At 48.1% G+C, this 71,635-nt stretch overlaps 2 protein-coding genes across 3 annotated transcripts in view; one reads left to right on the top strand and one right to left on the bottom strand.

Moving 5' to 3' along the window:
• Positions 1–7,160, top strand: part of tsn (translin) — a 12,626-nt gene extending 5,466 nt beyond the window's left edge. Inside the window, exons 5-6 of the mRNA XM_078403285.1 lie at positions 2,821–2,900; positions 5,881–7,160. Of these exons, the coding sequence (XP_078259411.1) occupies positions 2,821–2,900; positions 5,881–6,123 (323 nt within the window). The 3' untranslated portion in view covers positions 6,124–7,160. The remainder of the gene's footprint in view (positions 1–2,820; positions 2,901–5,880) is intronic.
• Positions 7,161–26,192: 19,032 nt separating this feature from the next.
• arhgef49 (Rho guanine nucleotide exchange factor 49) lies at positions 26,193–64,636 on the bottom strand. 2 transcript variants are annotated; one of them, XM_078403284.1, is made up of 8 exons: positions 64,534–64,636; positions 54,525–54,641; positions 50,826–52,339; positions 44,469–44,628; positions 42,192–42,402; positions 37,783–38,426; positions 35,098–35,243; positions 26,193–31,039 (listed from the first exon to the last, which is right to left on the bottom strand). In XM_078403284.1, exons 3-8 carry the CDS (start codon positions 52,289–52,291, stop codon positions 30,211–30,213), a joined length of 3,456 nt encoding a protein of 1,151 aa, XP_078259410.1. In that variant the 5' UTR covers positions 52,292–52,339; positions 54,525–54,641; positions 64,534–64,636; the 3' UTR covers positions 26,193–30,210. The 2 variants fall into 2 exon arrangements, with proteins under 2 accessions (XP_078259410.1, XP_078259409.1); XM_078403283.1 differs by lacking the exon at positions 54,525–54,641.
• Positions 64,637–71,635: the final 6,999 nt, after the last annotated feature.

The raw sequence follows: 71,635 nt of genomic DNA, 5'->3' as shown, positions 1-71,635 counted from the left end.
TCCAGCATTTTGTGAATAAATCGTTTTGTACCAGCAGCTGCAGTTATTTTCTTATACAATATTGTAAGTCGAGATGCATTTAATACACCTGATCACGTGGCCGGCAGCGAGCTGCGGCTCGCTAAGGGATCGCTGCTGTTTGCGCCATCGCAAAGTCTAAATGTCGTAAGCCGAAGCATCGTCAGCCGGGGAGCATCTGTACTCAGACCCGTACATGGGCACTGTTGGTTTTACAGATAACTGACAATAACATCACGCACAAAGAAACGTACCAAGGCCTTCCTAAATTCTCTCACAGTCCCCCTTTGTCGATCATACATGATCAATCAAAGGTATTTATTCACAAAATGTTGGAGTAACTCAGCAGGTCAGGCAGCATCTCAGGAGAGAAGGAATGGGCGACGTTTCGGGCCGAGACCCTTCTTCAGACTGACGTCAGGGGGGCGGGACAAAGGAAGGATATAGGTGGAGACAGGAAGACAGTGGGAGATCTGGGAAGGGGGAGGGGAAGAGAGGGGCAGAGGAACTATCTAAAGTTGGAGAAGTCAATGTTCATACCGCTGGGCTGCAAGCTGCCCAGGCGAAATATGAGGTGCTGTTCCTCCAATTTCCGGTGGGACTCACTGCGTTACTCCAGCATTTTGTGATGAAGAAGGGTCTCGACCCGAAACGTCGCCCATTCCTTCTCTTCTGAGATGCTGCCTGACCTGCTGAGTTACTCCAGCATTTTGTGAACCAGCATCTGCAGTTATTTTCTTACAATACATGATCAATCTATTCCCCGGGGTACGGGAACTCTTAGCCCTCAGGCAAAGGTCTCATCTTGAGACAATAGACAATAGGTGCAGGAGGAGTCCATTCGGCCCTTCGAGCCAGCACCGCCATTCAATGTGATCATGGCTGATCACTCTCAATCAGTACCCCGTTCCTGCCTTCTCCCCATACCCCCTCACTCCGCTATCCTTAAGAGCTCTATCCAGCTCTCTCTTGAAAGCATCCAACGAACTGGCCTCCACTGCCTTCTGAGGCAGAGAATTCCACACCTTCACCACTCTGACTGAAAAAGTTCTTCCTCATCTCCGTTCTAAATGGCCTACCCCTTATTCTTAAACTGTGGCCCCTTGTTCTGGACTCCCCCAACATTGGGAACATGTTTCCTGCCTCTAATGTGTCCAATCCCCTAATTATCTTATATGTTTCAATAAGATCCCCCCTCATCCTTCTAAATTCCAGTGTATACAAGCCTAATTGCTCCAGCCTTTCAACATACGACAGTCCCGCCATTCCGGGAATTAACCTAGTGAACCTACGCTGCACGCCCTCAATAGCAAGAATATCCTTCCTCAAATTTGGAGACCAAAACTGCACACAGTACTCCAGGTGCGGTCTCACCAGGGCCCGGTACACCAGGGCCCAGATGTGGATGATCAGCCATGGTCACAGTGAATGGCGGTGCTGGCTCGAAGGGCCGAATGGCCTCCTTCTGCACCTATTTTCTATGTTTCTGAGTCAAAGTTAAAAACTGATTAAAACTCATCAACTGCATTTGAAGTACAGAAATAGTAAAATTCTGACCTGCAAGAATGATGAGTGATGGTCACCCTCTGGGTACAATAGTTGAAAATTCATGCATTTAAAAAACCCCATAATATAATGGCTCAGACAGGTCTCCCTCTGAACAGAGGACTGTGTATCATAAGCATTGTACTTTTGGCTACATTTCAGATTTAAAAAAACATTTACAATAAACTGACAGAAAGCAACTCAACAAACTGGTAAAAAGGCAATCACATTCCCAAAGTTAAACCCATTTCATTAAAAAGTGTTGAGAATACACCACCTCTACCTCCCTACAGTTCTTGGTTCGGATTATACCACGTGGCAAAATGTGGATGGGGAAAAGACTACAAAAAACACAAGTTAGAGTTACTTCTAACTCTCTGCAAAAGCAGACGCTAAAAATGTCAGAAGAAGGGACTCGACCTGAAACATCACCCATTCCTTCACTCCAGAGATGCTGCTTGTCCCGCTGAGTTACTCCAGCTTTTTGTGTCTATCACCGACCCAGGTTTGATTCTGACCTCTGGCGCTGTCTTTGTGGAGTCCCTGTGATGGCATGGGGTTCCTCTGGGTGCTCAGGTTTCCTTCCACATCACAAAGACGTGAGGGTTTGTAGGTTAATTGGTCCTCTGTTAAATTGCCCCTTTTATATGTGTATGCAGTGAATGTGAAAGTAGGATAACATAGAACTGGTTGATTGATGGTCAGCATGGACTCAGTGGGCCGAAGGGCTTGATTCCATGCCGCTCAAATTCATAAGTTATATGAGCAGAATTAGGCCGTTCGGCCCATCAATTCTACTACGCCATTCCATCACGGCTGATCTATCTTTTCCTCTCAAACCCATTCTCCTGCCTTCTCCCCATAAACCCTGACACCCGTACTAATCAAGAATTCTTCAATCTGCGCCTTAAAAATACCCAATGACTTGGGCTCCACAGCAATGAATTCCACAGATTCACCAGCCTTTGACTAAAGAAATTCCTCCTCATCACCTTTCTAAATGTACGTCCTTTTATACTGATGCTATGGCTTCTGGTCCTAGACTCTCCCACTAGTGGAAATATCCGCTCCGCGTCCACTCTATCCAGTTCCTCCAAAGTAGCAATGTAAAAAGATTAGAAGAATAACTCAATTAGTCATTAACATCTAATACAATTTGATGAAATGTGGTGACGTATTCTGTTAAATCGATTTCTTTTTAAACCAGACAACAATGAGAAATTAAATTAAATGTTTGCTTTTTGGTTGCGTTTCAAGTTCAAGTGCAGAGACACAAAGGGTTCCATCTCGACATCGAGGATTACCTTTCGGGACTGCTGATTCTCGCCAATGAACTGGTAAGCCACCGTAAGCTTTATGGAGAGGTGAAGCAATTGCTGATCGAGCTGCTGCACAAATCGCAGCCCCGTCCAGACGCGCGCACGTTCACGCGACTTAATGGTGGGCTGTAAAATATCGTGCTCCTCGCAGAACCCCCGTGACTGGCGCTCCGCCTCCAAACCTCACAGCCGTCTCTTCATCCAAGTCCATTTTGTGTAAATGGCCGGGCGTTATGGGACCTCTCACGATCTTCCACCTACATAGAAACATAGAAAATAGGTGCAGGAGTAGGCCATTCGGCCCTTCGAGCCTGCACCGCCATTCAATATGATCATGGCTGATCATCCAACTCTGTATCCCTTACCTGCCTTCTCTCCATACCCCCTGATCCCTTTAGCCACAAGGGCCACATCTAACTCCCTCTTAAATATATCAAATGAACTGGCCTCAACTACCTTCTGTGGCAGAGAAATCCACAGACTCACCACTCTCTGTGTGAAGAAATGTTTTCTCATCTCGGTCCTAAAAGACTTCCCCCTTATCCTTAAGCTGTGACCCCTGGTTCTGGACTCCCCCAACATCGGGAACAATCTTCCCGCATCTAGCCTCCAACCCCTTAAGAATTTTATATGTTTCTATAAGATCCCCCCTCAGTCTTCTAAAATCCAGCGAGTACAAGCCGAGTCTATCCAGTCTTTCTTCATATGAAAGTCCCGCCATCCCAGGGATCAATCTGGTGAACCTTCTCTGTACTCCCTCTAAGGCTAGAACCTTCTCTGTACTCCCTCTATGGCAAGAATGTCTTTCCTCAGATTAGGAGACCAACACTGTACGCAATACTCCAGGTGTGGTCTCACCAAAGCCCTGTACAACTGCAGCAGAACCTCCCTGCTCCTATACTCAAATCCCCTCGCTATGAATGCCAATATACAAGATACACAGTAAGATACGCTGTATCTTATTCCCGAATCCCCTGTAAATCTCCTTCAGTACATTGGGACGGCACGGCATCACAGCGGTAGAGTTGCTGCCTCACGGTGCCAGAGACCCGGGTTCGATCCTGACCACGGTCGCTGTCTGTACAGAGTTTATACGTTCTGCGTGGGTTTTCTCCGGGCGCTCTGGTTTCCTCCCATGCGGTCCAAAGACATGTTCAGGTTTGTGGGTTCATTGGCTTTTGTAAAATTGTAAATTGTCACTAAAGTGTGTAGGATAGTGTGAGTGTGCAGGAGTCGCTGGTCGACGCGGGCTCGGCGGGCCCGAGTGCCTGTTTTTCGCGCTGCATCTCTAAAATAAACCCCTTGCCACGTTGTAAGATCTCTGAGCTTGAATTTTGGCTTCGAGCATGTAATTGCTCCACCACTGGACACCCGCTGCCCAGGCACTTTCCCTCCAAAACCTCCCCACCGCTCACACTCCAACCTCTTTGACCCTTGTTTTGTTCCTTGCCCTAATATATGGCAGATCATTCATTCTCCTGAGCAATACCTTGAGATGGTTCTTTTCAATGTTGCTGTTCTTTGTGGAAACATGAATGGCTCATTAACTCTCCCACCGTATCCCAACCTGCATCCTCCCTCATTCCCTTTTACTTTTGTTCCTCCCCGTACTGTCTCCCTCTCGCCGCTCTTGTTATAGAGACAATAGACAATAGGTGCAGGAGTAGGCCATTCGGCCCTTCGAGCCAGCACCACCATTCAATGTGATCATGGCTGATCATTCTCAATCAGTACCCCGTTCCTGCCTTCTCCCCAGAGAATCAGAATCAGATAGTGTGGAAACAGGCCCTTCGGCCCGACTTGCCCACAAATGTCCCATCTGCTAGTCCCACCTGCCCGCACTTGGCCCATATCCCTCCAAACCTATCCTGTCCAAATGTTTCTCAAACGTCAAGGTAGCACCTGCCTCAACAACCTAATCTCTGGCAGCTCATTCCATACCGCCCTTTGTGTTAAAAAAAAAGTTGCCCCTCAGGTTCCCATTAAATCTTTCCTCCCTCATCTTAAACCTATGTCCTCTGGTTCCCGATACCCCTACTCTGGGCAAGAGACTCTGTGCATTCACCCGATCTGTTCCTCTCATGATTCCGTACACTTCCACAAGATCACCCCTCATCCTCCTGCGCTCCAGGGAATAGAGTCCTAGCCTGCTCAGCCTCCCCCTATAATTCAAGCCCTTGTGTCCTGGCAACATCCTCATGAATCTTCTCTTCCTCTCACTCTGTGCCCATTCCACTGTTTCTCCTCTGAGCGTTTTCTCCATGTATCCTCTATTGCCCGACAGTTCTCCCCCTTTCCTCCCTTCCTCTGTTTCCCCTCACCGTCTCTATTCTCTTCCCTTGTCACTTTGTTTAATCTCTTTTTCACTCACCTTCTCACACCTGATATACCCCCCGCCCTCCTTCCCTTGGGATCTCAGAAAGGACGTTGTGGGCCAAAGGGCCTGATCCTTTGCCGTACTGTTTAGTTTAGTTTTGAGATACAGCACAGAAACAGGCCCTACAGCCCACCAAATCCGCGCCGACCAGCGATCCCCGCACACTAACACTATCCTACACACACCAGGGACAATTTACATTTCGTAAGCCAATTAACCTACAAGCCTGTACGTCTTTGGAGTGTGGGAGGAAACCGAAGATAAGTCCATAAGTGATAGGAGTAGAATTAAGTCATTCGGCCCATCAAGTCTACTCTGCCATTCAATCATGGTTGATCTATCTCTCCCTCCTAACCCCATTCTCCTGCCATTTCCCCCATAACCTCTGACACCCGATCTCTGACAGATCTTGGAGAAAACCCACGTGGTCACGGGGAGAACGTGCAAACTCCGTATACACAGTACCCATAGTCAGGATTGAACCCGGGTCTCCAGCGTTGTCAGGCAGCGACTCTGCCGCTGTACTGCCCGTGCTGTGCTGTTGTGTGCTCTATGTTAATGGCGGCACGGATCAGATCGCAATAACCCCCAGCGTTTTCCCCCTTGCCTCCCCCGGCACAGTCGCGGCTGGCTCTGAACAGCGTCACCGCGGGCGACTACGCACGGCCTCTGCGCATCTCCTCCTTCATCAACGAGCTGGACTCGGGCTTCCGGCTGCTCAACCTGAAGAACGACTCGCTGCGCAAGCGCTACGACGGCCTGAAGTACGACGTGAAGAAGATCGAGGAGGTGGTGTACGACCTGTCCATCCGCGGGCTGGGCAAAGGCGACGAGCCCAGCGAAGGCAAGACGGTGGACAAGTAACTCCTCCTCATACTCCTCCTCCTCGAGGCGGTGGGTGCATGGCGTGGAGGAGGGAAGCTAATTGGCTGCTGGATGGTGCGACACGCTGGAGTAACTCAGCAGGTCAGGCAGCATCTCTGGGGAACAGGGGCAGGTGACGACCTGTCTTCAGACTGATTGTGGAGAGGGGAAAGGAAGGTCGTAGGTGATAGCAGAATTAGGCCATTCAGCCCATCAAGTCTACTCCGCCATTCAATCATGGCTGATCCATCTTACCTCCCCTATTCTCTGGCATTTTCACCATAACCCCTGGGAGCTGGTAGAGAGGAGGGTTCAGCTTCCTGCTTTATCCCCCACCCTTTCCACCTCCCTCCCCCCCCACCGATACAATCACGCTTTGTCCTGCCTCCTCTCTTTCCACTGTCTCTCGCTTCCCTTTCCCCTGACTCTTAGTCTGAGGAAGGGTCTCGACCCGACACGTCACCCATTCCATTCCTTCTCTCCAGAGATGCTGCCTGGCACGCTGAGTTACTCCAGCACTTTGTGTCCATTTGTGTATCTCCACCCTTCCAGCTTTCTTCCCCTCCGCTCCCCGACAATCAGTCCGAAGTAGGGTCCCAACTCGAATCGTCACCTATCCGTGTTGTCTCCAGAGATGCTGCCTGACCTGCCGAGTAACTCCAGCACTTTGCGTCCTTTTGTGTAAGTCAGCATCCGCAGTTCCGTGTTTCCACGAGTTATTGGTTGTTGTGGTTGTGATGGAAATGGAGAACTTGGTGTTTACAGGTATATTCCTGCTCTGGCATGGGTGAAATCATTTTTGGATCTAATGAGCTACGATGACCTCCAGTGAGATCCAGTGAGATCAGTATTATGCAGATGTGCGCAGGTTTATCTCTTTCCATAGCACCCTTGGCTTGTTTTTTTGTTGGTGTTGAGCTTCTCTGCTGATGTACCACTCATTCCTGCACTCCACTCTGAGTTTGCGCTCAACCTGTCATTTAATCTCCACTTTATAACTTGATGAGCTGCAAACAAAATAAAAAAAGATATTACTACTTGCTTGTGGTATCATTTTGAGCAAAGTCGACAGCAGATTGTGGGGGGCCAAGTTGGCGCAGCGGTAGAGTTGCTGCCTTACAGCGCTTGCAGCGCCAGAAACCCATGTTCGATCCCGACTACGGGTGCTGTCTGTACGGAGTTTGTACGTTCTCCCTGTGACCGCTTGGGTTTTCTCTGAGACATTGGGTTTCCTCCAACACTCCAAAGACCTACAGGTTTGTAGGTTAGAAACAGAAACATAGAAAATAGGTGCAGGAGTAGGCCATTCGGCCCTTCGAGCCTGCACCGCCATTCAATATGATCATGGCTGATCATCCAACTCAGTATCCCGTACCTGCCTTCTCTCCATACCCCCTGATCCCTTTAGCCGCAAGGGCCACATCTAACTCCCTCTTAAATATAGCCAATGAACTGGCCTCAACTACCTTCTGTGGCAGAGAATTCCACAGATTCACCACTCTCTGTGTGAAAAAAACCTTTCTCATCTCAGTCCTGAAAGACTTCCCCCTTATCCTTAAACTGTGACCCCTTGTTCTGGACTTCCCCAACATCGGGAACAATCTTCCTGCAACTAGCCTGTCCAACCCTTAAGAATTTTGTAAGTTTCTATAAGATCCCCCCTCAGCGAGTACAAGCCGAGTCTATCCAGTCTTTCTTCATATGAAAGTCCTGCCATCCCAGGAATCAATCTGGTGAACCTTCTCTGTACTCCCTCTATGGCAAGAATGTCTTTCCTCAGATTAGGAGACCAAAACTGTACGCAATACTCCAGGTGTGGTCTCACTAATGCCCTGTACAACTGCAGCAGAACCTCCCTGCCCCTATACTCAAATCCCCTCACTATGAATGCCAACATATCATTCGCTTTCTTAGTTGGCTTGGTATAATTATAAATTGTCCCTAGTGTGTGTAGGATAGTGCTAGTGTGTGGGGATCGCTGGCTGGCGTGGACTCGGTCGGCCGAAGGGCCTGTTTCTGTGCTGTATCTCGAAACTAAACTACAGCTAAAAATGTAATTGGAACGGTAAAGGTTTATTATTGTCACGTGTACCGAGGTACAGAAAACCCTCGCAATACAACGGGCCTCTATATAGTGGATTTTGGTTATGGCATGTCGAGGCACCTGTAGCAACGCCCCCTCACCTCTGCCAGTTACCCAATAAGCTGACGCAGTGTGGGTGGCACGGTGGCGCAGCGGTAGAGTTGCTGCCTTACTCAAGAACCAGAGGGCATAGGTTTAAAGTGAGAGAGGAAAGATTTAATAAGAACCTGAGCGGCACGGTGGCGCAGCGGTAGAGTTGCTGCCTTACAGCGAATGCAGCGCCGGAGACTCAGGTTCGATCCCGACTACGGGCGCCGTCCGTACGGAGTTTGTACGTTCTCCCCGTGACCTGCGTGGGTGCAGGATAGTGTTGGTGTGCAGGGACCGCTGGGCGGCACGGACCCGGTGGGCCGAAGGGCCTGTTTCTGTGCAGTATCTCAAAATCTAAATCAATAACCCTCAGCTTACCGTGGTTTGGAGGAAGGGGGGAAGAGAACAAAGGAGGTTCTGGTGTGGGACACTTTATAACATTGTCAGCGTCCTTTATGTGGTGACTATTGGGTGTGCAAGCAAAGGATTTCAATGTGAATTGTCACATGTGACAATAAAGTACTCAATTCAATTCATCAACGCTTGTTGGTGAGTTCTGGCGATGAGGCATTTCGCCAGACAAGCTGGGCAGTCTTCTCTGGGAACCACGCCACAGGATCCCTGGAGTCGTTCCCCTGCAGTGCCTGCAGAAACGTTCCGTGCTACTCACACAGAGAGTGCTGGAGGAGGTAGTTGAGGCAGGTACCATAACAACGTTTAAGTCATTTGGACAGGTACACGGATAGGAAATCATGAGGAAACATGGGGCGGTACAGTACGGAAAACTGGCCCTTCGGCCCAACTTGCCCATGCCAACCAAGATCCCCACCTACACTAGTCCCATCTGCCTGCATTAGGTCCATAATCCCCTAAATCTTCCCAATCCTTGTACCTGTCCAAATGCCTTTTAAATGTTGTGACAGTACCTGCCTCCTCTGGCAGCTCAACCTATATATTGACCACCCTCTTTGTGGAAAAAATTACCTCTCGGGTTCCGATTAAATCTTGCCCCTCTCACCTTAAACATAAGTCCTCTTGTTTTTGACCCCCCCTCCTGCCCAGGGTAAATGACTCTACATTCTCCCCATCTTTCTCTTCCTCACATGATTTTATACGCCTCTCTTAGATCACCCCTCAGCTTCACACATTCTAAGGAATAAACTCTTAGCTTGGCTAATCTTCAGGCCTCCAAGGCCTGGCCACTTCCTCGTCAATCTCTGCACTCTTTCCAGCTTGATGACATCCATCCCATAGCGGGTTGACCAAATACTCCACAAAGAAGCATGGGGGGGAAATTGTGGCAAGGAGAACTCCCACCATTAGAGGGCGTACACGCCCCACACTGCAGAGCATCAGTTTAACAAGGAATAGGTGACGTTTCGGGTCGAGACCCTTCTTCAGTCTGAAGAAGGGTCTCGACCCGAATCGTCACCCATTCCTTCTCTCCTGAGATGCTGCCTGACCTGCTGAGTTACTCCAGCATTTTGTGAAATAAATACCTTCGATTTGTACCAGCATCTGCAGTTATTTTCTTATATATCAGTTTAACAATCTTTGTATCTTATGCTTCAATAGACAATAGACAATCGGTGCAGGAGTAGGCCATTCGGCCCTTCGAGTCAGCACCGCCATTCAATGTGATCATGACTGATCATTCTCAATCAGTACCCCGTTCCTGCTTTCTCCCCGTACCCCCTGACTCCGCTATCCTTAAGAGCTCTATCTAGCTCTCTCTTGAATGTATTCAGAGAATTGGTCTCCACTGCCCTCTGAGGCAGAGAATTCCACAGATTCACAACTCTGACTGAAAAAGTTTTTCCTCATCTCTGTTCTAAATGGCCTACCCCTTATTCTTAAACTGTGGCCCCTGGTTCTGGACTCCCCCAACATTGGGAACATGTTTCCTGCCTCTAATGTGTCCAACCCCTTAATAATTTTATAAGTTTCGATAAGATCCCCTCTCATCCTTCTAAATTCCAGTGTATACAAGCCTAGTCACTCCAGTCTTTCAACATATGACAGTCCCGCCATTCCGGGAATTAACCTAGTAAACCTACGCTGCACGCCCTCAATAGCAAGAATATCCTTCCTCAAATTTGGAGACCAAAACTGCACACAGTACTCCAGGTGCGGTCTCACTAGGGCTCTGTACAACTGCAGAAGGACCTCTTTGCTCCTATACTCAACTCCTCTTGTTATGAAGGCTAACATTCCATTGGCTTTCTTCACTGCCTGCTGTACCTGCATGCTTCCTTTCAGTGACTGATGCACTAGGACACCCAGATCACGTTGTACGTCCTCTTTTCCTAACTTGACACCATTCAGATAATAATCTGCCTTCCTATTCTTACCACCAAAGTGGATAACCTCACACTTATCCACATTAAACTGCATCTGCCAACCATCTGCCCCACTCACACAACCTGTCCAAGTCATCCTGCAACCTCATAGCATCTTCCTCACAGTTCACACTGCCACCCAGCTTTGTATCATCTGCAAATTTGCTAATGGTACTTTTAATCCCTTCATCCAAGTCATTGATGTATATTGTAAATAGCTGCGGTCCCAACACCGAGCCTTGCGGTACCCCACTTGTCACTGCCTGCCATTCTGAAAGGGACCCATTTATCCCCACTCTTTGCTTTCTGTCTGTCAACCAACTTTCTATCCATGTCAGTACCCTACCTCCAATACCATGTGCTCTAATTTTGCCCACCCATCTCCTATGTGGGACCTTGTCGAAGGCGTTCTGAAAGTCGAGGTACACCACATCCACCGGCTCTCCCCTGTCAATTTTCCTAGTTACATCCTCAAAAAATTCCAGTAGATTAGTCAAGCATGATTTCCCCTTCGTAAATCCATGCTGACTCGGAACGATCCTGAGCAGCAATCAGCAGAGTAGCAGCAGCAATCAGCAGAGTAGCAGCAGCAATCAGCAGTAGCAGCAGCAATCAGCAGTAGTAGCAGCAATCAGCAGCAGCAGCAATCAGCAGTAGCAGCAGCAGCAAGCAGCAGTAGCAGCAGCAAGCAGCAGCAGTAGCAAGCAGCACCAAGCTGTGTTGCTTGGGAAATAGTGTGTGGGGATTGTGTGGGGATTGTGTGGGGATAGTAAGGAGTAAGACCTGTGTGATCTCCCGGACTAGTTTCGATCGCCTAGCTTGGGGTCGGAGAGGAATTTCCCGGATTTTTTCCCAAATTGGCCTGGGTTTTTTATCCGGTTTTTCGCCTCTCCCAGGAGATCACTCAGTTCTTTTGGGTGGGCGGTTGGAGCGGTTGGAGTAGCGGCCGGGCGGTAGGTTTAGTAACCGAGCGCGGGGCTTTGTTTGGAGAGTATGACTGCCAGGGCAGTTTTTTGTTCTGGCTGTCAGATGTGGGGAATCTGGGAGTCTGATAGTCTTCCAGACATCCACATCTGCGCCAGGTGTGACGAGATGGGGCTCCTAAGGGACCGTATTAGGAACCTGGAGCGGCAGATTGATGACCTCCGTCTGATCAGGGAGAGTGAGGAGGTTATAGATAGGAGTTACAGGGAGGTGGTCACTCCTAGACCATGGGAGGTAGACAAGTGGGTCACTGTTAGGGGGGGCAAGGAACAGAGGCAGGGACTAGGGAGTACCCCGGTGGCTGTACCCCTTGGAAATAAGTACTCCTGTTTAAGTACTGTTGGGGGGGACAGCCTACCTGGGGGCAACGACGGTGCCCGGGCCTCTGGCAAGGAGTCCAGCCCTGTTGCTCAGAAGGGTAGGGAAAGGAAGAGGAGAGCAGTAGTAATAGGGGACTCTATAGTGAGGGGGTCAGATAGGCGTTTCTGTGGACGCAGTCGGGAGACCCGGATGGTGGTTTGCCTCCCTGGTGCCGGTGTCCGGGATGTGTCTGAGCGTGTCCAGGATATCCTGAAAGGGGAGGGAGAGGAGCCAGAGGTCGTGGTACATATAGGTACCAACAATATAGGTAGGATAAGGGAAGAGGTCCTGAAAGGAGAATTCAGGGGGCTAGGAAGAGAGTTAAAAAAAAGGACTTCCAAAGTAATAATCTCAGGCTTACTGCCTGTGCCACGCGATAGTGAGAATAGGAATGGAGTGAGGTGGAGGATAAATACGTGGCTGAGGAACTGGTGCAGGGAGCAGGGTTTCAAGTTTCTGGATCATTGGGACCTCTTTTGGGGGAAGTATGACCTGTACAAAAAGGACGGGTTGCATCTGAACCCGAGGGGAACCAATATCCTGGCGGGGAGATTTGCTAAAATAACTGCGGAGACTTTAAACTAGTACGGTTGGGGGGAGGGACTCAAACACAGATAGCTAATAGGCAGTGTGTGAGGCAGGAGGCAGAAAAGGGAAACACTCAGACCCAATATGTAGGAGAGAAAGAAGGGAAAAGAAATAAACTGAGAATAAGAAATGATGGGACCCTTAAATGTGTATATTTTAATGCTAGGAGCATTGTAAGAAAGGTGGATGAGCTTAGGGCCTGGATTGACATCTGGAAGTATGATGTTGTGGCGATCAGTGAAACATGGTTGCAGGAGGGTTGCGATTGACAATTAAATATTCCAGGATTTCATTGTTTCAGATGTGATAGAATCGGAGGGGCAAGAGGTGGGGGTGTTGCATTGCTTGTCAGGGAGGATATCACAGCAGTGCTTTGGCAGGACAGACTAGAAGGCTCGATTAAGGAGGCTGTTTGGGTGGAACTCAGAAATGAGAAAGGTTTAGCAACACTTATAGGGGTGTATTATAGACCGCCAAATAGGGAACGAGAATTGGAAGAGCAAATATGTAAGGAGATAGCAGATATTAGTAGTAAGCACAGAGTGGTGATTGTGGGTGATTTCAATTTTCCGTATATAGACTGGGAATCACATTCTGTTAAAGGGCTGGATGGTTTGGAGTTTGTAAAATGTGTGCAGGATAGTTTTTTGCAGCAATACGTAGAGGTGCCTACCAGAGAAGGGGCAGTGTTGGACCTCCTGTTAGGAAATGAGATGGGTCAGGTGACGGAGGTATGTGTTGAGGAGCACTTTGGGTCTAGTGATCATAATGCCATTAGTTTCAATATCATTATGGAGAAGGTCAAATCTGGACCAAGGGTTGAGATTTTGGATTGGAGAAAGGCTAATTTTGAGGAGATGAGAAAGGATTTAAAAGGAGTGAAATGGAAATTGTTGTTTTATGAAAAGGATATAATAGAGAAATGGAGGATATTTAAAGGTGAAATTTTGAGAGTACAGAGTCTTTATGTCCCTGTTCGGTGGAAAGGAAAGAATAATAATTTGAAAGAGCCGTGGTTTTCCAGGGAAATTGGACACTTGGTTCGGAAAAAGAGGGAGATATACAATAAATATAAGCGGCAGGGAGTAAATGAGGTTCTTGAGGAATATAAAGAATGTAAAAGGAATCTTAAGAAGGAAATTAGAAAAGCGAAAAAAAGATATGAGGCTGCTTTGGCAAGTAATGTAAAAGTAAACCCCAAGGGGTTCTACAGATATGTCAATAGCAAAAGGATAGTGAGGGATAAAATTGGTCCATTAGAGAGTCAGAGTGGACAGCTATGTGCTGAGCCGGAAGAAATGGGGGAGATATTAAACAATTTCTTTTCTTCGGTATTTACCGAGGAGAAGGATATTGAATTATGTGAGGTAAGCGAAACAAGTAGAGTAGTGATGGAAATTAGGAGGATTAAAGAAGAGGAGGTACGGACACTTTTGAAGAATATAAAAGTGGATAAGTCTCCAGGTCCTGATAGGATATTCCCTAGGACATTGAGGGAAGTTAGTGCAGAAATAGCAGGGGCTATGACGGAAATATTTCAAACGTCATTAGAAACAGGGATGGTGCCGGAAGATTGGCGCATTGCGCATGTTGTGCCTTTGTTTAAAAAAGGTTCTAAAAGTAAACCTAGCAATTATAGACCTATTAGTTTGACGTCTGTGGTGGGAAAATTAATGGAAAAGATACTTAGGGACAATATATATAATTATTTGGATAATCAAGGCCTGATTAGAAACAGTCAACATGGATTTGTGCCTGGAAGGTCATGTTTGACTAATCTTCTTGAATTTTTTGAAGAGGTTACCAGGGAAATTGATAAGGGCAAGGCTGTGGATGTTGTCTATATGGACTTCAGTAAGGCATTTGACAAGGTTCCACATGGAAGGTTGATTAAGAAGGTTAAATCGTTGGGTATTAATAGTGAGGTTGCAAGATGGATTCAACAATGGCTGAATGGGAGATACCAGAGGGTAACGGTTGACAATTGTATGTCAGGTTGGAGGCCAGTGTCTAGTGGAGTGCCCCAAGGATCTGTGTTGGGTCCACTGTTGTTTGTCATTTACATTAATGATCTGGATGATGGTGTGGCAAATTGGATTAGTAAATATGCAGATGATACTAAGATAGGTGGAGTAGTTGATAGTGAGGTAGATTTTCAAAGTCTACAGAGAGACTTGGGCCTTTTGGAAGGGTGGGCTGAAAGATGGCAGATGGAGTTTAATGCTGATAAGTGTGAGGTGCTGCATTTTGGTAGGACAAATCAAAATAGGACGTACAGGGTAAATGGTAGGGAATTGAGGAATGCAGTGGAACAGAGGGATCTGGGAATAACTGTGCATTGTTCCCTGAAGGTGGAATCTCATGTGGATAGGGTGGTGAAGAAGGCGTTTGGTATGCTTGCCTTTATAAATCAGAGCATCGAGTATAGAAGTTGGGATGTAATGTTGAAATTGTACAGGGCATTGGTGAGGCCGAATCTGGAGTATGGTGTGCAGTTCTGGTCGCCAAATTATAGGAAGGATGTCGACAAAATGGAGAGGGTACAGAGGAGATTTACTAGAATGTTGCCTGGGTTTCAGCACTTAGGCTACAGAGAGAGGTTGAACAGGTTGGGTCTTTATTCTTTGGAGCGTAGAAGGTTGAGGGGGGACTTGATAGAGGTTTTTAAAATTTTGAGAGGGACGGACAGAGTTGACGTGGGTAGGCTTTTCCCTTTGAGAGTGGGGAAGATTCCAACAAGGGGACATAGCTTCAGAATTGAGGGACAAAGGTTTAGGGGTAACATGAGGGGGAATTTCTTTACTCAGAGGGTTGTGGCTGTATGGAATGGACTTCCGGTGGAAGTGGTGGAGGCTGGCTCGATTTTATTATTTAAGAGTAAATTGGATAGGTATATGGATAGGAGGGGATTGGAGGGTTATGGTCTGAGTGCAGGTAGATGAGACTAGGTCAGGGAGAATGGTCGGCGTGGACTGGTAGGGCCGGACAGGCCTGTTTCCATGCTGTAGTTGTTATATGTTATATGTTATATGTTATATGTTACTGCTATCCAAATGCTCCGCAATTTCGTCTTTTATAATTGGCTCCAGCATCTTCCCCACCACTGATGTCAGACTATCTGGTCTATAATTTCTCGTTTTCTCTCTCCCTCCTTTCTTGAAAAGTGGGATAACATTAGCTACCCTCCAATCCACAGGAACTGACCCGGAATCTATAGAACATTGGAAAATAATCACTAATGCGTCCACAATTTCTAGAGCCACCTCCTTAAGCACCCTGGGATGCAGACCATCAGGCCCTGGGGATTTATCAGCCTTGAGTCCCATCAGTCTACCCAAAACCTTTTCCTGCCTAATGTGGATTTCCTCCAGTTCCTCTGTCACCATAGGATCTCTGGCCACTAGAACATCAGGGAGATTGTTTGTATCCTCCTTAGTGAAGACAGATCCAAAGTACCGGTTCAACTCGTCTGCCATTTCCTTGTTCCCCATTCGTTGTCACCTTCCCCTCCCGAACAATGATCTATTCTACATTTTCCTTGATCTCCGCCCCCTTTGATGTCTAGTTTTCACACCTTACCCTTTCATATCTCTGTGTCTCCCTCTCCCCTGACTCTCAGTCTGAAGAAGGGTCTCGACCCGAAACGTCACCAATCGTTGATGTGGTCTGTCCCGCCGAGTTACTCCAGCATTTTGTGTCCACCCTTCGGTGTGAACCAGCGTCTGCAGTTCATTCCCGCACTTAACAACCAGGTTGTCCGCTTGAATCGTTATGAGTCAGGGTTAGATTCCACAGCGGAGAAGATTCACACAAAATGTTGGAGTAACTAAGCGGGTCAGGCAGCATCTGTGGATAAAAGGGATAGGTGACGTCTCGGGTCGACACCCTTCAGACTGTTGACTTCCGTTAGAAAAAGGCACGGAGGCAGAGGGGACGGCGGAAAAGCTCCACGTTGTGGCAGATCTGGAACTCGTTGAGGTGGGGGCGGAGGAGAACTAAGCAGAGCCGTCTGTTGAGGGCAGACCGTTCTGTATCGGAAAGGGGGGGGGGTGATGAAGACATTACAAGGGTGGTGGTTGGGGCGCGAGGAGGGCCGTGGAGTAGACAGAGGCTGAGGTGAGGTCCACAGCCTTCTGCCTTCGAGGTGTGAATACACTGGAATTTAGAAGGATGAGAGGAGATCTTATCGAAACGTATAAGATTATTAAGGGGTTGCACACGTTAGAGGCAGGAAACATGTTCCCAATGTTATGGGAAGTCCAGAACAAGGGGCCACAGTTTAAGAATAAGGGGTAGGCCATTTTGAACTGAGATGAGGAAAAACTTTTTCAGTCAGAGAGTTGTGAATCTGTGGAATTCTCTGCCTCAGAAGGCAGTGGAGGCCAATTCTCTGAATGCATTCAAGAGAGAGCTGGATAGAACTCTTAAGGATAGCGGAGTCAGGGGGTATGGGGAGAAGGCAGGAACGGGGTAATGATACAACAATACAATACAATACAATACAATATATCTTTATTGTCATTGTACCCAGGGGTACAACAAGATTGGGAATGCGCCTCCCATACGATGCAATAATTTAAGTAATTTAGACAACAGCAACCCAACGAAACAATTGTAACAGTTTTCGACAGGGTAAAGTGCAAGTTGATCTATGCGTTGTGACAATCCGGCTCAGCAGGACCGGTTCATAGCAGCTATGGCCCTGGGGATGAAGCTGTTCCTGAGTCTGGAGGTGCGGGCGTAGAAGGCCTTGTATCGTCTGCCCGATGGAAGGAGTTCGAACAGACTGTTGCAGGGATGTGAGGAGTCTTTGTGGATGCTGGTGGCTTTTCTGAGGCATCGTGTGTTGTAGATGCCCTCCAAGTCTGGAAGCTGTGTTCCGATGGCCCTCTGAGCTCTATGGACTACCCGCTGAAGAGCTTTCCTTTCTGCCTCCGTGCAGCTGAGGTACCACACAGGGATGCCATGTGTTAGGATGCTCTCTATGGTGCAGCGGTAGAATGTCGTCAGCAGCTGTTGGGGCAGACCAGACTTTTTCAGTGTTCTTAGGTAGAACAGTCGTTGCTGCACCTTCTTGACCAGCGCAGCGGTGTTAGTGGACCATGTTAGGTCCTCCGAAATGTGAGTGCCCAGAAACCTGAGGCTGGACACTCTCTCCACACTGTCCCCGTTGATAGAGATCGGGGCGTATTCCCCGTTATGTGACCTACGGAAGTTGATGATCAGCTCCTTGGTCTTGGTGGTATTTAGGGACAGGTTGTTATCCGAGCACCAGTCCGCCAGGTTCTGCACCTCCGCTCTATAGTTTGTTTCATCCCCGTTGGTGATCAGCCCGATCACCGTTGTGTCGTCTGCAAACTTGACAATGGTGTTGGTGTCGAATGCAGGAACACAGTCGTGTGTGAAGAGGGAGTAGAGCATGGGGCTCAGAACACAGCCCTGTGGTGTGCCGGTACTCAGGGTGATAGTGGAGGACAGGTGCGGGCCCATTCTCACTGCCTGCGGTCGCTCCAGCAGGAAGTCCAGGATCCAGTCACATAACAACGAGCTGAGGCCTAGCTGGTGGAGTTTGGTGATGAGCTTGGTGGGGATGACCGTGTTGAAGGCGGAGCTATAGTCTATGAATAGCATCCTCACATACGTGCCCTGTCTCTCCAGGTGAGTCAGGACAGTGTGAAGAGCCAGAGAGATGGCGTCCTCTGTGGATCTATTTGCCCTGTATGCAAATTGATGTGGGTCCAGTGAGTCAGGGATGCTGGATTTGATGTGTGAGAGGACCAGCCTCTCAAAGCACTTCATGACTATCGGCGTTAGGGCAACCGGGCGGTAGTCGTTCAGGTTGGTGATCTTTTCTTTTTTCGGCACCGGCACTATGATAGCCGACTTCAGGCACTTGGGGACCGTAGCCAGAGATAATGACAGGTTAAAGATCCTGGTGAATACCTCAGCCAGCTGTTCAGCACAGTCTTTCAGTACCCTTCCTTGAACTCCATCCGGTCCTGCAGCCTTGCGTGGGTTGACCCTTTGCAGAGCGCATTGTACCTCATGTGTGCTCAGTTGCAAGACCTGTCCCTCCGCCTCGGCTGGGATTCTTCCACTCAAGGTGGTTTTGCCAGTTTCAAAGCGGGCAAAGAAGGTGTTAAGCTCGTTGGTCAGTGCCTTATCGCTGTGGGGGCAGGCAGGGCTGCTCTTGTAGCCAGTGATGTCCCTGATACCCTGCCCCATGCTTCTGGTGTCTGTGGTGTTGAAGTGGTCTTCCACCCGTTGCCTGTGGGTGTCTTTGGCCCTTTTAATACTTTTGTTCAGGTTTGATCTGGCAACACCGTATGCTGAAGTGTCACCAGATTTAAAGGCATTGTTGCGTGCCCTCAGCAGGTTCTGTACCTCCTTGTTCATCCAGGGTTGAATGAACCCAGGGTTCATCCAGCGCTGATTGAGAATGATCAGCCATGATCACATTGAATGGCAGTGCTGGCTCGAAGGGCCGAATGCACTCCTCCTGCACCTATTGTCTATTGTCTAAGTTATGGCTTACTATCTCCAGGCTTCAGTAGAGTAACATCACGTATGGTTCTTTGACTGGACAGCATGCAAACAAAGGCTTTTCACTGTACCTCAGTAGCAATAAACTAAACTAAAATATCAAGTGTCACTATCCTGTCACCCTTTCTGATGAGGTCACTGGATGGATTTGGTGGAACTCTTTATCAGTCTGAAGAAGGTGGCACAATCACGCAGTGCTGGAGCTGCTGCCTTACAGCGCCAGAGACCCGGGTTCGATCCCGACCACGGGTGGAGTCTGTACAGAGTTTGTACGTTCCCCCTGCGACCACGTAGGTTTTCTCCAGGTGCTCCGGGCTCCTTCCACTCACCATGGGTGGCACGGTGGCGCAGCGGTAGAGTTGCTCTCCTTACAGCGAATGCAGCGCCGGAGACTCAGGTTCGATCCTGACTACGGGCGCCGTCTGTACGGAGTTTGTACGTTCTCCCCGTGACCTGCGTGGGTTTTCTCCGAGATCTTCGGTTTCCTCCCACACTCCAAAGACGTACAGGTATGTAGATTAATTAGCTGGGCAAATGTTTTTTAAAAATTGTCCCTAGCGTGTGTAGGATAGTGTTAATGTGCGGGGATCGCTGGGCGGCGCGGACTCGGTGGGCCGAAGGGCCTGTTTCCGCGCTGTATCTCTAAATCTAAATCTAAAACAATATATAAAAACATGCTGGTTTGTAGATTAATTGGCTTTGGTAAAAATTGTAAATCCAAGTGTAGGATAGTCACGAGTAGACTGGGTGATCGCTGGTCGACACGGACTCGGTGGGTCGAAGGGCCTGTTTCCTCCCTGTCTCTCTAAATTCTAAAGGGTCCTGACCCAAAATGCCGCCTATCAATTCCCTCCACGGATGCCGCCAGATACGCTGAGTTACTCCAGCACTTTGTGTTTTCTGCAAGATTCCAGCATCTGCAGCTTCTTGTGTCTCTGGGAAAAGCAGCATTATTTACAATGGGGTTCAGCGCAAACACTGGTAGTATTTCAGAAAGAACATTTTTCCTCTGTTTCTTTGGGGAATTATGTACAGTTTTTAGTCACTCTGCTTTAAAATGTCGGACAAGCGAAGCTTAAAATGTCATTTACTAGAAAAGTTCAACATCAAGAGAGGTTTTTCTGGAGAAGAAAATGTTTCCTTTGTTGGAAAGGTCAGGAGTCTGTGGATCAGGAGCTGGAAAAGGACGTAAGGAGAAGCTTTTTATCGTCATAGAGAGAGTCATTGGCATTTAGAATGCACTGCCTGAAATGCTGGTGGAAGCAAACTCAATAGAAACTGTCGGAAGAATTGAATCAAAACATGAAGGGGAGAAAATCTCTTGTGACTGGGAGCACTTGGATAGATCTACCAGAGAGGCAAGCACGTGAGAAAATAGGGAAGGCCTCCAAGCCCCTCAAGCCTTCAACATTCAATATGATCACGGCTGATCTGCCACCAATCTCAACTCCCGTGCTAGTCTCACAGAACTCTCCATTTCCCACTCACAGGCGCAAAGATCTGAATGGCTTCCATCTGCACTGTCATATTCAATCTTGTTCATAGGGTTCCAAGAGCAGAATTTGGCCATTCAGCCCATCAAGTCTACTCCGCCATTCAATCATAGAAACATAGAAAATAGGTGCAGGAGTAGGCCATTCGGCCCTTCGAGCCTGTACGCACCGCCATTCAATATGATCATGGCTGATCATCCAGCTCAGTAACCTGTACCTGCCTTCTCTCCATACCCCCTGATCCCTTTTGCCACAAGGGCCACATCTAACTCCCTCTTAAATATAGCCAATGAACTGGCCTCAACTACCTTCTGTGGCAGAGAATTCCACAGACTCACCACTCTCTGTGTGAAGAAATGTTTTCTCATCTCGATCTCATGGCTGATCTATCTCTCCCTCCTAACCCCATTCTCCTGCCTTCTCCCCATTACCCCGGACACCCGTACTAATCAAGAATCTACCAATCTCAGTCATTGAAACATTGAGAAACAGGCCCATTGGCCCAATGTGCCCACATTGACTAAGATGTCCTATCCACACAAGTCCCACCTGCCGGCGTTTGGTCCATATCCCACTAAAGCTTTCCTATCCATGTACCTGTCCAAATATCTTTTCAATGTTGTGGTAGTACCTGCCCCAACTTCCTCCTCTGGCAGCTCGTTTCATACACCCACCACCATTTGTGTGAAAAGGTTGCCTCTCAATAGAGAAGCAAAGGACATTGGTTTAAGAAGAGGGAAAGATTTAATAGGAATCTGAGGGCTAACTTTTTCACACAAAGGGTGGTGGGTGTATGGAACGAGCTGCCAGAGGAGGTAGTTGAGGCAGGGACTATCACAGCTTGGTTTGGGAACAGCTCCAACCAAGATGGCAAGATAGACAATAGGTGCAGGAGGAGGCTATTTCGGTCCTTCGAGCCAGCACCGCCATTCAATGTGATCATGGCTGATCATTCTCAATCAGTACCTCGTTCCTGCCTTCTCCCCATACCCCCTGACTCCGCTATCCATAAGAGCTCTATCTAGCTCTCTCTTGAATGTATTCAGAATTGGCCTCCACTGCCTTCTGAGGCAGAGAATTCCACAGATTCACAAGTCTCTGACTGAAAAAGTTTTTTCTCATCTCAGTTCTAAATGGCCTACCTCTTATTCTTAAACTGTGGCCCCTTGTTCTGGACTCCCCCAACATTGGGAACATGTTTCCTGCCGCTAACGTGTCCAACCCCTTAATAATCTTATACGTTTCGATAAGATCTCCTCTCATCCTTCTAAATTCCAGTGTATACAAGCCTAGTCGCTTGATATTGCAATTGTGGACACAGCCCAGACCATCACACAAAACCAACCTCCCTTCCATTGACTCCATTTACACCTCACACTGTCTCGACAAGGCCACCAGCATTATTAAGGACGAGTCGCAGCCCTGGCCACTCCCTCTTCTCCCCTCTGCCATCAGGCAAAAGGTATAGAAGTGAAAACGCACACCTCCAGATTCAGGGACAGTTTCTTCCCAGCTGTGTTCAGGCAACTGAACCATCTTATCAACAACTAGAGAACGGTCCTAAACTACGACCTACCTCATTGGAGACCCACGGACCATCTCTGATAGGACTTTACTGGCTTTATCATGCACTAAACATTGTTCACATTATTGCCTTTATCATGTATCTGTACATTTTGCATGACTCAATTGTAATCATGTATAGTCGTTCCACTGAAGATAGACACAAAAAACTGGAGTAACTCAATAGACTGGCAGCATCTCTGGAGATAGTCTAGAGATACAGAAGGGTATGGCGAGAAAAGGACAGTTCAAAGCAGACAATGATAAGGAAATGTAGAGGCTGACTGGTTAGCACGCGTGGGTTTTCTCCGAAATCTTCGGTTTCTTCCCACGCTCCAAAGACATACAGGTATGTAGGTTAATTGGCTGGGTAAATGTAAAAATTGTCCCTAGTGGATGTAGGATAGTGTTAATGTGCGGGGATCGCTGGGCGGCACGGACTTGGAGGGCCGAAAAGGCCTGTTTCCGGCTGTATATATATGATATGATATGATATGAAAGGCTTTTCACTGTACCTCAATACATGTGACAGTAAACTAAACTCCCACCACAGGTGCTGCCCCACCCACTGAGTTTCTCCAGCACTTTGTTTTTTGTTGTCTGCAGTCTCTTGCATCAGCCTTTTCTGTGAATTTACCACTGAGCCAGAGACAGTAAAGTCTCTCCACTAGGATTTTTATTACTATTCTGGGGGATCAGATTCTGTTTTTTCCTGAAAACATGCCAAGAAAGTGCAAACCCCCCCAAAAAAAAGCACGTGCAGATACGTTTTTTTTAGAATCGTTTTTATTTAATCATTATAATAAGATCCACAATAATACACTGTACACACCTCATAATTGTTTTGCTCACATTTTTAATAGGATTCTTCTTCGGCTATGGTACAAAAAATCATGGAAGGAAAAAAATAAATTACAAAGTTAAAACACAGCTCACGGGTTAGTTTCTCATGAGTTTTGAGGTTTCGGGATTAAATGTGTCTATAGTTACATCACTGCAAACAAGAGTCCAAATCTCTGCTGAAGATTTGGTCGGCAATACTTCAAAGTTTGTGTAGAAAGGGACGTGGTCATGACTCCGATAATGGGGTCTGATGAGACTGGACTTACAGGTGGCTGACAGACTTACAGGCGTAGACCAAAATTTTTCTAAAACAAAAAATCATTAGTAGGTTCCCTTTCGCATGCATGTTGAGTTGCAATACATACAAGTTCAGGAGGAAGGTGCAGAACGAGGAAGATTTGGCCACAGAAGCAAAGACAGATGCAGTTCAGGTAGGGGTCAGCCATGAACTAATGGAACATTGCCATGGGCTTGACAGGCTGGTCAATCACTTACTGATCCTCAATTCATTGGAAACCCTTGGACTACGATCGGCCTGGATAGTGTGGATGTGGAGAGGATGTTTCCACTAGTTGGAGAGTCTAGGACCAGAGGCCATAGCCTCAGAATAAAAGGACGTTCCTTTAGGAAATTGAGGAGGCATTTCTTTAGTCAGAGGGTGGTGAATCTGTGGAATTCATTGCCACAGAAGGCTGTGGAAGCCAAGTCAGTGGATATTTTTAAGGCAGAGATAGATTCTTGATTTTTTACGGTTGTCAGGGGTTATAGGGAGGACAGGGGAATGAGTTTGAGAGGGGAAGATAGATGATTGAATGGCGGAGTAGACTCGATGGGGCAAATGGCCTAATTCTGCAACTATCACTTATGGACTTCACTGGACTTTATCTTGCACCAAACGTTATTCACATTATTTCCCTTTATCATGTATCTGTACGCTGTGAATGACTCGATTGGAATCATGTATTGTCTTTCTGCTGACTGGTTAGCGTGCAACAAAAGCTTTTCACTGTACCTGTGACAATAAACTAAACTCATAACATCGAGAAAGAAGTTCTTGGTAGGAAAAAAAATGGAAGATAGCAGTGGAGATTTTTTGATCATCTTCTAAAGGAAGAAATCATTATTTTTACAATTGCAGGAGTTAAGTTTGACCATGCAGTGAGCATTCCTGGTGGTGTTAAAGATGGTCCTGATTCATGGAGACTCCACTTTGTGCTGGTGGTTTCCCATGATCTGATGCAGGGAATCTTCAGATACAGGGTGAAACGCAAGTGCTTGCAACTTATGCTTCCAAGATGGCGTCCAGCTAGGGTTGCCAACTGTCCCGTATTAGCCGGGACATCCTGTAGATTGGGCTAAATTGGATTGTCCCGTATGGGACCGCCCTTGTCCTGTATTAAGCCTGGGGGGGGCGCTGTAAGCCCGGCCACTGTAGGCCCGTGGGCCGCTGTAGGCCCGGACAGTGTAGGCCCGGGTGCCGCCAAACGGTGGTTGCGTCGCAACCCGCCTCCCGGCCCGGGCGGCCACCATTAGTGGAGCGGGAGCAAGTGGCCGCTGGCTGGGTGAGGTCACGTGGGGCGCGGGGCGGTGACTTCACCTTTTGTCCCTTATTTGGGAGTGAGAAAGTTGGCAACCCTACACCCAGCCCAGGTGACTCTTTGGGTGCTGTCCACAGAAGCAGAGTTACAAACTCATATTACAATCGCTGTACCCACTTAAATCTCTATTCCTACAACAACATTTCTTACCCTCGGACTATCTTTGACCGGACTTTGTTGGCTTTACTTTGCACTAAACGTTAATTTCCTTATCATGTATCTCTACGCTGTAAGTGGCTCTATTGCAATTCTGCTCAGTGGATAGCACGCGACAAAAGCTTTTCACTGTACCTCGGTACACGTGACCATATACTAAACTAAATTTCACAAGCTGGGGATGCAAAAGTGTTGCAGTTAATTTGCTTTCCGTGGGCGTGACTAATTGTGACTTGGGGAAATCACCTTTGTTATTCTGTCCGAGAGAACAGTGAAGTTGAGAGGTTGTGCAGTGAGTCTGGGTACAACCTGCATTGCTCAAGGCTCTGATGGAATATTCTGCTCCTGAAACTCGAGCCTCGATCAATTATGGAGCTGTCTGTATTACCTGGTCAATGCAACATAGCCTCCTGTGCTCATATCTTATTTCCCAAGATATTCAGCCCATCGATTCTATCTCGGATCTCAGTACAATCCCTTCAATCCCATTCCCGTTACCTATTTTGTATCCGTGCATCTGCAGTTCCTTTGTTACACATTTTGTCTACATGTCCTCTGGAAGCTTGTTCCACATGCCCACCATTCTATGTAAAAACCTGCCTCTCGGGTCCCCTTACCCCTCACACCAATGCCCTCTAGTTGGAAACCCCTCTACCTTAGGAGAGCGACTGTGACCACCCGCTCCACCTCTGCTCCTCATGGTTTTGTAAATCTCATTCGGGTCAACTCCAGTTTATCCAGTATCTCGTGTTCCGCTCGGGTAGCTTACAACCCAATGATATGAACATTGAATTCTCCAATTATATGTAACTTCTAACAGTCCCCTTTCTCCCCTCCCCAATGCCTCACCTGGACACACACCACATACTCCCCTCCACCTACATTCCTGGTTCTGGCTCCACAAGTTACAACTCTTCAACCCTTTCGTCTCACATCTTTTTTTTCATCTCTGGCCTTTGTCCAACCATCTGCCTGTCAACCCCCCCCCCCCCCTCTTGCCTCTGTTTACCTATTGACTGCCTTGCTTTGTCTTGCCTCTCCTCCCTTCTCGTTTTCTTTCCTCCCAGTTCCCTACATTCGGTCTGAAGAAGGGACCTGCCCCAAAATCTATCCTATCCATGTTCTCCAGGATGTATGGAAATAAACTACATATGTGTAAGAAGGAACTACAGATGCTGGTTTATAGACAATAGGTGCAGGAGTAGGCCATTCGGCCCTTCGAGCCAGCACCACCATTCAATGTGATCATGGCTGATCATTCTCAATCAGCACCCCGTTCCTGCTTTCTCCCCATACCCCCTGACTCCGCTATCTTTAAGAGCTCTATCTAACTCTCTCTTGAATGCATTCAGAGAATTGGCCTCCACTGCCCTCTGAGGCAGAGAATTCCACAGATTCACAACTCTCTGACTAAAAAAGTTTTTCCTCATCTCTGTTCTAAATGGCCTACCCCTTATTCTTAAACTGTGGCCCCTGGTTCTGGACTCCGCCAACATTGGGAACATGTTTCCTGCGTCTAACATAAACCGAAGGAACTACAGATGCTGGTTTATACCAGCATGGTAGATACCAAGATGTACACAAAGTGCTGGACTAACTCAGCGGGTCAGGCAGCATCTCTGGAGAAAAAGGATGGGTGACGTTTCGGGTCGGAACCCTTCTTCAAACTAAAAGCATCAGCAGTTCATTTTGTCCACTCTCCTAAGAATTTGTTTCCTGTTCTACCAAGTTCCAACACTCCAGGTAACTTTCAGGTGAGGGGGGGAAGATGCACTAGGAATCTGAGCAGTAACTTTTTCATGCAAAGGGTGGTAGGTGTATGGAACGAGCTGCCAGAGGAGGTAGTTGAGGCAGGTACTATCACAACATTTAAGAAATATTTAGACAGGTACATGGATAGGACAAGTTTAGAGAGATATGGGCCAAACGCAGGGAGGTGGGACTAGGTGTAGATGGGACCTGTTGGCTGGTTTGGGCAAGATGGGCCCAATGGCCTGTTTCCACGCTGTAAGTGCTGAAATCATTCCTCTATGACGCCAGGGATGCTGCCTGACCCGCTGAGTTACTCCAGCACTTTGTGTCTTTTTCAGCTTATCCAATCTCATCTTATAACTCAGCCCATCCAGTCCTACCAATATCCTTGTGAATCTTTTCTACCACCCTATCCACCTTGGGAAGTGTATCGCCTGAACTTGGATGTGTATCACCTTTTACCATCACCGAGTCTAAATCCTGCAGCAGCCAAGTACCTTCACCAAAGTAGCAGCTGTGGTTCACGAAGGAAGATCACTATCTTCTAGACAATTAGGGATAGGTAATAAATCTTGGCCTTGTTGGCAACTCTCAGATCTCCAAATAGTGTGAAAAAAATATATTGTTAACACTCAGCAGTTAGACTCTAAAAAGAATGGGAACTTGGGTGAGATAGTGAAGATAATGCTGGAATTTAGACGGATGAGAGGGGATCTTATCGAAACATATAAGATTATTAAGGGGTTGGACACGTTAGAGGCAGGAAACATGTTCCCAATGTTGGGGGAGTCCAGAACCAGGGGCCACAGTTTAAGAATAAGGGGTAGGCCATTTAGAATTGAGATGAGGAAAAACTTTTTCACTCAGAGAGTTGGAAATCTGTGGAATTCTCTGCCTCAGAAGGCAGTGGAGGCCAATTCTCTGAATGCATTCAACAGTTCAACAGAGTTCAACAGAGCTTTATTTGTCATTCGGTACCAAGGTACCAAACGAAACTACATAGCAGTCACACACAAAAAAGAACACAAGACGCATGACCCCAACACAAACGTCCATCACAGTGACTCCAAACACCCCCTCACTGTGATGGAGGCAACAAAACTTCCACTCTTCCCCATGCCCACGGACAGACAGCTCGTCCCCGACCGACCCGCACAGTCCCCGCGGCCGAGCCGTACCGGGCGCTGAGACGTCTCGCGGCCGAACCGGGCGATGGAAGGCCCCGCGACCGAGCCGTGCGCAGCTAAGTCCCGCGGCCGAGCCGAGCCGCACCGGGCGATGTTAGGCCCCGCGGCCGAGCCGCACCGGGCGATGTTAGGCCCCGCGGCCAAGCCGCACCGGGCGATGTTAAGTCCAGCAGCCGAGCCGCACTGGGCGATGGAAGGCCCCACGGCCGAGCCGCACCCCGCGCCGTGAGGAAGAGACTTAAAAGAGAAAGGTTTCCCCCCCACCCACACCACCACCCCCCACACATACACAAGAGAGAGCTAGATAGAGCTCTTAAGGATAGCGGAGTCAGGGGATATGGGGAGAAGGCAGGAACTGGGTACTGATTGAGAATGATCAGCCATGATCACATTGAATGGCGGTGCTGGTTTGAAGGGCCGAATGACCTCCTCCTGCACCTATTGTCTATAAGGCCGTCTAATTGTACTTGAACTTGGTAGAACAAGGTACAAACTCCTAAGAGTAGACTAAGTGAACTGCAAATGCTGGAATCTTACGCAGAACACAAAGTGCTGGAGCATCTCAAAGGGTCAGGCAGAATCTCTGGATGACAAGGATAGGCGACGTTTCAGGTTGGGACCCTTATTTGGAATTCTTAATTGTTTTGAGCATTGCACGATTTATGCATTGTAAGATCAATGCACATTAATAAATGCATTAGTAATGCTTTGGAAATTTGCTCGGTATTTAAAAATATAAGTTATTGCACATGACCTTTTGTGCTCTTGTGTGTAAATGGAATTTTATTATCTTCCATATAAATTCTGAAGTTCACTTATAAGGCATAAATTGTTGCAATCTCTTGATTTTCTTTAGATAAATTTAAATCAGAACTTTAATGTAAGTTCTTGTTGAACCCCGGTGCAGAAATGGAGAAAATGGATGGAGAACATTTTGGATCGGGATCCTTCTTCAGCCTGAAGGGTCCCAACCCATCCATGTTCTCCAGAGATGCTGCCTGATCCACTAAGTTACTCCACCATTTTTGTGTCTATCTTTGGTCTAAACCTGCATCTGCAGTTCCTTTTTATTACATATTGCATTATCAAGCAGTTGATTGCAGCCAAATATGGTTGTGCTTTTGGAGGCCAATTGTGGTAAGATGGAGTTATATTAAACTGAAGTCAAATACTGATGAAAAGGCACAAAGTGCTGGGAGTAACTCAGCGGGTCAGGTAGCATCTTCGGAACACATGGATAGATGATGTTTTGGGGCAGGATCCATCTAAAGAAGCAGGATCCCATCCCGAAACGTATTCTCCAGGGATGCTGCCTGCCCCGCAGTAACTCCAGCAGTGTGTCTTTTTTTTTGTTGTAAACCCGCATCTGCAGTTCCTCGTTTCTTCAAATACTGATGAATTGCAGCCATATTAATGCAAGCAGTTGAAATGAACCATGTACGGTTAGAATGACACTCCTGGAACAGCGGTACAAAGCAGAACGTTCAGAAGTTAAATACACAAGGTAGGATTTTGTGAACAGCCACTCTTGAACGGTCGAGTGCACAGACAAGGAACACAGTTCAAAGCTGACTTGTGCGGTACAACTTGGGTAATGTCAGGTCACCAGCGTCAAGTTTATATCCAGGATACTCGTTCACCTCTTCTATTCCGTCCCCAATCATGTAAAAGTTTATCCCCAATCCATTTCCCAAACCATGTCTTCCCCCATCCCACCTCCCACATTTGACATTCCCAATCCACCTGAATCTGGAGTCTCCGGCAATTGAAGATTAATCATGGAACACGGATAAGTGACGTTTCGGGTCCGGATCCTGCTTCTTAACAAGGATCCCGACCCAAAACGTCACCTGTCTCCAGGTTCTCCAGGGATGCTACCTGACCTGCTGAGTTACTTTAGGACAAGCTAGATCCAGGGAGGAAAATAATAATTTAAAATACATTTCCAAAATGTGCGGCACAGTGGTGGAGTTGCGGCCTTACGGCGCCAGAGACCCGGGTTTGATCCTGACTATGGGTTACTTCTAACTCTGATGGGACATGACCTTGAACCTTTATCACACGATTCTCTCATTCCCCATCTCTCTCTCTCTCTCTCTCTCTGACCCTGTCTCCAGTATTGGTCGTCCATCTTGTCAACAACAGGTCTTCCAAAAGACCGATGGGCAAGCGGATGAACTCTATCTTGTCTGATTGAGGGAAGAGGTCAAACCAAAGAGACGTTCTCCGATAATTTTACAGCTGCTAACTGGAAGTGGGGTTCGAAGAAATTTTTTCTTTAATTACGAGTTTTTCCAGCGAGAAAGACTGGAAGATTAAATCTTAATTCCCGGAGACCCCTGGCGCATGAAGAAGATTGAACCTCTGATGGATAAACCTCGGAGAAATACCTCCCCCGCAAAACTCCATCCTGCCGTCTCACCCATTTCAGTCTGCAGTGAGTGTAACAATGTTCCTGTTGGTGGTGGGTGGGGAGGGGAGAGAGACCCTCCCCCCCACGTTGTGGACTCAGGACCTGCCGTGGGTGGCGTTGATCATGATGTTGGGCAGCGCGTTGCGTCTCTTGCGCCAGGAGCCCAGGTCCTGGGAGTAGCGTTTGATCAGCCGGAACCAGTGGCGGGTGCGCGGGCGGTCGGCGTCGCGGAAGACGAACGCCTCCTTGGGGATCTCCAGCAGCTCGAAGGTGTCCTCGCAGTCGGGGTCCGAGGAGACCACGCAGTTGCCCAGGTGGATGGGCCGCCGGAACAGGGAGAACTTGCCGCCGCTCTTGTCCCGCATCAGCACCAGCGCGGCGTCCCGCACGAAGGCCGCCGCCTCCTCCCGCCCGTCCCCGCTCCCCGCCGCGGCGTCTCCCTCCGCCGGGTCGGGCCGGTGCGCCCTGTTGACCACGAGGAGGGCGTGGAGGTTGTGGAACTTGAGGGACCTGCTCCCTTTCTTGGCCCACTGGCCGTCGCTGGGCTGCGACGACTGCAGCGTGCCCTCCATGGCGAAGCGCGTCTCCTCCCGCGGCCAGCCCACCGCCCGCACCGCCACCTCCCGCATCTCCACCTCGGCCGCCTCCCGGTGCCGCCGGCTCCCGCGGCGCAGTGAGCGCAGGGGCCAGAGGGGGGCGCCCTCCTGCCGGCTCTTCATGTTGATGTGCTCCAGGTGCGACTCCACCCTGCTCTTGGCCTCCCGCAGGCCGCGGTGGTCCGGGTGGTACTCGGGCGTCGAGCTGCTGATCCGGCTCAGCAGCAGCGGGTACTTGGTGACTCGCTGCAGCGGCGCCATCAGGAACGAGCGCAGGTTCATGCGGCGGAGCGCCGTGTTGTCGTTCTGCGACACGTCCAGGAATATCCTGAAACAACCAGAGGAACGCTCGGTTAAGGGATGCAACACCAGTCCCTACATCTCCTCCCTCGACTCTGTCTGTCCAGGTACATAGAAACATAGAAAATAGGTGCAGGAGTAGGCCATTCGGCCCTTCGAGCCTGCACCGCCATTCAATATGATCATGGCTGATCATCCAACTCAGTATCCCGTACCTGCCTTCTCTCCATACCCCCTGATCCCTTTAGCCACAAGGGCCACATCTAACTCCCTCTTAAATATAGCCAATGAACTGGCCTCAACTACCCTCTGTGGCAGAGAATTCCACAGACTCACCACTCTGTGTGACTTTCTCATCTCGGTCCTAAAAGACTTACAACTGTGACCCCTTGTTCTGGACTTCCCCAACATCGGGAACAATCTTCCTGCATCTAGCCTGTCCAACCTCTTAAGAATTTTGTAAGTTTCTATAAGATCCCCCCTCAATCTTCTAAATTCCAGCGAGTACAAGCCGAGTCTATCCAGTCTTTCTTCATATGAAAGTCCTGCCATCCCAGGAATCAATCTGGTGAACCTTCTCTGTACTCCCTCTATGGCAAGAATGTATTTCCTCAGATTAGGAGACCAAAACTGTACGCAATACTCCAGGTGTGGTCTCACCAATACCCTGTACAACTGCAGCAGAACCTCCCGGCTCCTATACTCAAATCCCCTCGCTATGAATGCCAACATACAATTCGCTTTCTTCACTGCCTGCTGCACCTACATGCCTACTTTCAATGACTGGTGTGGCAGAGAGGTTCACTTGCACCTCCTCCAACCTCACCTACTACATCCGTTATTCAAGATGTGGACTGATCAGCCATAATAATAATAATAATAATAATACATTTTATTTATATAGCGCTTTTCATATACTCAAAGACGCTTTACAGAGATTTTGAGAACATAGGGAAATGAATAACTGGATAAATAAGTAAATAAATAAATGAACAGAGAAAGGAGACAGAAGGTGAGGTGACCTTCAGTGGTTGAAGGCAGTACTGAACAGGTGAGACTTCAGCGATGTTTTGAATGTGGTGAGTGTGGGGGAGTCTCTAACGGTTTGGTGTAGTGAGTTCCATAGGGTGGGAGCAGCGATGGAGAAAGCCCTGTCCCCCCAGGATCTGAGTTTAGTCCGGATGTGGGGGGATAGGAGATTGGCAGCGGCAGAGCGGAGGGTGCAGGTGGGAGTGTGCCTGTGGAGGAGGTCGGTCAGGTAGGATGGGGCCAGGTTATGGAGGGCTTTGTAGGTTATGAGGAGGATTTTGTACTGGATTCTCTGGGGGATGGGGAGCCAGTGGAGTTTATAAAGGACGGGGGTGATATGGTCACGGATCGAGGTGTGTGTGAGTAGATGGGCAGCAGAGTTTTGAATGTATTGAAGTTTATTGATGATTTTTGAGGGTGCGCCATAGAGGAGGCTATTGCAGTAGTCCAGACGGGAGGTGATGAAGGCGTGGATGAGGGTTTCTGCAGCTGTGGAGGAGAGGGATGGACGGAGACGGGCAATGTTTTTGAGGTGGAAGAAGGCTGTCTTTGTGATGTGTTTGTCGAAGGAGAGGGTTTGATCAAGGATGATTCCAAGATTCCGGATGTGAGGTGAGGTGGATACTGGGAGACCATCAATGTTGAGGATGAAGTTTTGGGTGGATTTGGTGAGCGTTTTTGGACCAATGATGATGATTTCAGATTTGTTGCAATTGAGTTTGAGGCAGTTTGATTGAAGCCAAGATTTTATTTCAGTAATGCAGTTTGTCAGTGTAGAGTGTGTGGTGGGGGAGATTGACTTGGTGGAGATGAGGAGCTGGATATCATCGGCGAAGCAGTGGAAGTTGAGACCATGACGGCGGATTAATTGACCAAGGGGGAACAGGTAGAGGATGAAGAGGAGGGGGCCAAGGACTGAGCCTTGGGGGACACCTTGGGGGAGGGGAGCGGTGGGGGATTTACAGTTGTTAATGGAGATGAACTGGTGTCTGTCAGAGAGGTAAGATTTGAACCAGGATAGGGCTGTGCCGGTGATGTTAAGGGAGGTTTCAAGTCGGGTGAGGAGAATGGAGTGATTTATGGTGTCAAAGGCGGCGCTGAGGTCAAGTAGGAACCATGATCACATTGAATGGTGGTGCTGGCTCGAAGGGCCGAATGGCCTACTCCTGCACCTATTGTCTATTGACTCTTATACATCGGCGAGACCAAACGTAGACTGGGTTTCGCTCAGTCCGCCTGGACCTACCCAATCTCCCGGTTGCTAAACACTTTAATTCTCCTTCCCATTCCCACACTGGCCTTTCTGCCCGCCCTACGTCTCCTCCATTGTCAGAGTGTGGCTAAACGCAAATTGGAGAAACAGCATCTCCTATTTCGCTGGTATTTATTCACAAAATGCTGGAGTAACTCAGCAGGTCAGGCAGCATCTCAGGAGAGAAGGAATGGGTGACGTTTCTTCAGTCTGAAGAAGGGTCTCGACCCGAAACGTCACCCATTCCTTCTCTCCTGAGATGCTGCCTGACCTGCTGAGTTACTCGAGCATTTTGTGAATAAATACCTTCGATTTGTACCAGCATCTGCAGTTATTTTCTTACTCATATTTCACTTGTGCAGCCTACAGCCCAGCGGTATGAAAATTGATTTCTCTTACTTCAAGTAACCCCAGCATTCCCTCTCTCCATCCCTCTCCTACCCAATGCAACTAGCTTTTTGTTCTCACCTAGCAAACAGCTAACAATGGCCTGTCTCCTTGATCATTGTTACTTTTTTTTGCATCTTTCATTCATTTGCTCTATATCTCTCGACATCATCGTCTTTATCTCTCGTTTCCCTTTCCCGTGACTTTCAGTCTGAAGAAGGGTCTCGACCCCGAAACGTCACCCATTCCTTCTCTCCGGAGATGCTGCCTGTCCCGCTGAGTTACTCCAGCATTTTGTGTCTATCTTCTCGGTTAAAGGAGAAGGGTCAGCTGTTTGGAAGGGGAGAGGACGTGCATTGCTTTGATCCAGAGCCATTTCTTACTTTCTACCTATTGAATACGGTAAGTGTTGCTGTAAAATGAAAACCTACTCATGCGGGTGTAAGCCTGGGGATGTAAAGGCACCACATATTTGCTCAGAAGAATAGCCATTTAACAGAACAGTTTTGGGCTGATATTCTGCAACATAATCTATGTTGATTTACAGCATGGAAAGTCCCTTCGGCCCACCGAGTCCACGCCGATCATCGATCACCCATTCACGCTAGTTCTATACTATCCCACTTTCTCATTTACAGCACGGAAATAGGCCTTTCATCCCACCGAGTCCATGCTGACCATCGATTACCCATTCACACTATTTCTATATTTATACCATTTTCTCATCCACTCCCTAAATGCAAGGGATAATTTTACAGAGGCCAATTAACCTCCAAACCTGTACGTCTTTGGGATGTGGGAAGAAATCGGAGGAAACCATGCCGTTGCAGGGAGAACGTGTAAACTCCACACACAGACAGCACCCGAGGTCAGGATCAAACCGGGGCCTCTTGCATTGTGAGGCAGCAGCTCTACTGCACTACCTCTGGAAGGGGTTGAATGATGCACTGCCATTCCCAGCGTTTCCCAGCGTCAGGGGGGATCTTATAGAAACTTACAAAATTCTTAAGGGGTTGGACAGGCTAGATGCAGGAAGATTGTTCCCGATGTTGGGGAAGTCCAGAACAAGGGGTCACAGTTTAAGGATAAGGGGGAAGTCTTTTAGGACCGAGATGAGAAAGTTTTTTTTCACACAGAGAGTGGTGAAGTTGTGGAATTCTCTGCCACAGAAGGTAGTTGAGGCCAAATCATTGGCTATATTTAAGAGGGAGTTAGATGTGGCCCTTGTGGCTAAAGTGATCAGGGGGGTATGGAGAGAAGGCAGGTACAGGATACTGAGTTGGATGATCAGCCATGATCATATTGAATGGCGGTGCAGGCTCGAAGGGCCGAATGGCCTACTCCTGCACCTACTTTCTATGTTTCACGCCTTCACCTCTCAAGTTGCCCAAGTGTAAAGAGCGGAGGGTGTGGTTTACCTGAGAAGCTCCTTTTCCTTCTCCAGAGAGTTGAGTAGGTTGATCGAGGAAGACTGGTGGATGCAGTAGGTCTGAAAGGCTGGTAGCATGTTGACGAATTCCAGGAACATCTCACCAATGCACACCGTCAAAAAGTCCTCATCGTTCTGGGAACACATTAGAAAGAAAGGATTAGGAAACAGCAACAAAAGTTATACGCAGGGCATGGAACAGTACGGCACAGGCCCTTCCACCCACAACGTCAGTGCCAAACATGATGCAAAATTAAACTAATCACTTCTGCTCGCATGTGATCCATATCACGCCATTCTCTGCACATCCATAAGACATAGGACCATTATTAGGCCATTCGGCCCATCAAATCTACTCCGCCATTCACTAATGGCTGATCCATCTTTCCCTCTCAACACTATTCTCCTGCCTTCTCCCCATAATTTTCGACACACTTACTAATCATGAACATGTCAATCTCCACTTTAAAAATACCGTGACTTGGCCTCCACAGCCGTCTGTGGCAACGAATTCCACAGATTCACCACCCTCTGGCTAACGAAATTCCTCCTCGTCTCCTTTCTAAAGTACATCGTGTACCTATCTAAAGGCCTCTCAAATCCCACTATCATATCTGCTTCTGCCACATGGCAGTGTGTCAAAGGCACCAACCACTGTTTTTTTTAAATGCCTCCTTTAAACACTTTCCTCTGACCTTAAAGCTATGCTCTCTCGTACTTGAAATTTTCCCTCTGAGATGGGGTAACCTGAAGGAAGTACAATGGAGATTCACCAGGCTAGTTCCAAGGAGGAGTGAATTCCTTGAGAGCCAAGTGAGATTAGATAGTTTGGGCCTGAATTCCTTATAGTTTGGAAGAATAACCGGGGGGGGGGGGGGGGAGGGGTGTGACCATATTCAAACATGTACGATCCTCAGGCAGTTTGACAGGATAAATATTGAGAATATTATCACTAGTGGGAGAATCTCAAACAATGGAACATGGTTACAAGGAGCTGGTCATTTAAAACTGAGGTAAAACAGCATCACAATGGCACAGCTGGTAGAGCTGTTGCCTCACAGTGCCAGAGACCCGGCTTTGATTCTAACCTTGGGAGTTGCAAGTGTGGAATTTTTCTAGATTCGTTAGATAAGTTTATTATTGTCACATGTACCAAACTACAGCGTGAAGCTTTTTGTTGCGTGATATCCAGTCAGCGAAAAGACTATATGATTACAATCGAGCCATCCACAATGTACGGATACAGAATAAAGGGTATAATGTGGAAGATAAAAGTTCGGTAAAGTCCAATTAAAGATAGTTTGAAGTTCTCTCATGAGGTAGATGGGAGGTTATGACTGCCATCCAGCTGGTGGTAGGATGATTCAGTTGCCTGATAACAGCTGGGAAGAAACTGTCCATGAATCTGGAGGTATGCTTTTTTTTTTTCAAACATCCGTGCCTCTTGCCTGATGGGAGAGGAGAGAAGAGGGAGTGACCGGGGATGAGACTAGTCCTTGATTATACTGGTGGCCTTGCTGAGGCAGCATGGTGTAGATGGAGTAAGAAGAGTGTAAGAAAATAACTGCAGATGCTGGTACAAATCGAAGGTATTTATTCACAAAATGCTGGAGTAACTCAGCAGGTCAGGCAGCATCTCAGGAGAGAAGGAATGGGCGACGAAGGGTCTCGACCCGAAATGTCACCCATTCCTTCTCTCCTGAGATGCTGCCTGACCTGCTGAGTTACTCCAGCATTTTGTGAATAAATACCTTCAATGGTGTAGATGGAGTCAATAGAAGGGAGGTTGTTTGCGTGATGGCCAATTAACCGACTAACCTGCGTGTCTTTGGTACCTCGTGTGTTTCTTTGTCAAGAATCTTATTAGTTCAATAAAAGAGAACAAGAGAATTGCCGAGAGCAGGGGAAGGAGCTGCAAGTGACGGGGGAGAGGGAGATATAGTTTTCAGCATTGTAGTCTAACTATTCAAGAGACTAAGTCCAATGTCTGATTAAGGGCGGCACAGTGGCGCAGCAGTAGAGTTGCTGCCTTACAGACCTGGCTTTGGTCCTGACTATGGGTGCTGTCGGTACGGAGTTTGTACGTTCACCCCGTGACCCTGTAGGGTTCCTCTGTGTGCCCTGGTTTCCTCCCACATCCCAAAGATGTACAGGTTTGTACGTTTTTAAGTTCATAAGTCACAGGGGCAGAATTATGTCATTCAGTCCATCGAATCTCCTCCACCATTCGATCATGACTGATCTTTGTCACAAGGTCAGAAGTGATAGGATCAGAATTAGGCCATTCGGCCCATCAAGTCGATTCCACCATTCAATCATTGCTGATATATATCTCCCTTGCAACTCCATTCTCCTGCCTTCTCTCTGTAACTTTTGACAGCCTTGCTGTCTGGTAACTCAGTTTATGTGCCAATAAATTGAATCTTGAATCGAGTCAAGAACTCAATCTCTGCTTTAAAAATACCCAATGATTTGGCCTTCAGAGCACGTTAATTGGCTTCGGTAAAAATTGTAAATTGTCGCTAGTGTGTCGGGTAGTGCTAGTGTACGGGATGATCACTGGTCGGTGCGGACCGAGTGGGACCAAGGGCCTGCTTCCGCACTGTATCTGCAAAGTGTAACGTCTGAAGCCTGCAGTGGGGCAGAGGTGAATGAGTCTTTGGCCTCTGCTCACCTGATCAAAGGCCTGCTCCGTGGAATCCTGCAGCCTCTCCAGGAACTTCTCGTTGACCTCGATGAGCTGGTGGATGTTGCTGAAGACCACGGCCAGCTGCTCTGGAGTGAGGAGCCCGGCCGCCTGCATGGGCAGCTGGAACTCCTCCCTGATGATGCGCAGGTCCTCTCCGTAGCTGGACTCCGTGTTGACCAACTCCAGGATGGCCTCCTTGCGCTCCCTCCTGCGCTTCGCGCACCGGCCGCATAGGCTCTCCCGCCGCCTGCCCGCCGCCACCGGCCCGGCCTCCGCGGCGTCCCGCTCGCCGCAGTCCACGCACGGCTGGTGCGTCACCCAGGCCTGCACTGAGCGCGCCGTCTCCTCCACCCGGCTGCGCCACTTCTTGGCCGTGCCCGGCCCGATGCCGCTGTCCGCCCTCTCCACCTCGCCCGGCCGGCTCTTCCGCCCCCTGTCCCCTGCCTCCTCCTCTTCCTCCTCCTCCCTCTCCTCGTTGCGGTCGTTCAGTCCCACCACCCCACTGTCGGTGCTCAGGTTACTCCAGCGGTGCTTCGGCCGGTGGGACGACCCAGGGTGAAGGCGGTCGCCCCGGGGTTCAGAGGTGGGCGAGGCATCCCCCACCCTGCTGGCCGCGTCCAACAGCGGACCTGTGCAGAAGGTCATAAGTCATTAGGTCATGTGATGGGAGTAGAATTAGGCCATTCGGCCCATCAAGTCTACTCCGCCATTCAATCATCGCTGATTTATCTCTCCCTCCTAGCCCCATTCTCCTGCCTTCTCCCAATACCACTGACACCCATACTAATAAAAAATATATCTATCTATACCACTGATTTGGCCTCCACAGCCATCTGTGGCAAAGAATTCCACAGATTCACTAAATAAATTTCTCCTCCTCTCCTTCCTAGAAAGAACATCCTTCAATTCTGAGGCTGTGACCTCTAGTCCTAGACTCTCCCACTAGTGGAAACATCCTCTCCACATCCACTCTATCCAAGTCTTTTACTTTTCTGTACGTTTCAATGAGGTCCCCCCTCATTCTTCTAAACTCCAGCGAGTACAGGCCCAGCACCGACAAACGCTCACCATAGGTTAACCTACTCATTCCTGGGATCATTCTTGTAAACCTCCTCTGGACCCTCTCCAGAGCCAGCACATCCTTCCTCAGATATGGTGCCCAAAATTGCTCGCAATATTCCAAATGAGCCTTAAAGAGCCTCAGCATTACATCCCTGCTTTTGTATATAAGCCCTCCAGAAATCAATGCTAGCATTGAGTTTGCTTTCTTTACTAACCGATTCGACGTGCAGATTAACTTTTTAGGAATCCTGCACCAGCCTTTGGACCTCCGATTTCTGGATCCTCTCCCCATTTAGAAAATACTCTAGGCTTTATTCCTACGACCAAAATGCATGACGCCACACTTTGCTACACTATATTCCATCTGCCACTTCTCTGCCCACTCTCCCAATCTGTCCAAGTCCTTCTGCAGAGTCTTCACTTTCTCTCCACTACCTGCCCTTCCGCCTATTTTCATATCATCTGCAAACTTGGCCACAAAGCCTTCAATTCACTCGTCCAAATCATTAATATACAACGTGAAGAGTAGCGGCCCCCAGCACCGGCCCCCAGCACCGACCCCTGCGGAACTCTGCTAGTCACTGGTAGCCAACCAGAAAAAGCCCCCTTTATTGCCACTCTTTGCCTTCTGCCATCCAGCCAGCCTGCTCTCCATGTTGGTATCTGCCCTATGACACCATGGGTTCTCATCTTCCTTAGTAGCCTCGCGTGTGGCACCTTATCAAAGGCTTTCTGAAAATCTAAGTAAACAATAGACAATAGGTGCAGGAGGAGGCCATTCCGCCCTTCGAGCCAGCACCGCCATTCAATGTGAACATGGCTGATCATTCTCAATCAGTACCCCGTTCCTGCCTTCTCCCCATACCCCCTGACTTTGCTATCCTTAAGAGCTCTATCTAGCTCTCTCTTGAATACATTCAGAGAATTGGCCTTATCTCAGTTCTAAATGGCTTACCCCTTATTCTTAAACTGTGGCCCCTTGTTCTGGACTCCCCCAACATTGGGAACATGTTTCCTGCCTCTAACGTGTCCAACCCCTTAATAATCTTATACGTTTCGATAAGATCTCCTCTCATCCTTCTAAACAACATCCACTGACTCTCCTTTGTCTGTCCTGCTATTTACTTCTTCAAAGAATTCCAGCAAATTTGTTAAGCAAGACTTCCCCTTCACAAAGCCATGAAGAGGGCCCTGGTGAGGCCACATCTGGAGTATTGTGTGCTGTTGTGGTCTAATTTGAGGAAGGACATCCTTGTAATTGAGGCAGTGCAGCGCAGGTTCACGAGATTGATCCCCGGGATGGTGGGACAGTCGTATGAGGAAAGATTGAAAAGGCTAGGCTTGTATTCACTGGAGTTTAGAAGGATGAGAGAGGGTCTTATAGAGACATATAAAATTATAAAAGGACTGGACAAGCTAGATGCAGGAAAAATGTTCCCAATGTTGGGCGAGTCCAGAACCAGGGGCCACAGTCTTAGAATAAAGGGGAGGCCTTTTAAAACTGAGGTGAGAAGGAACTTTTTCACCCAGAGAGTTGTGAATTTGTGGAATTCTCTGCCACAGAGGGCAGTGGAGGCCAAATCACTGGATGGATTTAAGAGAGAGTTAGATAGAGCTCTAGGGGCTAGTGGAATCAAGGGATATGGGGAGAAGGCAGGCATGGCTTATTGATTGTGGATGATCAGCCATGATCACAATGAATGGTGGTGGTCTCGAAAGGCCGAATGGCCTCCTCCTGCACCTATTTTCTATGTTTCTAAGACTTTGGTCTATTTTATCGTGAACTTCTAAGTACTCTCTTAGTACTTTACTAAGTACTTTACTGAGGTTACACTGGCTGCAACCTCTCCTGGCAGCCAGTCTCCTCTATTCCAGGCAGCATTCTGGTAAGCCTCTTCCTCCCCCTCTCCAAAGCCCCCACATCCTATAATGGAGTGACCAGAATTGGTCCTGCTGAGCCGGATAGTCACATCGCACAGTGAACCGGCACAGATCTACTTGCACTTTATTCTTTTTTAAAACTGTTCCAATTTGTTTCATTGGGTTGTTAAATGAATACTGACTAGCTAATTAATTTATTGCATCGTATGGGAGGCGCATTCCCAATCTCGTTGTACCCCTGTACAATGACAATAAAGATATATTGTATTGTATTGTAAAGGTACGTCTTTTTATTCTGAGGCTGTGCCCTCTGGTCCTAGACTCCCACTAGTGGAAACATCCTCTCCACATCCACTCTATCCAGGCTTTTCATTATTCATTATTATACTACTATCAGGACGCCCTTCACACCTACGGCGTTCCAGAAAAAACAATTCTGTAATGAGGCAAACAGAACTGCACCCAATACAGCAAAAGCGGCTTCACCAAAGTTTTACAGGGGATGTAAGGTGAAGCGGGAAAGTTTTTTAAGGTGAAGGTAGAAAGATTTTATGGGAACCTGAGCGGTAACATTTTCATACAAAGGGTGGGTGGGTGTATGGAACAAGCTGCCGGAGGAGGCAGGGACTAATGCAACGTTTAAGAAGCAATTAGACAGCTACATGGATAGGACAGGTTTAGAGGGATATGGCCCAAACGCAGGCAGGTGGGACTGGTGTAGCTGGGACATGTTGGTCCGTGTGGGCAAGTGGGGGCCAAAGTTTCCGTTTCCATGCTGTATGACCCTATGATTGCACTCAAGGATTATCCTTTGCTTCGGACCTTGGGGACAGAGCTGACTCAGGGGAGGATCATAAGATCATGTGATAAGAGTAGAATACTCAGGGGAGGATCATAAGATCATGTAATAAGAGTAGAATTAGGCCATTCGGACTATCAAGTCTACTCCGCCATTTAATCATGGCTGATCTATCTCTCCGAACCTCATTACATAGAAACATAGACAATAGGTGCAGGAGGAGGACATTTGGCCCTTTGAGCCAGCACCGCCATTCATTGTGATCATGGCTGATCATCCACAATCAGTAACCTGTGCCCAACTTCTCCCCATATCCCTTGATTCCACTAGCCCCCAGAGCTCTATCTAACTCTCTCTTAAATCCATCCAGTGATTTGGCCCCCACTGCCCACTGTGGCAGAGAATTCCACAAATTCACACCTCTCTGGGTGAAAAAGTTATTTCTCACCTCAGTTTTAAATGGCCTCCCCTTTATTCTTAGACTGTGGCCCCTGGTTCCGGACTTCCCCCAACATTGGGAACATTTTACCTGCATCTAGCATTTTCCTGCATTCTCCTACCTTCTCCCCATAACCTCTGACACCCGTATTAATCAAGAGGAGGGGGTGGGGTGAGTTCTGCCCAACGTCGACAGTTCCACAGCTTCACTCACATCCGCCACTTTCTTTGTCCTGGCGCCGTTTCTGCCCGAGGCCCCAGGCCGCCGCGGCGATCCTCATCTCCAGCTGCTTCCGCTTCGCTGCGTCCGCTGGCATGGGGTCGCTGAAGTGAGGGCGCAGGCGACATTCCCGCTGGGCCTTGACGGTCTCGGTGGTCCCGTACGCCGCGTCGGAACTGGACCTCCGGCAGCTGGGGAGGGAGCACTGAGGAGATGGGGGAGGAAGAAAAAAAATCCATCAAGGCGAAGCATAAAATATAAATTTGGAAGCGCGGGGAACTGCACGTACTGGAATTTTGTGTAGAACACCAAGCGCTGGAGCGACTCAGCGGGTCAGGAGGCATCTGTGGAGAGTCTGAAGAAGGATCGCAAGCCGAAACGTCATCTCTCCAGGACCTCCAAAGATGCCGCCTGACCCACTGTGTCGTTCAGTGCACGGAAACAGGCCCTTCGGCCCGTCCTGTCCGTGCCGAGACTTCCAGCCTCCACCAAGGAGATATCAATCTCTGCCACTTCTGGGACCTGATGCCAACAAACACACCTACACTCTGCTTCCATCTCAGCAATCCCAACACACCGTTCCTTCCACAGCACCTGGGCAGGAACACAGCTGGGAAAGGTTTGGTGGAATATAGTCCAGGTGCAGGCGGGTTTGGTTCGATCAGATTAGGTAGGCAACTTGGTCAACATCACGCTAACCGGCTCAGCGGCCTATTCTGATACGGAATAATTTACAGGGCCGTTACTTTTCACTGGAGTCCATATCCGAGTTCCAAGAACTTCACACTGCTCTCAAAATGTAGAAACAAAGAGCCACAGATGTTGGTTAATACACAAAAGGGCACAAAGTAACACGAATATCACTGTACCTTAATTGGTACATGTGACAATAAACTGACCTTGAAACCTTGAGTAACTCAGCAGGTCAGGCAGCATCTCTGGAGAACATGGATAGGTGATGTTTCAGGTCGGCCCTCCAGAGATGCTGCCTGACCTGCTGAGTTACTCACGCACTGCTGTCCTTGTAAGCTGCTCTCACTTTGCTAAACATCAGCCATTGGCAACAGTTCTCCTGTTGCCATTAGTCCTCCATCACACTGGTGGTCATGAGGTACAAGAACAGAATTAGGCCATTCGGCCCAGCAAGTACGCCATTCGATCCTGGGTGATCTATACCTCTCAATCCCATTCTCCTGCCTTCTCCCTATAACCCCCGACGCCCGTACTAATCGAGAATCTGTCAATCTCCACCTTAAAAATATCCATTGGTTTGGCCTCCACACCCTCTGTGGCAATGAATTCCACAGATCCACCACCCTCCGGCAAAATATATTCCTCCCCATCTCCCTTCTAAAGGTACGTCCTTTTATTCTGAGGCTCTGGCCTCTGGTCCTAGACTCCCCCACTAGTGGAAACATCCTCTCCACATCCACTCTATCCAGGCCTTTCCTGACTAGCCCACTGTTGTTTCCTGACTTGCCTGTTTAAGACTCTCTCGCATTCCATCCCATTGATGATTTGCCAATTTGTTGCATTTCCCCTGATAGCCAACCTCTGTCGGGATGACACTCTATAATATCTCTAACAATTCAAATGCTGGAAGGTTGCTTATCCTGAAACATTAATTTTGTTCATCCCTCCACAGATGCTGCCTGATCTGCTGATTATTCCCTACAGTTTTGTTTCCTTATAAAATTTTGAATTTACCAGCATATGCAGCATTACTTTTACTTTTATTCTTCATCAAGGCCCTTCATCGACTAATCTAACTGCACCCTCAATTGGATTTCGGCCGGCAATTCACTCCCGATAGCTTTTATTTCCATACTACAGAAACCACTCAAACCTCAATTAGATTCCAGCCTATAACCCACTCCAACATCCATTATTCTGACTGTAAGTCATTTAACCTCTTAGCACGGTGCTCCTTGCCTCCTGTGTGGGCCGGCGGTTGACTAATTCATAGCAATTGATTATTTTGATTATTCGCATTGCTCTCTGAAGTAGGTACCAGATGGTGGAAGTAACCAGAGTGGCTCCTTGCGACGTTCCCACTGCAGTCTCTCCCAGGAGGTCAATATCCCAGAGCCTCTGCTTTCACGCTGCTAACATGGAGGAGAACTGTCTCCCTTCAGACTGCGCGAGGATGAGTCACGGACGTCCCGTCCCCCCCGTCCCCCCCCTCCCCCGTCTTATGCCTCTTGTCCGCGAGGTAATTCGTCAGCGCTCAAGAGCACGGTGGAAAGATAAGAAAAGGTTGAGCTTATTTACACAGTCCGCCTGACGAGGTCCTCCGACAGGCTGCGGGATGCTGCCGTCCAGGGTTGCCGTGGAAACCGGGCCTGATCGACTGTTCCTCTCATTGACAGTGATGTCATCCAGCTGCCGCTGCTGATGCGCTGCTTCTGTGGCTGCAGAATCTGCAGTGCAGCTATTAAAGGAAACAGCACAAATTGATCAAAACAAAGTCAGATCGCCCAGCGCTTTAATTGCAGCCCTTTTAGCAAGCGGGTCGAAGGCTTCAGTCACAATTCTGACTCACACAGGGCAGAACTGCGCGGTCGGTATTGGGACGTTAGATGTTACACACGACGGAATAAAAATATTTTTTTGGCTTGGCGACAGACACAAACAGCTGGAGTAACAGCGGGTCAGGCAGTAGCATCTCTGGAGAAAAGGAAAAGGTGATGTTTCGGGTCGAGACCCTGCTTCAGACTGAGAGTCAGGCGAAAGGGAAATGAAAGATAGGGACAGTGATATAGAACAAATTAATGAAAGATACGCATATAAAGTAACGACAATCAAGGATGTCTTGAGGTTGGGAGGTGTGGTTCCATTTTTTGCACATTACATGACTCAATTTGAATAAAATATAACCTGGAAATGAGGGACTTACAGTGGGTTGTTTTCAGGGCGATTTCCCTTGTGGTTATTCCATTCTAAGTCTAGACAAAAACAATTGACTCCAAGGCTGTGTGACACCTCTCTGGTCACCTCAAGGATTTTTAATCCATCTGCCAACTGCAGATTATTCATGTAGAGGCATCACTTAAAGGGGACTTGTCTGCGCAGATCACAGGTTGTGGCCGAGTGGCTGAGAACCCACTTCTCCACCACAAGGATCTCTTCAGCAGAGATAGATATTTAATGCTGGAGTAACTCAGCGGGTCAAGCGGCATCTCTGGAAAAATGGAACAGGTGACGTTTCGGGTCGGGACCCTTCTTAGTCAGACTGAGAGTCAAGGGAAGAGGGGAACTGGAGATATGATAAGGTACAGAACTAATCAAAGCCGGCATCGATGACCCAGGAAAGGTGGAGCTCATTATGGTCTATTGTTGGCTGTAGAGGAGGTGATTACGATGGGATACGAACTGTGAAACTAGCAGGATGATAGGGTGGGGGAGGGATGGGGGGGGGGGGGAGCTGTGTGTGTGCGGGAGCTGTGTGTGGGAGGGGAGTTGTGGGGGGGGGGGAGTTGTGTGTGTGCAGGGGGTGGGGGGAGTTGTGTGTGTGCAGGGGGTGGGGGGAGTTGTGTGTGTGGGGGGAGTTTGTGTGTGTGTGTGGGGGGGGGAGTTTGTGTGTGTGGGGGGGGGAGTTTGTGTGTGTGTGTGTGTGTGGGGGGGGAATTATGTGTGTGGGGGGGAGTTGTGTGTGTGTGGGGGGGGAGTTTGTGTGTGTGTGTGTGGGGGGGAATTATGTGTGTGGGGGGGAGTTGTGTGTGTGGGGGGGGGAGTTTGTGTGTGTGTGTGTGTGGGGGGGAATTATGTGTGTGGGGGGGAGTTGTGTGTGTGGGGGGGGAGTTGTGTGTGTGGGGGGGGGGAGTTTGTGTGTGTGTGTGTGGGGAGGGGAGTTGTGTATGTGTGGGAAAGGGAAGTTGTGTGTGCAAGGCTGGGGGGAGTTGTGTCTACGTGTGAGTATATACACACGCACTCGAAATTAGTGATGTTCCCACCTCGGGCGCTGAAGGTTGTCACTTCGATGCACAGCAGCCAGATCTCGAGCATGTAATCTAGGCTGACATCTCAATGCAGCATTTGAAAGTACGGCAGTGTCCCTGGGGCACCCAATGCGGTCTCTTCAACTGCAGACACTCAGATCTCAGTGTTAACGGGTGGGCACGAGCAGCGCAGTGATATAGGGTCAGGGATCTGGCCCCTCCACAGCTAGATTCAAGAATGGGGAATCCTACAGCAAGTACAGATGGTAGGAGCTAACAGCATCTCAACCTACAGTCTGAAGAAGGGTCCTGACCCGCAAAGTCATCTATCCACGTTCTCCCGAGATGTTGCCTGACCCATTGAGCTACTCCAGCACTTTGTGTCTTTATTTGTAAACTAGCATCTGCAGTTCCTTGTTTCTCCAATGAATTAGCGCTGAACATCAATAAACATAGAGGCATTGCACCATCCTCCATCAAAATCACTCCAAACAGATTATCTGGGGATCTAATGTGTCTAGAACCAACTGGTTGACCTGGTTTCCATATTACGAAAATAACATGGGGTGGATGGGTTGTCTGATGGAAAGGTAATAGAACTAGTCATGTAACACAGAAACAGGTCCTTCGGCCCACCGTGTCTATACTGACCATCACGTACACTAATCTCATTTGCCAGTACTCGATCTGTAGCCCTCTTATCTCCTGAGACCAAGGATTCAGTTCCCCGGTCCACCATTCCCCTTCTTATCCCCGAATCTCTCACCCCTCCTTCTCTCCCCTCACTTCACCCCACCCTTCTCCCATCCTCCAATTCACCCTGACCTTCCCCTAACAAATCTCCCTCTGCCCTTCAATCCATCTTTCACCCACCCCTCTCCCTCCCTTCATTTCACCCTTTCCCTCTCCTCTTCCTCACCACCCCTCCATCTTTGAACCTCTGCTCCTTCCTCTCCCCTCTACCTCCTCCCCATCCAAACGTCCTCTATTCTCTCTCTGCACTCCATCTCTCTCTGACCCCTTTTCCATCCCTGCTTATAACCCTTGAAACCCCACACCCCTCTACCACCCCGCACAATTACCTCCGCACTCCTGCTCTCCCACTACCTTCCCCCTCTCCTCTCACCAGTCTTAACCTTGTTGGCTCAGCTTTCATTCTGACTGCCGATGTTTTAATGCTGCGCTGTTAAAATTCTGTAAGCAACAGAAAACAGGGCCCATCACAGATGAATAGAGTGCCTCTGTGTCAGCATTTCTGGTTTCCCATCAGTCTCAGATGAATACAACGTCCTGGCTATGCTGCTAGGATTGGAATTGCTGAATCACATTTTAAATTGTGTATATCAACAGGGGCTCAGCATCCATTTCTGCCCCCTTCTGACTCGGAAGTTTCTGGGTTCAAATCCCACTCCCAGCACAAAAACGTAGGCTGTCATTGCATTGTGGTATGGAAGGAAGCCTATGCTATCGGATGCCTCACCAATCAGAGGTGCTACATAGATGCGGCGGGTAGTGCTGCTGCCGCACCGGATCCAGCGACCCAGGTTTGATCCTGACCTTGGGCGCTGTCTGTGTGGAGTTTGCTTATAGATTAAGGGGGAATGGGATCGATGGGAAAGCTGTGAGAGCCAGCATAGATTCGATGGGCTGAATGGCCTGCAGTGTCACGAGAAAATATGAGGATATAAAGGGGCATAGATATAGTAAACGTACATTCTTATTCCGGGGGTTGGTGAATCAAAAGCTAATGGACATAAGTTGAAGGTGAAGGAAGAAAAAAACTGCAGATGCTGGTTTAAATCGAAGGAAGACACAAAATGCTGGTGTAAATCAGCAGGTCAGGCAGCATCTCGGGAGAGAAGGAATGGGCGACGTTTCAGGTCAAGACCTTCTTCAGACTGATGTCAGGGGAGGGGGCAGAACAAAGATAGAATGTAGTCAGACAGGAAGACTAGTGGGAGAACTGGGAAGGGGAGGGGATAGAGAGGGAAAGCAGGGACTATCTGAAGTTAGAGAAGTCAATTTTTAATTCATCATTTTTAATTAAGTTTTAATTTAATTTTTAATTAATAATTTGTAATTAATTTTAAATATAAGTTGAAGGTGAGATGGGAAAGGTGAGTAGGTGGGGTGTGTGTGTGTATATATGTGTGTGTGTGATTCACCAACCTTTGCAAGAAGAATTGACCACCTGCTCAATTTGTCAACATAGACCAGTACAGCAAAGGAATTGGCCCTTCGACCCACCATGCCTGTGCTGATCATAACCCCAATCTAATTAATCCCACAAGCCTGCACATGATCTGTATCCCTCCATTCCCTGCCAGTAATGTATCAGTCTCAATGGTCCGACAACCTACACTCTTTCATATTTGATATTTCAACCATGTTCCCTTATTAGATACTTTCCCACTTAGTGAAAAAGCATAATAACATGGTGTCCATGCCAGCAAGATGAAGGAGCTGGTTATTGACTTCAGGAAGCTTGGCAGAGTCACCAGTTAGCATTAATGGTGCCAAAGTATACACTGGAATTTAGAAGGATGAGAGGGGATCTTATCGAAACGTATAAGATTATTAAGGGGTTGGACACGTTAGAGGCAGGAAACATGTTCCCAATGTTGGGGGGGGAGTCCAGAACAAGGGGCCACAGTTTAAGAATAAGGGGTAGGCCATTTAGAACAGAGATGAGGAAAAACCTTTTCAGTCAGAGAGTTGTGAATCTGTGGAATTCTCTGCCTCAGAAGGCAGTGGAGGTCAATTCTCTGAATGCATTCAAGAGAGCTAGATAGAGCTCTTAAGGATAGCGGAGTCAGGGGGTATGGGGAGAAGGCAGGAACAGGGTACTGATTGAGAATGATCAGCCATGATCACATTGAATGGCGGTGGTGGCTCGAAGGGCCGAATGGCCTACTCCTGCACCTATTGTCTATTGTCTATTGTCTAAAGTAAAGATGTTGGAAAGCTTCAAGTTCATTGGCACAATCACCAACAATTTGTCCTGGACTAATAACCACAATGAAAAACTATTGAAACCAAGAAACCACATCAATGGCTTTACTCAGAATACTAAGAATGCTGATTTTTCTGATTTCACCCATGCATTCTCTCCCTCCCCCATCCTACCAGTTCCACTGTTTGCATCTTTGCATCACTTCGTTATCACCTGTTCCCCAGCCAACAATGGACCATTATGAACTCCACCCTTCCTTGGTCATCTGTTGCCGGCCCTGATTTGTTCTGGCCTTTTCAGAACAATCGTCACACAACAGCACTCCAATTTCCTACCCCCTCCCCCCTCTACGTTTAGTCTTAAAAAACGGTTCTGAACCAAAACATCCCCCATCCTTTTCAGAGATGCTGCCTGACCCGCTGAGTTACTCCAGCAGTTTGTCTATCTTTTGTGCAGATCGGCTTCTGCAGTTCCTTTCTACACAAGGAAGTTCAGGATGTCTATCTTCGCCATTATCATGGACTGTTTTCACCCCTGGGTCAGTGTTGCAGTGCTAATTTTTTAGGTGCCGGAGCTGTCACTGGTGCTGGAGCAGATGCTGTTAAATTCCCCGCTGTTTATTTGGGGGGTTTTTTCCAGAGGTGCCGGAGCGGTGCTCCGGTGAGCTCCGGCAGCACTGCACCCCTGCCCTAGATTATTCCCTCTTGACATAGAAACATAGAAAATAGGTGCAGGAGTAGGCCATTTGGCCCTTCGAGCCATTCAATATGATCATCGCTGATCATCCAACTCAGTATCCTGTACCTGCCTTCTCTCCATACCCGTTGATCCCTTTAGCCACAAGCGCCACATCTAACTCCCTCTTAAATATAGCCAATGAACTGGCCTCAACTACCTTCTGTGGCAGGGAATTCCACAGATTCACCACTCTATGTGTGAAAAAAAACTTTCTCATCTCGGTCCTAAAAGACTTCCCCCTTATCCTTAAACTGTGACCCCTTCTTCTGAACAATCTTCCTGCATCTAGCCTGTCCAACCTCTTAAGAATTTTGTACGTTTCTATAAGATTCCCCCTCAATCTTCTAAATTCGAGCGAGGACAAGCCGAGTCTATCCAGTCTTTCTTCATATGAAAGTCCTGCCATCCCAGGAATCAATCCCTCTTCTCCTCTCTCATATCGGGCAGAATATATTTAAAATTCCTGTCGGCATGTGCCACCAGATTCAGGAACAGTTCCTTCCCTGCTGTAATCAGACTACTGAATGGTCCTCCCGCAAGATAGAATGTAATCCTGATCTCCCAACCTACCTCATAGTGGACTTGCACTTTTTCTGTGATGTTACAATTTTGTACCCTGGCGTTGTTTTTCCCTTTGCACTTACATGTTGTACTTGTGTGAGGCTTGATTCCACTCATGTGTAGTATGATTTGCCTGGATAGCATGCAAACATTTTTTTCTAAATAACTATTTCGGTACAGGTAACAATAATAAACCTGGTAATAAACAGGCCTGATGAAGGGTCTCGACCCGAAACGTCACCAATTCTTCTCTCTAGAGATGCTGCCCTGACCCGCTGAGTTACTCCAGCATTTTGTGTCTGTCTTCAACAGCAAACCTGAACTTAAACCACCAGCTTCCACCCTCCTTGCCATGACCCTCTTTTGGTTGATTACTGCGCAAACCCCTCATAAATGGTTATCTTAGGACCGTACATCCCCTGTCATTGATCCAGTTACCTTTTCTTGATGAGGTCGATGGCCGATCCTATCAAGCCGTTCTTCATCTGCTGCAAGGTGACACCGTAGGCGGAGAGGTCGGCCGCCGCTTCCAGCAGGAGAGAGGGGCAGCAGGTCGACTGGCTCTCGGCCGACCAGTTCTTCTCGGGGCAATGCGGGTCCCTGGGGCCGGTTGTCTCTGGACCACGGCTGCTGCTGCTGCTGCTGCTGCTGGAGGGCTCCGAGCCGCTGAGGTCAAGGCAGGGGACGGCCACGGTGTGCAGGGGGGAGCCTGGAGCCGGACCGGTGCAGACTGGGGATGCCAGGCCGGGGTGAGAGGGTGGGGGCAGCGACGGGCCAGAAGACTCGGGGCTTTCCCGGGGACCCCCCCGCTCGTCAGGTCCCGACACGGGATGGTTTTTCTTCCTCATCTTCTTGAACTCTTCGAAGGACGGGATGTGGACGCGGCATCTGCCGCCACCTTGGGCCGCCGCCGCCTCCACGTCCTCGGCCTCCTCCACCTCATCCCGCCCCAGGCTGGGAGTGCTGTTCTGCCGCCGTATCCTCAGCCTCCTGGCCGCCTTCTCCGTGATCTCGGCCGGACAGCTCCCTCCCCCGGCCGGCCAGCCTTGCGGCCTCAAGGGTTTGTTGGCCTCGGCCGCCCGGTTGCTCCGCAGCCTCAACTTCTCCCTCAAGCCTCGTATGGCGTAGCCGCTTAAGCTCGGGAGAGGGGGCCCCCACTGCCGCGGCATGATGGCGAAGAAGGGGAGCGGCTCCTCCGTCGACCCCGCTGAAGGCCCGAGGCCTCCTCGGTCGTCCCGTAGGCCTCCCGCCAAAAGCTGGCACCGCGGGTCGCCACTCGACGCCGGCAGGCCCCGCGGCCCAAGGCGGGGGTGTCCGCCCGCCGCGGCCCATCGCAGGTCCTCCAAACTCCGACAGGGCCTGGCTCCGACGCCCGTCGGACGAGGCCGCCCGTCGCCTTGGCAACGGGAGCGCTGTGGTCCGCCGACCGCACGGGGGCGAGGCAGCGACCGCCCATCTCCATGGCAACAAGGGAACGGGGCCCCACCGGGCGGCGGTTGCCAGGACGAGGGCCCGACGTCGCAATGGTAACCAACGGGCGGGACTCCATCGGACGGGGGTTGCCCGGGCAACGGACGCCCGCCGCCTTGGCAACGGGGGCGTGAGCTTCCGGGAGGCGGTTGCCCGGGCCACGGCCCGACGTCTCCATGGCGACCAGTGGACGGAGCTCCGTCGGGCGGCAGTTGCCCTGGCGACGGCCGCCCGTTGCCCTGGCGACGGGGGAGGTCGTCCGTCGCCGCCTCTCCCTCGACGGCCGCCTCCGGACGGTGCAAGCGGCCCTCATCCCCGCCGCCGCCAGCCATGCCCATGGCCCTGTCCGTGGCCCTGTCCATGCCGCCGCCGCCGGCGCTGACCGCAGCCCAGGCTCCCGCAGAGTCACATAACGCGCTGCTCAAGTCCGGCATGGAGAACTGGCATGGTTCGTGTCAACGACGGGTAGGTTACCTTGTGTCCTGTCAAAGAGAGAGACAGAGAGAAAAGTTTAGTTCATAAGTCCATGGAAAAGAGAGAGCTAGATAGAGCTCTTAAGGATAGTGGAGTCAGGGGGTATGGGGAGAAGGCAGGAACGGGGTACTGATTGAGAATGATCAGCCATGATCACATTGAATGGTGGTGCTGGCTCGAAGGGCCGAATGGCCTCCTCCTGCACCTATTGTCTATTGAAAAACACAGATACATAGATAATAGGTGCAGGAGTAGGCTATTCGGCCCTTCGAGCCAGCACCGCCATTCAATATGCTCACCAGTACCCCGTTCCTGCTTTCTCCCATATCCTCCCTGATTCCTTTAGCCCTAAGAGCTAAATCTAACTTCCCTGTTGAAAACATCCAGTGAATTGGCCTCCACTGCCTTCTGAGGCAGAGAATTCCACAGATTCACAACTCTGGGTGAAAAGGTTTTTCTTCATCTCAGTCCTAAATGGCCGACCTTCCTGACACCACCAGTTGTGCACCAACCTTCAAGTCACAACTCGACAGCTTGGACATGGATCATCTCACCAAACTTGCCCACATAAAAATCTAAATGACGTTTTTGCAACCGGTACCCACGCGAGCGAAACCTGCACGAGATATCCCAGCCGTTGGCGGTTGTGCAGTAGAAAACAAGCAGAAACAGAAGCAGTAGGACCTCCTTGCAATGAAGGCCAACATGTTATTGGCTTTCTTCACTGCCTGCTGCACCTGCATGCTTACTTTCAGTGACTGATGTACAAGCACACCCAGGTCTCATTCCCCCTTCCCTTCACCTAATCTGACACCATTCAGATAATAATCTGCCTTCTTGTTCATGCCACCAAAGTGGATAACCTCACATTTATCCACATTATACTGCATGTGCCATGCTTCTGCCCACTCACCCAACCTATCCAAGTCACCCTGCAGCCTCATAGCATCCTCCTCGCAGCTCACACTGCCACCCAGCTTTGTGTCATCCTCAAACTTAAAGATGTTACATTTAATTGCCTTGTTAATATATATTGTAAACAACTGGGGTCCCAGCACCGTGCCTTGCGGCACCCCACTAGTCACTGCCTTCCATTCTGAAAAGGACCCGTTAATTCCTACTATTTGCTTCCTGTCTGCCAATCAGTTCTCTATCCATGTCAATACCCTATCCCCAATGCCATTTGCTCTAAGTTTGCACACTAATCTCTTGTGCGGGACCTTATCGAAGGCTTTTTGAAAGTCCAGATACACCACATCCACTGGCTCTCCCTTATCCATTCTACTTGTTGCATCCTCAAAAAATTACAAAAGATTAGTCAAGCATGATTTCCCCTTCATAAATCCATGCTGACTTTGACCGAAAAGCTGTTTTCCAAATGCACTGCAATGACTTTGACAGGATCGCACAGCTGTCCGTGATTTCGATTCAGTTTAGTAATTAAATTTTAATGATTGTTTGCCTCGTTGTCACCTTCCCCAGAGCTAACAATAAACCATTCTACATTTTCCTTGATCTTTCATTCATTTGTTCTATAACTTTCTATATCACAATCTATATCTCTAGATTCCTTTCTGGGAATGCACTGAATTCCTCCATTGCATTTTGTAGAACATTTCCCACCCACTTTTCCACCCCCCCCCCCCCCCATCTCTTTTCCCTACTTTCCCACAGTGCTTGCATATTCTCCCACCATTTCTCCCCCTCCCCCATTCCTTTCTCCTCATTCCCACACATCTCTCATCCCAAGTCACCCATTTTCCTTTCATTCTCCCCCACTTTCCCCTCTATGCTTATGCCCATATCCCTGGCTTTACATTTCACTCCTCTTATTCTCTCCTTATCTGAAAGCCTTTTGTCTCTCATGTACCTCTAGCCTTTGTCACTATATCCACTCATCAGTCAAACGAGCCCCCATCTCCCAAGTCATCTTGCTCCTATCCCCTCCTCCCATCCCCGACTCCCCAATTTCCTTTTTTATCTCTCCCCTGCCCGCCCCCCCTTTCCACTCCCTCCTGTCCCCTTCCATTAATATGTACCCCCTCCGGCAGTACATTTCACTCCTCCTCTCCTAGTCTGTTACCCTTTTGACTCCTTTTCACCTCTAGCCTTTGTCACATGCTCTGCCCATCCGCCAATCGCTCACCTCACTTGTATCCACCTATCACTTGCCAGGCTATATCCCACCCTTACCTCTTTTTTTCCAGCTTTCTCCCCGCAGTTCCGAATCATTGTTAGTCCATTCCCTCCACAGATGTTGGCTGACCCGCTAAGTTCCTGCAGCGCTTTTTATTTTTATCTGGCAGAAGGCTGCAAACAAGCAATTCCACTGGTGTAATATAAATCACCTGAATCTGCCGATTAGATTCTTGCTTATTACCCTCTACTGTTATCGCTGAAGGAGTACACAAATCACCAGGTGAAATTGAAATGCAAGTGAGGTAATATGAGGGAAATCCAAAGATGTTTCATAAAGACGTAAAAAAGGAAGAGGATTGCAGAGGAATGAGTCAGACCCATCAGAGACGCAAGAGATAATGTATGTGTGTAGGTGGTTCTTATGTGTTTGTCTCCACAAAGGAAAATGATACAGATGATACAGATATTGCAGTTAAGGAGGAGGTGTGTGATTTTTGGATAGGATAAACATAGTGGGAATCAGAATAATAAGGGGTTTAGGATCAGTGTAAGTAGACAAACTGCTAGAAATGTTAGCTCATCACAGAATCTTAAGAGAATCAAAGGAGGAGATAATTGGAGCTCTGAACGTTTTCCTATCCTCTCTGGCTACAAATGTCACAGAGAACTGGAGGATATATAATAAGAATAAAAAGGATAGACGGTGTTAACTATAGATTAAATGTGAATAAGAATAAAAAGAATAGACGGTGTTAACTATAGATTAAATGTGTAGGAAGGAACTGCCGATGCTGGTTTACACCGAAGATAGACACAGCGGAGCAGGCAGCATCTCTGGATAGAAGGAATGGTTGACGTTTCGGTTCAGTCTGAAGAAGGGTCTCAACGCTAAATGTCTAGGACCAGAGGGAACAGCCTCGGTATAAAAGAACAAACCTTTTAGAAAGGAAATGAGGAGGAATTTCTTTGGTCCGAGGGTGGTGAATCTGTGGAATTCATTGCCACAGACGGCTGTGGAGGTCATCATTGGGCATTTTTAAGGCGGAGATTGACAGATTCTTGATAAGTAAGGGTGTCAAGGATTATGGGGGTTAGTGCTAGATTTTTGATTTTCATGGAATTTATAATTGCAGGCTTAAATGTAGGACACATGATTAATAATTCTGACCAAACCAACCAGCACATCATAGAATGTAGGCTGATCTGAAATAATAGTTCATAAATTCACAAGATTTAGAAGCAGAATTAGGCCCTTTGGCCCATCGAGTATGCTCCGCCATTTGATCATGGCTGATCTACTTTTCCCTCTCAACCCCTTTCTCCTGCCTTCTCCCCATAACCTTTGAGATCCTTACTAATCAAGAATCTATCGAGTAGAAACAAAGAACTACAGATGCTGGTTTGTACCAAAGATAGGCACAAAGTGCTGGAGTAACTCCAGCGGGTCAGGCAGCATCTCTGGAGAAAAAGGATGTGTAACCTTTTGGGTCCGAACCCTTTTTTGGAATGAAAGTAGGGGGTGGGATGTGAAGAGGTACAGGCAAGAAAAGAGCAGGATCAATCAGGGCCAGCCACAAATGACTTCAGACAGGGTGTAGGTAAATCTATTGTTTGCTCGAGAACGTGTGATAGCGGGCGGCACAGTGGCGCAGCGGTAGAGTTGCTGCCTTACAGCGAATGCAGCCCGGAGACTCAGGTTCGATCCTGACTACGGGCGCCGTCTGTACGGAATTTGTACGTTCTCCCCGTGACTTGCGTGGGTTTTCTCCGAGATCTTCGGTTTCCTCCCACGCTCCAAAGACAAATGGCTGGGCAAATGTAAAAATTGTCCCTAGTGGGTGTAGGATAGTGTTAATGTGCGGGGATCGCCGAAGGGCCTGTTTCTGCTCTGTATCTCTAAATCTAAATCTAAATCTAAATCAAGAGAAACAATGTGGAGAACTGTGGAATTGGTAAAACGACAAGGGAAGAGAGGGAAGTATGAGATGAAGTTACTAAAGCAGTTTTTTAAACAAAGTTTTTTAAAGTGGGGATTGAACCTATGAATCTCCTCTTTGAAAATATCCAATGATTTGGCCTCCATCATCGTCTGTGGCAACGATTTCCACAGATTCACCACCCTCTGACTAAAGAAATTCCTCCTTTTCTCCATTCTAAAGGTACGTCCTTTCATTCTGAGGCTGTGCCCAGCAAGTTGTCACCTCAATCGTACTGAGCTCTGCATTTCCAAGGCAATAATTTAAAGAAAATACAAGCCTGAATCTGAAGAAGGACCCTGACTTGAAAAATGCTACCTATCCAAGGGGAAGCAAAGAACTGCAGATGCTGGTTGATACACAAGAGGACACACAATGCTGACAGAACTCAGCAAGTCAGGCAGAATATTTGGAAAACATGGATAGGTGACGTTTAGAAGGGTCTCAACCCAAAATGCATGTTCTCCAGAGACGCTGCCTGACCTGCTGAGTTACTCCAGCATTTTGTGTCATTTTATCACCTATCCATGTTGTCCAGAGATGCTGCCTGACCTACTGAGCCAAACCACCATTTGAAGTTCCTTGTGTTTACAAGAAACAAATGATGCCTGGTTTACAACTCCTGACAAGAATATCCCTACATATGAGCAAGCTCCCAGTATATTATTAAATTCAAAAGTCTACCATTTGTTTCAATGAACAGTAGAGCTAATTTTCTTTATCCAGTTTGAAGAAGGGTCTTAACCCGAAACGTCACCCATTCCTTCTTTCCAGAGATGCTGCCTGCCCCGCTGAGTTACTCCAGTTTTTGTGTCTATCTTCGGTTTAAACCAGCATCTGCAGTTCCTTTTTACAGTTTTAATAATTGTTCTTTCTTAACTGCCTTATGTGCTTTTGATGCCATTTATTATGATACTGTGAAGGTATGGTTGCCAATAACGTGATTTTTGTGTATGTTCAGTCAAAGACAACTTATAATTGTTCGTAAAAGTGGAACTCATTCATAAGTATCCTCAACATGGGGGCTTCGCAAGGATGCGTTCACAGCCCCCTTCTTTACTCCTTGTACACCCACAAATGTGCAGCCATGTCCAAATCTAATTCAATTTTCAAATTCGTAGACGACACCACCATTGTGGGCCGGATATTAAATAATGATGAGACAGAGTACAGGAAGGAGATTGAGTACCTCGTGTCCTGATGTTGAGACACAACCTTTCTCTCAATGTTATCAAGGCAAAGGAGACAGTGATAGACTTCAGGAAGCAAAGTGGTACACATACCCCAGTTTGCATTAACATGCCAAAGTGGAGATGGTTGAAAACTTCAAATTCCTAGGAGTCAATATCACCAACAACGTCTCCTGGACCACTCATATTAAAGCAACGACCAGGAAAGAACACCATTGCCTCCTTAGAAGGCTTAGGAAGTTTGGCATGTCCCCTACAACTCTCACCAACTTCTACAGTTGCACCTTAGAAAGCATTTTATCAGGATGCAACAGGGCTTGGTTTGGGAACAGCTCCATCTAAGACCGCAAGAAATTGCAGGGAATTGGGCATCATATCCCAGGCCATCACACAAAGCAATCTCCCTTCTATTGACTCAATTTATACCTCAAGCTGCCTCGGCAAGGCCAGCAGCATAATCAAGGACGAGTCACACCCTGGCCACTCCCTCTTCTCTCTTCCCATCAGACAACAGATATAGAAGTGTGAAAACGCACACCATCAAATAAGGGGACAGTTTCTTCCCAGCTGTTATCAGGCAACATAATCATCCTACCACAGCCAGAGAGCAGTGCTGAACTACTATATACCTCTTTGATGACCCTCGTTCTATCCGTGATCAGACTTTGCTGGCTTTACCTTGCACTAAACGTTATTCCCTGTTCATGTATCTTTACACTGTAAATTGATCAATTGTAATCATGTATTGTGTTTCTGCTAACTGGTTAACACGCAACAAAAAGCTTTTCACTGTACCTCAGTCAGTACACGTGACAATAAACTAAACTGAAACTGAAACTGATTCCGGTCTGGGGCGGCATAGTGACATAGCTGATAGAGCCACTCTCTCACACCACCAGAGACCCGGGTTCAATCCTGTCCTTGGATGCTGTCTGTGTGGAGTTCACACATTCTCGTGGCAATTTTACAGAGGGCCAATTAACCCGCACGTCTTTGGGATGGATGAGGAAACCGTGTGGAGTTCACACATTCTCCCTGTGACCGCATGGGTTTCGTCCGGGTGCTGCGGTTTCCTCATCCATCCCAAAGACGTGCGGGTTAATTGGCCCTCTGTAAAATTGTCACGAGTGTTTAGGGAGTGGGTGACAAAATGGGACAACATAGAACTCGTGTAAACAGATGATCAGTGGTCCGCGCAAACTTGGTGGGGGGGCCGAAGGGCCCGATTCCATGCAGCATCGCTAAACCAAATTAAACCAAAATCTGGTCAACATGGTGGGCCGAAAGGCCTGTTTCCCATGCTGAAACTTGCAATTTTTAAAAAAACTTAGCGACAGGGTAAATTGTCTTTGGTAAAGTAACTGTGAAAGTCGTATCGGAGCGGTGGGATTTGCTGACAGCGCAATATCACACCTCTACAGCTCTCAACCTGTCTAATTCACACTTTCTCACTCAATTCCCAGGGTAGCAACACTTTCCCCAATTCATGTATTTCGCATTAAGGCACCATCCATCTGTGACTCGATTAGCCCGCCTCGAATGCTCCAGGAACACAGCTCCTCGAGGTAAATTACAAGCTATTAATTGGTCCTTACCTGCAGCAGAGGCAAGAGCTCATTTAAATATATACAATTTGCATTTATATTGCAAGCTATTGCATCAATAATAGCTAGCTAACTCAAAAAATCTAATTCCAAATGCAATCAAAGCATTGATAACAGCAGGGACCAGTCTTCAAATTACTTCTATTGAATGTATTGATTCTTATGGCATTGATCAGTGTTGAAATCACTGCGATGTTACTGATGTTACTCAGCAGGGAATGCTGTGAAATCTCTTCTGCCTGGTTGAGCTATGAAATCTGCTTTCTCAACTCTTTTCTGAACACCCAGTGACTCTTTAGCCTTTAGACTTTGAGATACAGCGTAGAAACAGGCCCTTTGGTCTGCGCCGACCGGCAATCACCCCGTACACTAACACTATCCTACACACCAGTGACAATTTACAATTTTTACCAGGCAAATTAACCGACAAACCTGCAGGTCTTTAGAATGTGGGAGGAAACTGCAGCACCCGGTGAAAACTTGTCACAGGGAGAACGTAAAAACTCCATACAGTCAGCACCCATAGTCACGATCAAACAGGGTCTCTGATGCGACAAGGCAGCAACTCTACAGCTGCGCCACTGTGCTGTCCTAACTCCCCCTGCCTCCACCCACTTTGAAAACAACAATGTACTGCAGATATTTGCTTAGTCTTCCCACATGGCCTTCTGATTTCCCCTTTTTTTAGATCAATGATTATTTCTTTAAAAAAACAATTCTCAAAGTGTTGGAGCAACTCAGGAGGTCAGGCAGCATATCTGGAGAACATGGATAGGTGACGTTTCATGTCAGGATACCATTCTTCAGACTGACAATCAAGGAATCAAGAACCAGAGGACATAGGTTTAACGTGAGAGGAGAAAGATTCAATCCTCTACAGATGCGCTGTAGAAAGCATTTTTATCAGAATCTATCATAGCGTGGTTTAGGAACAGCTCCATCCAAGGCCACAAGAAATTGCATAAAATTGTGGAAGCAGCTCAGACCATCACACAAACCAACCTCCCTTCCATTGACTCCATCTGCACTTTAGACTGCCCCGGCAAGGTCACCAACATAATCAGGGACGAGTCTTACCCCGGTCACTCCCCTCTCCCATCAGGCAAAAGGTGCAGAGTGTGAAAACGCATATCTCCAGATTCAGGGACATTTTCTCCCCAGCTGTTGTCAAGCAACTGAACCTCCATTGAATTGAGGGACACAGACAGAGTAAATGGGAAGTATATTTCAGTTTACAGATACAATATATCTCTGTAAATTGTCCCTAGTGTATAGGATTGTGCTAGCGTACAGTGTGATTGATGGTCGGTGAAGACTCAGTGGGCCGAAAGGCCTTTTTTCACGCTGTTTCTCTGAAGGTAGATGGTTGAACAAAGGCCAGAGATGAAAAGACAGAAGATGTGAGACAAAATGATTGAAAAGCCGTGAATTGTGAAGCTAGAGGAGGGAATGTGGATGACAGTGGAGGGGGAGGGAGAAATAGGTATGAGAAACAGGTATTATCTTTGTCCTTTTCCATAGATATGTTTGATCTAACTGAATGAACCCTACCAAGCTAATACCCTGAATCAGAGAATGCATTAAGCAGAAAGCAATGCAGCTAAAGCAAGCATTGTTTATTTTTTTTAGGTTAGAGATCCAGCATGGAAACAGGCCTTTCGGCCCAACGAGACCACGCCGACCACTGATCACCCGTTCACATTAGTATTATGTTATGCCACTTTGTCATACACTCCCTACATATTAGAGGGAATTTACAGTGGCCAATTAACCGACAAACCCGCACGTCTTTGGGATGTGGGAGGAAACTGGAGCAGCACCCTGAGGAAACCCACGGGGTCACATGGAGAACGTGCAAACTCCACATTGACAGCACCCGAGTCTCAGGCGCCAAGAGGCAGCAGGTCTACCAGCTGCACCACTGTGCCGCCCATTTTAGAGTCATAGAGTCATACAGCATGGCAACAGGCACCCCGGCCCAACTAGCCCACACCGACCAACATGCCCCATCTACGCTAATCCCACCTGCCTGCATTTGGCCCATATCCTCCAAACCTACCCTATCCATTGTGAAATTGTTTTCACAATCTCCAGCATGTTTCTCATTTTAAACCAGAAGGCCAACGTGGATTTGAACACCGTTTGTTGCACTTGCACAAGTTTGTGCACAGTACTCCCTTCCCCTTCCTTTGCTGCATGTTATCTTTAGATGCACTTGCTCTCGCTGCCTGTGAAGATTCCCCCCCCCCCCCCCCCCCCCGGCGGCAGGGCAAGCCTACATTAAAGTCCACTGTTGCCGTGGAGATATTGACAAGCTGCTGAAGTTAATGTCACTTTGGGGAAGACACAAGGGAGAAAAGAGATAGCCGTCAAGAAATAGCTGAGAAAGCCGAAGGCAGATCCGTCCACACTGATGTCCCACCTGGGGATAGAGCCTCGGGTTTCGATGACAGAAGCTCTAGCGCGTAATTGTTCCGCGATTCCTTTGTGCTACTCCCAGTAAAAGGCTGATGTGAGCAGAGATTAAATGTCCACAATAATGGCCCTTGTGAGCCGAGATGCACTCTGTTTCACAAAGAAGGCCTTCGCAATGGGTGAGAGAACTAGCTTAAAGGTATGTGATTGTCAAGCCTGGCTTGCTTATCAAACTTCAATTAACACGGTAACAAGTGTTAAAAGTTATCTGACATAACCTAAAGGTATATATATTGTCTGGAGAATTCTCAAACTCTGGTGAGTAAGGTCGTCAAATATTACAGGGAGAAGGCAGGAGAATGGCATTGAAAGGGAAAAATAGGTCAGCATGATCGAATGGTGGAACAGACTTGATAAGCTGAATGGCGTAATTCTGCACCTATATAGAGTCAGAGTGATACAGTGTGGAAACAGGCCCTTCGGCCCAACTCGCCCACACTGGCCAACAATGTCCCAGCTACACTAGTCCCACCTGCCTGCGCTTGGTCCATATCCCTCCAAACCTGTCCAATCCGTGTACCTGTCCAACTGTTTCTTAAACAATGGGATAGTCCCATCCTCAACTACCTCCTCTGGCAGCTTGTTCCATACACCCACCACCCTTTGTGTGAAAAAGTTACCCCTCAGATTCCTATTATTTTTTTTTTCCCCTTCACCTTGAACCTATGTCCTCTGGTCCTCGATTCCTCTATTCTGGGCAAAATTCTGTGCATTTACCCGATCTGTTCTTCTCATGATTTTGTATACCTCTATAAGATTTCCCCTCATCCTCCTGCGCTCCATGGAATAGAGATGCAGCCTACTCAACCTCTCACAACCATCTGAAGAAGGGTCTCGACCCGAAACGTCACCCATTCCTTCTCTCCTGAGATGCTGCCTGCCCTGCTGAGTTACTCCAGCATTTTGTGAATAAATACCTTCGATTTGTACCAGCATCTGCAGTTATTTTCTTTCACTCTCTGCAAAACCACTAACTTTTGTATCATCAGCAAACTTGCTAATCTTGCCCTGTATGTTCCCATCCAAATCATTAATGTAGATGACAAACAGTAACTGGCCCAGAACCGAACCCTGAGGCACACCACTAGTTACAGGCATCCAGTCCGAGAAGCAACCTTCCACCATTACCATTTTGCTTGGGCAGCCTACAGCCCAGTGGTATGAACATTGACTTCTCCAACTTTAGATAGTTCCTCTGTCCCTCTCTTCCCCTCCCCTTTCCCAGTTCTCCCACTGTCTCCCTGTCTCCACCTATATCCTTTCTTTGTCCCGTCCCCGACATCAGTCTGAAGAAGGGTCTCGACCCGAAACGTCACCCATTCCCTCTCTCCTAGATACTGCCTGACCTGCTGAGTTACTCCAGCATTTTGTGATACCTTCGATTTGTACCAGCATCTGCAGTTATTTTCCTACACCATTACCCTCTGCTTCCTTCCATGGAGCCAATTTGCTATCCATTCAGCTATCTCTCCTTGGATCCCATGCGGCCTAACCTTCCAGAGCAGCCTACTATGCGGAACCTTGTCGAACACCTTACTGAAGTCCATGCACACAACATCTATAGAGGAGAAATACTCATTTAGGACCTTACCCATCTGCTGTGGATCCACACAGAGGTGACCACTTTGATTCCTGAGAGGTCCCACTCTCTGGTTACCTTTTTCCCCCTTATATATTTATAAAATCTTTTGGCATTGGCTGCCAGAGCTATCTCCTGGCCCCTTTTTGCCCTTCTGATTTCCTTTTTTAGTTGTCCCCTTAGTTCCTGAAACTCCTCCAGGGATGCACTTGATCCCAGCTTCCTATACCTGTCCCATGCATCCTTCTTGTTTTTGTCTAACATCTCAATTTCCCTCGTCAGCCAAGCTTCCTTACATTTGCCTGCTTTGCCCTTCACTCTAACAGGGACGTACACATCCTGAGCTTTCTTCAGATATGAGCAAGACTTTCCCTCATATGTTATGATCTTAGATATTGTGGACAGCTCTATTGTAATCATGTGTAGTCTTTCCGTTGACTGGATAGCAGCGACAAAGCTTTTCACTTTACTTGGTACATGTGACAATAAACAAAGCTAAGTGGTGTGTCACAGTGGCACAGCGGTAGAGTTGCTGCCTTACAGCACCAGCTGTCTGTATGGAGTTTGCACGTTCCCCCTGTGACAGTGTGGGTTTTCTCCGAGTACTCTGGTTTTATCCCACATTCCAAAGACGTGCAGGTTAATTGTCCCCAGTGTGTGGGATAGAACTAGTGTACATAGGGTGGCATTGGAGAGAGGGAGGGGATGGACACAGGGAGGGGATGAGAAAGGATTTGGTAGGAAGGAGATAGGGAGGGGTAAGATGTAGGTAGGAGGGAGGGAGGATGGAGAGAGGAGGTAGAAGGGAGGGCTGAGAGTGGAGATGGGAGGGAGGGATGAGGGTAGAGGAGGGAGGGATGAGGGTGGAAATGGGAGGGAGGGATGAGGGTGGAGATGGGAGGGATGAGGGTGGAAATGGGAGGGAGGAATGAGGGTGGAGATGGGAGGGAGAGAGGAGGTTAGAGATAGGGATGAGGGGGAGGGATGAGGGGGGAGGGATGAGGGTGGAGATAGGAGAGTGGGATGATGGAGAAGGGAGAGGGGGATAAGGGTGAAGATAGGAGGGAGTACAGAGGTAGGATCAACATAGCCACTCATCCCATAGTTATGGGGTGCATTATTGTGAAGTCCTTGTCCAGTATCAGTCACTGTTGTTCCTCTGTTGAACAATGCAGCCAGTATCACAATTACACCTTTAATGCAGCCACTGCTGGTATTTATAGCTCAGTCTGGCCTTACCTGAAATCAAAGACGGTGGTCGGCCAGGTGAGGAGTATTTGATTCCACATTCTCACAGCCGCATGGCCTTGGTCGGTCGCAGGATGCTGCCGGGCTGACCTACGGAGAAGCAGAGACCAAGAGCTGTTGGTGTATTTTGCTTCCTGCCTTTGAACGATGGAGTAACCCGAGCTGTGTTGTGCGCCGAAGGAGGAAGGGCCGGTGAAACATAGAGCGCTGAGCAGCAGACAGCAGGGAGTTGTTTGAGGCTGCTCCTGAATGTGGGCAAAGGGACAGGCCTGGATAGAGTGGACGTGGAGAGGATGTTTCCACTAGTGGGAGAGTCTAGAACCCGAGGTCACAGCCTCTGAATTAAAGGACGTTCCTTTCGGACTGGGATGAGGAGGAATTTCTCTAGTCAGAGGCTGGTGAATCTGTGGAATTTATTGCCACAGAAGGGTGTGAAGGCCAAGTCAATGGATATTTTTAAGGCAGAGATAGATAGAGTCTTGATTAGTACAGGTTACGGGGAGAAGGCAGGAGAATGGGGTGAGGAGGGAGAGATACTGTAGATCAACCATGATTGAATGGAGGAGTAGACTTAATGGGTCAAATGACCTAATTCTGCTCCTATCACCTATGAGCGTGTGATGTTATCAGAATTGGGCCAAAGCCAGGCAATACTTTCAGGAGTGGAAGAGTCTCGTCCCAAAATGTCACCTATTCCTTTTCTCCAGAGATGCTGCCAGAGACCCGCTGAGTTACTCCAGCATTTTGTGATACCTTGGCTGAGTTACTCCAGCATTTTGTGTCTATCTTCAGTGTAAACCAGCATCTGCAGTTCCTCCTTACACAGTGGAAGGGAGCTCACCTGCTCCCCTGGACATTGGGTCAAACAGCACGGGAACAAGGCCCTTTGGCCCAACTCGTCCATGCTGACCAAGTTGCCCCATTGGGCGGCACATTGGCGTCGTGGTAAACCTGCTGCCTTGCAGCGCCTGAGACCCGGGTTCGATCATGACTACGGGTGCTGCCTGTAGGCAGTTTGTATGTACTTAATCATCATACCCGTTGACAAGGGAGGTGCTGTGGTAGTCTGGCGTGCTGACCTCTACCGGACCGAGGCCAGACGACAACTCTCAGACACCTCTTCCTACCTATCCCTGGACCATGACCCCACCGACAAACACCAGACCTTTATCATCAGCATCATCACGGACCTCACCATCTCCGGCGATCTACCCTCCAATGCCCCCAAACTCATAGTTCCCCAGCCCCGCACGGCCCGATTCTACCTCCTACCCAAAATCCATAAACAGAACTGTCCCGGCAGACCCATTGTCTCTGCCTGCTCATGTCCCACCGAACCTATTTCCACCTACCTCGACTCCATCCTATCCCCCCTGGTTAAATCCCTCCTCACCTACGTCCAAGACACCTCACACGCTCTCCATCTCCTCGATAACTTCCGGTTCCCAAGCCCCCACTCCCTCATCTTTACCATGGATGTTCAGTCACTCTACACTTCCATCCCCCACAAGGATGGTCTCAAAGCCCTCCGTTTCTTCCTCGACCGTAGAACCAGCCAATCCCCATCTACCTATGTCCACTTGTATGTACTCCTTGTGACCACGTGGGTTTTCTCTGGGTGCTCGCCTTCCCTCCCACACTCTAAAGACGTACAGGTTTGTAGGTTAATTGGCTTCGGAATTTTTTTTTTTTTTATTGTCCCTGGTGTGTTGGATAGCGTTGGTATACAGGGTGTCGCCGGTCGGCACGAACTCGGTGGGCAGAAGGTAATGTTTCCACACTGTATCTCTAAAGTCTAAAGTCTAGAGCATTACTATGATTCTCAGATAATGATCCAGATCCTTCAGTTCCGTCTCCTTTTCTGTGAACAGGAACCACACCATTTTATTTTTATATTTCTGTTTTCACACTGCTAATAAAAGCTGTTTGCAGGGTTTTTTTCCGTCATCTGCCTCTGAGTCTGCATTAACTGCGGATTTTCTCCGGTACAGAACATCCATGTCTGACCAATCACCTTTCAAACCATGACAGATTTAACAGGAATCTGAGGGACAACTTTAGCACACAGGCGGTGGTGGGTGTATGCAACGAGATGCCAGAGGAGGTAGTCGAGGCAGTTTTTCTTCCCAACTAGAGAGCGGCCCTGACCTCCATCTACCTCGTTGGAGACCTTCGAACTTTCTTTATTCAGACTTTATCTTGCACTAAACATTATACCGTTTATCCTGTATCAGTAAACTGTGGACAGTTTGATTGTAACCATGTATGGTCTTTTCTCTGACTGGAGAGCATGCAACAAAAAAAGCTTTTCACTGTACCTCGGTACACGTGACAATAATAAACTAAACTAAACCTCACCGCACCACGAAAACAGCATTTAAAAGACATTTGGACAGGTACGAGGGTAGGAAAGGTTGAAAAGGATATGGGCCAAATACGGGCAGGTGGGACTAGTGTAGATGGGGCACTTTGGTCGGCATGGGAAAGTTGGGCGGAGGGGCCTGTTTCCGTGCTGTATGACTCTATGACCATTTGTTAATGAGTAGGAGGCACAGGAGGAGACTAGTTCCTCACCTACTTGTCCATTCCCAATCTGACATTCCTCAAATCTACCTACCTGCCCTTTTCCCCATAAGCCTGGATTCCAAAACTTTCTAGATCCGTTTATCTGCGTACTAAACCAACCAATCGTCATCAGGTGTGGGACTTGGGGGACCAACTTAGCTTGAGCTTTAGCTTTAAGGATATCATTTCAGATGTACTGAGGTACAGTGGAAAGCTTTGTTTTGTGTGCTATCCAATCAAATCAGATAATACTCTACATAAATACAATCAAGCCAATCTCAAGTACGTAGGTAGAGTGAAGAGACAGGAACAGAGTGCAGAATCTAGTTATAGTGTCATACAGTGTGGAAACAGACCCTTCGGCCCAACTTGCCTATGCCGATCAACATACCCCATCTACACTAGTCCCACCTGCCTGGGATTTGGGCCATATCACTCTAAACCCGTCCTATCCATGTAGCTGTCTAAATGTTTCCGAAAGATTGTGCTTCAACTACCTCCTCCGGCAGCTCGTTCCATATATCTACCAACCTTTGTGTAAAAAAGTTGCTCCTCTGGTTCCTATTACATCTTTCCCAGGCTCACCTTAAACCTATGTTCTCTGATTCTTGATTCCCCTACTCTGGGTAATAGACTCTATGCATTTACCCTATCTACTCCCCTTATGATCTTATACGCCTCTACAAGATTACCCCTCACCTTCCTGTGCTCCGAGGAATAGAATCCCAGCCTGCTCAACCTCTCCCTGTAGCTCATGCTCTAAACGTTATTCCCTTATGGATCTATACACTGTAAATGGATCGATTGTAATCATGTATTGTCTTTCTGCTGACTGGTTAGCACGCAACAAAAAGCTTTTCACTGTACCTCGTGAAAAGGTATTGTACCGCGTGACAATAAACTAAATTGATCTGAACTGAACAATGCCCTCGAGTCCTGGCAACATCCTCGTAAATCTGCTCCGCACCCTTTCCAGCTTGACAAAATCTCAGCATTGTGCTTTATAAGTCAGGGTGAGACTACTGGCAACGGAGTCATGAGTGACGTCAATGATAAGGATGATTTGGAGAAGCATTGAGCTAGATTTAATTTGACCTATACTTGCTTCCGTTAGTCATAGAGTGATACAGTGTGGAAACAGGCCCTTCAGCCCAACATGCCCGCACCAGCCAACATGTCCCAGCTACACTAGTCCCACATGCCCATGTTTGGCCCATATCCCTCAAACCTGTCCTATCCATCAAGTCTTCACGGGCGGCACGGTGGTGCAGCGGTAGAGTTGCTGCCTTACAGCGAATGCAGCGCCGGAGACTCAGGTTTGATCCTGACTACGGGTGCCGTCTGTACGGAGTTTGTACGTTCTCCCCGTGACCTGCGTGGGTTTTCTCCGAGATCTTCGGTTTCCTCCCACACTCCAAAGACGTACAGGTATGTAGGTTAATTGACTGGGTAAATGTAAAAATTGTCCCTAGTGTGTGTAGGATGGTGTTAATGTGCGGGGATCGCTGGGCGGCGTGGGCTCGGTGGGCCGAAGGGCCTGTTTCAGCGCTGTATCTCTAAAAATCTCTTCACAGTCTCTCTCGGCAGCACAGCAGCATCTTCCCAAGGCCGTTTGAGGATGGGCTTTCCAACAGTGCTCAGATCCCAAACAACGAATAAAATAAATCAACGTAATGAATGTTGAAATCTCCCAGGAAGTTCTGCCTCAGTGTTGAGAAATAGAGACTGTGTGTTGATCTCAAGGGAGCCATAGTCCTTTTCTTTTTACTTAATAACGGAGCAACATAATGAGACAATGAAATTACTTGAAAGGTGCTGGAGTAACTCAGCGGGTCAGCCAGCATCCCTGGAGAACAGGAGTAGGCCTGGATAGTGTGCATATGGAGAGGATGTTTCCACTAGTGGGAGAGTCTAGGACCAGAGTCCATAGCCTCAGAATAAAAAGACATATCTTTAGGAAAGAGATGAAGAGGAATTTCTTAAGTCAGAGGGTGGTGAATCTATGGAATTCATTACCACAGAAGGCTGTGGAGGCTTTCAATCGATATTTTTATGGTGAAGATTGATAGATTCTTGATCAATACAGTTATGGGGAGAAGGCAGGAGAATGGGGTTGAGAGGGAAATATAGATCAGCCATGATTGAATCGCAGAATAGACTTGATGGGCCGAATGGCTTAATTCTGCTCATGCAACTTACATTTTGGGTCGGGACGCAATCAGTCTAGAGAAGGGTCAAGACCCGAAACATCGCCTATACAGTACATGTTCTCCAGGAATGCTGCCTGACCCACTGAGTTGGTTTAGTTTAGCTCAGAGAAACGGTGTGGAAACAGGCCCTTCGGCCCACCAAGTCCGTGTCGACCAATGTTCATCCATACACTAGCTCTATCCTACACACTCGAGGCAATTTATAGAAGACAATTAGCCTACAAACCTGTATGTGTGTGGAATGTGGGAGGAAACCTGAGTACCCACAGAAAACCCACGTGATGACAGGGAGAACATGCAAACTCCGAACGACAGCACCTGTAGTCAGGATTAAACCCCAGTCTCTGGAGCTGTAAGGCAGCAACTCTACCGCTGCGCCACTGTGTCACCAACCTCTCAGTTACTCCAGCACTTCGTGTCTTTTTCTGTAAACCAGCATCTGGAGTTCCTTGATTCTACAATAACATTACTTGCATTGAAGTAGCGACCTTCCCATCCTCAGATTCTCCCGAGCAGTAGACCAGCCAACTTAATCAAAGACTTGTCCCACCCTCGGCCATTCCTTCTTCTCCCTGCTCCCATCGGGCAGAAGGTAGAGAGGTTTAAAAGCGCACACCACCGGACTCAGGAATAGCTTTGTCCCCTCTGTTATCAGGCTTCTGAAGGTTCTTCCATAAGCTAGGGTACTGTCCAATTCACCTCTAACCCATTGTGGACATTGGACTTTATGGAACTGATGCGCTATAATGCCGAGAACTATATTCTGCACTCAGTATCTTCCCCTATAGTACTTGGGTTTGTATAACCTGATTGCATTATTGTATCTGATCGCTAGCATGCAAAACAAATCTATTTAACTGTACCTTGGTACACATGACAATAATAAACCTGAGCCTAATTTGGTTGAATGCAAAACATAGCACATTAAATAATACAACACTCCTTGGAATTCTGATGGAGCCTCAGACTGAATTGCATGTATCAAACATGATTAGCGCATATAAATTAAGAGCTCTCACTATGATTAATAGTGTTCACACGTTTTCACCAAGGAATATACAGGATTTGTTCCTTTCACACATACTCTCTCAACATTGGATTGCAATGCAGAATTAATGGGTTCCTGAGGCCCAGTGGTTCATTACTCTGACCTTCCAGGCATTACAATAACATCAGGACACATTAATCACTATGCAATCTGTTGTGGTGGCTCGAACAAGCATAAATCTTTGATATCCACAGCTGAGGTAGGTCCACAGGGAAGCGCGGAGCGTAGGAATGAGAGGGGAACGCTCTGCATTCATTGCACTTCCCCACGTCAGTGAAGGGAGTGTCCACAGCAGATGCCTCGGTATGGCACAGTTGCCGCCTTACAGAGCCAGGGACCTAGGTTCGATCCTGACCACTGGTGCTATCTGTACGGACTTTGTACGTTCTCCCTGTGACCTCATGGGTTTCCTCCAGGTGCTCTGGTTTCCCTCGCACGCCAAAGTCGTGCAGGTTTGTAGGTTAATTGTCTTGGGTAAAAATTGTAAATTGTCCCTAGTGTGCAGGATACTGCTCCTGCACTAGATTGCTGGTCGACGTGAACTCAGTGGGCTGAAGGGCCTGTTTCCGCGCTATATCTTTAAAGTCTAAAGTAAAGCCTCCTGAATGTGTGCTGAATTAGGCCATAGTAACGATGGCTATTCATGTTCACAAGTTATAGGAGCAGAATTAGGCCATTTGGCCCATCAAGTCTACTCCGCCATTCAATCATGGCTGATCTATATTTCCCTCTCAACCCCATTCTCCTGCCTTCTCCCCGTAACCCCTGACACCCTTACGAATCAAAAATCTATCAATCTCCACCATAAAAATATCCACAGCCTTCTGTGGCAGTGAATTCCATGTGAATAAAAGTGGCCATGTTAACGGAGAAATGGTTGAATTACTAACTAATAATCCACATGCTAAACTCCCAATCCATTTATCCCAGATCTAAAACCATCCTATCGGCTCTCGAATGTAAATTCCATCAAGTTACTCGAGACCCATAATGGATGCAAATCATCTTTCTTTTAGTTTGAGAATTGGAAAGGATGCAGGGAAGATACTCGAGGGCCTAAGTTTAGTTTGGGTTAGCTTAAAGCGACAGTGTGGAAACGGGCCCTCTCGTCCACCCTGAGCAACGATTACCCTGTGCGGTGTATGGATAATCAATGGTCGGCGCAAACTCGTTGGGCCGAAGGGCCTGTTTCCACGCTGTGTCTCTAAAAGTAAATCTCTATAAAACTAAAGTCTCAGGTTGGGACTCTTCTTCAAACTGACTGCAGTGG

Source organism: Rhinoraja longicauda, chromosome 8 (genome assembly GCF_053455715.1).
Source record: "Rhinoraja longicauda isolate Sanriku21f chromosome 8, sRhiLon1.1, whole genome shotgun sequence".
Taxonomy (NCBI): domain Eukaryota; kingdom Metazoa; phylum Chordata; class Chondrichthyes; order Rajiformes; family Arhynchobatidae; genus Rhinoraja; species Rhinoraja longicauda.
Note: the sequence above shows the minus strand (reverse complement) of the source record. Positions and strands in the feature narration are given on the sequence as shown.

What these genes read in the sequence shown, in the direction of transcription:
- arhgef49 (XM_078403284.1), bottom strand. Translation starts at nt 52,291, where the DNA reads ATGCCGGACTTGAGCAGCGCGTTATGTGACTCTGCGGGAGCCTGGGCT. An exon ending in ATCGACCTCATCAAGAAAAG is followed by an intron (nt 44,629 to 50,825) that starts GTAACTGGATCA and finishes TTCCTTTAATAG; the next exon opens with CTGCACTGCAGATTCTGCAG. An exon ending in AAGGAAAAGGAGCTTCTCAG is followed by an intron (nt 31,040 to 35,097) that starts GTAAACCACACC and finishes TGGTTGTTTCAG; the next exon opens with GATATTCCTGGACGTGTCGC.